Raw genomic sequence first — 72,089 nt, forward strand, 5'->3', positions numbered from 1 at the left:
ATACCTACACCGCTATCTGTATGAACATGGAAATACATACACCGCTAACTGTATGAACATGGAAATAACTACACCGCTATCTGTATGAACATGGAAATATCTTCACCGCTATCTGTATGAAGATGGAAATATCTTCACCGCCATCTGTATGAACATGGATATATCTACAGAGCCATCTGGATGAACATGGAAATATCTGCACCGCTATCTGTATGAACATGGAAATATCTACACCGCTATCTGTTTGAACATGGATATATCTACAGAGCCATCTGGATGAACATGGAAATATCTACACCGCTATCTGTGTAAACATGCATACATCCTCACCGCTTTCTGCATAAACATGGAAATATCTACACTGCTATCTTTATGAACATGGAAATATCTACACCGCTAACTGTTTGAACAGGGAAATATATACACCGCTATCTGCATGAAAATGGAAATGTCTACACAGCTATCTGCATATACATGAAAATATCTACAAAGCTATCTATTTGCACATGGAAATAACTACACCGCTATCTCTATAAACATGGAAATATGTACCCCACCATCTGTATGAACATGTAAATATCTGCCCCGCCATCTGTATGAACATATAAATATCTACACCGCCATCTGTATTAAGAAGGAGATATCTACACCGCTATCTGTATAAACATGGAAAAATCTACACCGCTATCTGTATGAACATGGAAATATCTACACCGCTACCTGCATAAACACGGAAATATGTACACCGCTACCTGTATAAACATGGAAGTACCAGCACCGCTATCGGTATGAACATGGCAATATCTACACGACTATCTGTATGAACATGGAAATACCTACACCGCTATCTGTATGAACGTGGAAATATCTACACCACTATCTGTATGAACATGGAAATAGCTACACAGCCATCTGGATGAACATGGAAATATCTACACCGCTATCTGTATGAACATGGATATATCTACACAGCCATCTGGATGAACATGGAAATATCTACATCGCTATCTGTATGAACATGGAAATATCTACACCGCTATCTGTATGAACATGGAAATATCTACACCGCTATCTGTATGAACTTGGAAATATCTTCACCGCCATCTGTATGAACATGTATATATCTACACAGCAATCTGGATGAACATGGAAATATCTGCACCGCTATCTGTATGAACTTGGAAATATCTACACCGCTATCTGTATGAACATGGATGTATCTACACAGCCATCTGGATGAACATGGAAATATCTACAACGCTATCTGTGTAAACATGCATAGATCTTCACCGCTATCTGTATAAACATGGAAATATCTACACCGCTGTGTTTAGGAACATGGAAATATCTACACCGCTAACTGTTTGAACAGGGAAATATATTCACTGCTATCTGCATGAAAATGGAAATATCTACACAGCTATCTGCATATACATGGAAATATCTACACAGCTACCTCTTTACACATGGAAATAACTACACCGCTATCTGTATGAACATGGAAATATCATCACCGCCATCTGTATGAACATACATATATCTACACAGCCCTCTGGATGAACATGGAAATATCTACACCGCTATCTGTATGAACATGGAAATAGCTACACCGCTATCTGTATGAACATGGAAATAGATACACCGCCATCTGTATGAACATGGAAATATCTGCACCGCCATCTGTATGAACATATAAATATCTACACTGCCATCTGTATTAAGATGGAGTTACCTACACTGGTATCTGCATAAACTTGGAAATATCTACACCGCTATCTGTATAAAAATGGAAATATCTACACCGCTATCTGTATAAACATGGAAATATCCACATCGCTACCTGTATAAACATGGAAATATCAGCCCCGCTATCTGTATGAACATGGAAATATCTACACCGCTATCTGTTTGAACATAGTAATATCTAAACAGCTATCTGTGTAAACATGCATACATCTTCACCGCTATCCCTTTACACATGGAAATATCTACACCGCTATCTGTATGAACATGGAAATATCTACACTGCCATCTGTATGAACATGGAAATATCTGCACGGCCATCTGTGTGAACATATAAATATCTACACCGCAATCTGTATTAAGATGGAGATATCTACACAGCTATCTGTATAAACATGGAAATATCTACACCGCTATCTGTATGAACATGGAAATATCTACACCGCTACCTTTATAAAGATGGAAATATCAGCACCGCTATCTGTATGAACATGGAAATATCAGCCCCTCTATCGGTATGAACATGGGAATATCTACACCACTATCTGCATGAACATGGAAATATGTACCCCACTATCTGTATGAACATGGAATTATCTTCACCACAATCTGTATGAAGATGGATATGTCTATACAGCCATCTGGATGAAGATGGAAATATCTACACCGCTATCTGTATGAACATGGAAATAGCTACACCGCTATCTGTATGAACATGGAAATATCTACACCACTATCTGTATAAACATGGAAATATCTACACCGCTATCTGTATAAACATGGAAATATCTTCACCGCCATCTGTATGAACATGGGTATATCTACACAGCCATCTGGATGAACATGGAAATATCTACACCGCTATCTGCATGAACATGGAAATAGCTTCACCGCTATCTGTATGAACATGGAAATATCTACACCAATATCTGTATGAACATGGAAATATCTACACCGCTATCTGTACGAACATGGAAATATCTTCACCGCAATCTGTATGAACATGGATATACCTACACAGCCATCTGGATGAACATGGAAATATCTACAAGGCCATCTGTATGAACATGGAAATATCTGCACCGCCATCTGTATGAACATATAAATATCTACACCGCCATCTGTATTAAGATGGAGATATCTACACCGCTATCTGTATAAACTTGGAAATATCTACACCGCTATCTGTATAAAAATGGAAATATCTACACCGCTATCTGTATAAACATGGAAATATCTACACCGCTACCTTTATAAACATGGAAATATAAGCACCGCTATCTGTATGAACATGGAAATATCTACACCGCTATCTGTACGAACATGGAAATATCTACACCACTATCTGTATGAACATGGAAATAGCTGCACCTCTATCTGTATGAACATGGAAATATCTACAGCACTATCTGTATGAACATGGATATATCAGCCCCTCTATCGGTATGAACATGGGAATATCTACACCAATATCTGCATGAACATGGAAATATCTACCCCGCTATCTGTATGAACATGGAATTATCTTCACCGAAATCTGTATGAACATGGATATCTCTACACAGCCATCTGGATGAACATGGAAATATCTACACCGCTATCTCCATGAACATGGAAATAGCTACACCGCCATCTGTATGAACTTGCAAATATCCACACCGCCATCTGTATGAACATGGAAATATCTGCACCGCCATCTGTATGAACATATAAATAACTACACCGCCATCTGTATTAAGATGGAGATATCTACACCGCTATCTGTATCAACCTGGAAATATCTACCCTGCTTTCTGTATAAACATGGAAATATCTACACCGCTATCTGTATAAACATGGAAATATCTGCACCGCTACCTGTATAAACATGGAAGTATCAGCACCGCTATCTGTATGAACATGGAAATATCTACACCGCTATCTCTACGAACATGGAAATATCTATACTGCTATCTGTATGAACATGGAAATATCTCCACCGTCATCTGTATGAACATGGATAAATATAGACAGCCATATAGATGAACATGGAAATATCTACACCGCTATCTGCATGAACATGGAAATAGCTACACCGCTATCTATATGAACATGGAAATAGCTACACCGCCATCTGTATGAACATGGAAATATCTGCACCGCCATCTGTATGAACATATAAATATCTACACCGCCAAATGTATTAAGATGCAGATATCTACACCGCTATCTGTATAAACTCGGAAATATCTACACCGCTATCTGTATAAAAATGGAAATATCTACACCGCTATCTGTATAAACATGGAAATATCCGCACCGCTACCTGTATAAACATGGAAATATCAGCACTGCTATCTGTATGAACATGGAAATATCTACACCGCTATCTGTACGAACATGGAAATATCTACACCGCTATCTGTATGAACATGGAAATAGCTACACCGCTATCTGTATGAACATGGAAATATCTACACCACTATCTGTATGAACATGGAAAGAGCTACACCGCTATATGTGTAAACATGCATACTTCTTCACCGCTATCTGTATAAACATGGAAATATCTACACCACTCTCTGTATGAACATGGAAATATCTACACCGCTATCTGTTTGAACATGGAAATATTTACACCGCTATCTGCATGAAAATGGAAATATCTACACAGCTATCTGCATATACATGGAAATATCTACAAAGCTATCTCTTTACACATGGAAATAACTACACCACTATCTCTATAAACATGGAAATATCTACACCGCCATCTGTATGAACATGGAAATATCTGCACCACCATCTGTATGAACATATAAATATCTACACCGCCATCTGTATTAAGTTGGAGATATCTACACCGCTATCTGTATAAACTTGGAAATATCTACACCGCTATCTGTATAAACATGGAAATATCTACACCGCTATCTGTATAAACATGGAAATATCCACACCGCTACCTGTATAAACATGGAAATATAAGCACCGCTATCTGTATGAACATGGAAATATCTACACCGCTATCTGTACGAACATGGAAATATCTACTCCGCTATCTGTATGAACATGGAAATAGCTGCACCCCTATCTGTATGAACATGGAAATATCTACAGCACTATCTGTATGAACATGGAAATATCTACACCGCTATCTGTGTAAACATGCATACATGTTCACCGCTATCTGTATAAACATGGATATATCTACACCGCTATCTGTATGAACATGGAAATATCTACACCGCTATCTGTTTGAACATGGAAATATCTAAACCGCTATCTGTATGAACATTTAAATATCTTCACCGCCATCTCTATGAACATGGATATATCTACAAGGCCACCTGGATGAACAAGGAAATATCTACACCGCTATCTGTATGAACATGGAAAGAGCTACACCGCTATCTGTATGAACATGGAAATATCTACACCACTATCTGTATGAACATGGAAATATCTACACCGCTATCTGTATGAACATGGAAATATCTACACCGCTATCTGCATGAAAATGGAAATATCTACACAGCTATCTGCATATACATGGAAATATCTACAAAGATATCTCTTTACACATGGAAATAACTACACCACTATCTCTATAAACATGGAAATATCTACACCGCCATCTGTATGAACATGGAAATATCTGCACCGCTATCTGTATAAACATGGAAATATCAGCACCGCTATCTGTTTGAACATGGAAATATCTACTCCGCTATCTGTATGAACATGGAAATATCTACACCGCTATCTGTATGAACATGGAAATAGCTGCACCGCTATCTGTATGAACATGGAAATATCTACAGCACTATCTGAATGGACATGGAAATATCTACACCGCTATCTGTATGAACATGGATATATCTACACAGCCATCTGTATGAACATGGAAATATCTACACCGCTATCTGCTTGAAAATGGAAATATCTACACAGCTATTTGCATATACATGGAAATATCTACACAGCTATCTCTTACACATGGAAATAACTACACTGCTATCTGTATGAACATGGATATATCTACACCGCCATCTGTATGAACATTGAAATATCTGCACGGCCATCTGTATGAACATATAAATATCTACACCGCCATCTGTATTAAGATGGAGATATCTACACTGCTATCTGTATAAACATGGAAATATCTACACCGCTATCTGTATAAACATGGAAATATCTACACCGCTATCTTTATAAACATGGAAACATCTACACCGCTACCTGTATAAACATGGAAATATCAGCACCGCTATCTGTATGAACATGGAAATATCAGCCCCTCTATCTGTATGAACATGGAAATATCTACACCACTATCTGTATGAACATGGAAATATCTACACTGCTATCTGTATGTGTATGGAAATATCTTCACCGCCATCTGTATGGACATGGATATATCTACAGAGCCATCTGGATGAACATGGAAATATCTATACTGGTATCTGTATGAACATGGAAATATCTTCACCGCCATCTGTATGAACATGGATAAATCTACACAGCCATCTGGATGAACATGGAAATAGCTATACTGCTATCTGTATGAACATGGAAATATCTTCACCGCCATCTGTATGAACATGGATAAATCTACACAGCCATATGGATGACCATGGAAATATCAGCACCGCTATCTGTATGAACATGGAAATATCTACACCGCTATCTGTATGAACATGGAAATAATGGAAATAGCTACACCGCTATCTGTAGGAACATGGAAATATCTACACCACTATCTGTATGAACATGGAAAGAGCTACACCGCTATCTGTGTAAACATGCATACTTCTTCACCGCTATCTGTATAAACATGGAAATATCTACACCGCTATCTGTATGAACATGGAAATATCTACACCGCTATCTGTTTGAACATGGAAATATCTAAACCGCTATCTGCATGAAAATGGAAATATCTACACAGCTATCTGCATATACATGGAAATATCTACACCGCTATCTCTTTACACATGGAAATATCTACACCGCTCTCTGTATGAACATGGAAATATCTACACCGCCATCTGTATGAACATGGAAATATCTGCACGGCCATCTGTATGAACATATAAATACCTACACCGCCATCTGTATTAAGATGGAGATATCTACACCGCTATCTGTATAAGCATGGGAATATCTACACCGCTATCTGTATGAACATGGAAATATCTACACCGCTACCTGTATAAACATGGAAATATCAGCACCGATATCTGTATGAACATGGAAATATCTACAGCACTATCTGTATGAACATGGAAATATCTACACCGCTATCTGTATGAACATGGATATATCTACACAGCCATCTGGATGAACATGGAAATATCTACACCGTTATCTGTATGAACGTGGAAATATCTACACCGCTATCTGTGTAAACATGGAAATATCTGCACCGCTACCTGTATAAACATGGAAATATCAGTACCGCTATCTGTACGAACATGGAAATATCTACACCGCTATCTGTACGAACATGGAAATATCTACACCGCTATCTGTATGAACATGGAAATAGCTACACCGCTATCTGTATGAACATGGAAATATCTACACCACTATCTTTATGAACATGGAAATATCTACACCGCTATCTCTATGAATATGGATATATCTACACAGCCATCTGGATGAACATGGAAATATCTACACCGCTATCTGTATGAAAATGGAAATATCTACACCGCTATCTGTTTGAACATGGAAATATCTAAACCGCTATCTGCATGAAAATGGAAATATCTACACTGCTATCTGCATATACATGGAAATATCTACACAGCTATCTCTTTGCACATGGAAATAACTACATCGATCTCTGTATGAACATGGAAATATCTACACCGCTATCTGTATGAACAAGGAAATATCACCCCCTCTATCTGTATGAACATGGAAATATTTACACCACTATCTGTATGAACATGGAAATATATACACCGCTATTTGTACGAATATGGAAATATCTTCACCGCCATCTGTATTAAGATGGAGATATCTACACAGCCATCTGGATGAACATGGAAATATCTACACCGCTATCTGTATGAACATGGAAATAGCTACACCGCTATCTGTATAAACATGGAAATATCTACACCAATATCTGTATGAACATGGAAATATCTACACCGCTATCTGTTTGAACATGGAAATATCTACACCACTATCTGTACGAACATGGAAATATCTACACCGATATCTCTATGAACGTGGATATATCTACACAGCCATCTGTATGAACATGGAAATATCTACACCGCAATCTGTATGAACATGGATATATCTACACCGCTATCTGTGTAAAAATGCATACATCTTCACCGCTATCTGTATAAACATGGAAATATCTACACCGCTATCTGTATGAACATGGAAATATCTACACCGCTATATGTTTGAACATGGAAATATCTAAACCGCTATCTGCATGAAAATGGAAATATCTACACTGCTATCTGCATATACATGGAAATATCTACACAGCTATCTCTTTGCACATGGAAATAACTACATCGCTCTCTGTATGAACATGGAAATATCTACACCGCCATCTGTATGAACATAGAAATATCTACACCACTATCCGTATGAACATGGAAATATCTACACCGCTATCTGTTTGAACATGGAAATATTTACACCGCTATCTGCATGAAAATGGAAATATCTACACAGCTATCTGCATATACATGGAAATATCTACAAAGCTATCTCTTTACACATGGAAATAACTACACCACTATCTCTATAAACATGGAAATATCTACACCGCCATCTGTATGAACATGGAAATATCTGCACCGCCATCTGTATGAACATATAAATATCTACACCGCCATCTGTATTAAGTTGGTGATATCTACACCGCTATCTGTATAAACTTGGAAATATCTACACCGCTATCTGTATAAACATGGAAATATCTACACCGCTATCTGTATAAACATGGAAATATCCACACCGCTACCTGTATAAACATGGAAATATAAGCACCGCTATCTGTTTGAACATGGAAATATCTACACCGCTATCTGTACGAACATGGAAATATCTACACCGCTATCTGTATGAACATGGAAATAGCTGCACCGCTATCTGTATGAACATGGAAGTATCTACAGCACTATCTGTATGAACATGGAAATATCTACACAGCTATCTGTATGAACATGGATATATCTACACAGCCATCAGGATGAACATGGAAATATCTACACCGCTATCTGTATGAACATGGAAATATCTACACCGCTATCTGTGTAAACATGCATACATCTTCACCGCTACCTGTATAAACATGGATATATCTACACCGCTATCTGTATGAACATGGAAATATCTACACCGCTATCTGTTTGAACATGGAAATATCTATACCGCTATCTGCCTGAAAATGGAAATATCTACACAGCTATCTGCATATACATAGAAATATCACCACCGCTATCTGTGTAAACATGCATACATCTTCACCGCTATCTGTATAAACATGGATATATCTACACCGCTACCTGTATAAACATGGAAATATCAGCACCGCTATCTGTATGAACATGGAAATATCAGCCCCTCTATCTGTATGAACATGGAAATATCTACACTGCTTTCTGTATGAACATGGAAATATCTTCACCGCCATCTCTATGAACATGGATATATCTACACAGCCATCTGGATGAACATGGAAATATCTACACCGCTATCTGTATGAACATGGAAATAGCTACACCGCTATCTGTATGAACATGGAAATATCTAGACCAATATCTGTATGAACACGGAAATATCTACACCGCTATCTGTTTGAACATGGAAATATCTACACCGCTATCTGCATGAAAATGGAAATATCTACACAGCTATCTGCATATACATGGAAATATCTACAAAGCTATCTCTTTACACATGGAAATAACTACACCACTATCTCTACAAACATGGAAATATCTACACCGCCATCTGTATGAACATGGAAATATCTGCACCGCCATCTGTATGAACATATAAATATCTACACCGCTATCTGTATAAACATGGAAATATCTACACCGCTATCTGTATAAACATGGAAATATAAGCACCGCTATCTGTATGAACATGGAAATATCTACACCGCTATCTGTACGAACATGGAAATATCTACACCGCTATCTGTATGAACATGGAAATAGCTGCACCGCTATCTGTATGAACATGGAAATATCTTCAGCACTATCTGTATGGACATGGAAATATCTACACCGCTATCTGTATGAACATGGATATATCTACACAGCCATCTGGATGAACATGGAAATATCTACACCGCTATCTGCTTAAAAATGGAAATATCTACACAGCTATCTGCATATACATGGAAATATCTACACAGCTATCTCTTTACACATAGAAGTAACTACACTGCTATCTGTAGGAACATGGATATATCTACACCGCCATCTGTATGAACATGGAAATATCTGCATGGCCATCTGTATGAACATATAAATATCTACACCGCCATCTGTATTAAGATAGAGATATCTACACCGCTATCTGTATAAACATGGAAATATCTACACCGCTATCTGTATAAACATGGAAATGTCTACACCGCTATCTGTATAAACCTGGAAATATCTACACCGCTACCTGTATAAACATGGAAATATCAGCACCGCTATCTGTATGAACATGGAAATATCAGCCGCCCTATCTGTATGAACATGGAAATATCTACACCACTATCTGTATGAACATGGAAATATCTACACCACTATCTGTATTAACATGGAAGTATCTTCACCGCCATCTGTATGAACATGGATATCTCTACACAGCCATCTGGATGAACATGGAAATATCTACACCGCTATCTCCATGAACATGGAAATAGCTACACCGCCATCTGTATGAACATGCAAATACCTACACCGCCATCTGTATGAACATGGAAATATCTGCACCGCCATCTGTATGAACATATAAATAACTACACCGCCATCTGTATTAAGATGGAGATATCTACACCGCTATCTGTATAAACCTGGAAATATCTACACCGCTATCTGTATAAACATGGAAATATCTATACCGCTATCTGTATAAACATGGAAATATCTGCACCGCTACTTGTATAAACATGGAAATATCAGCACCGCTATCTGTATGAACATGGAAATATCTACACCGCTATCTGTACGAACATGGAAATATCTACACCGCTATCTGTATGAACATGGAAATAGCTACACCGCTATCTGTATGAAAATGGAAATATCTACACAGCTATCTGCATATACATGGAAATATCTACACAGCTATCTCTTTACACATGGAAATAACTACACCGCTATCGGTATGAACATGGAAATATCTACACCGCCATCTGTATGAACATGGAAATATCTACACCGCTAATCTGTATGAACATGGAATTATCTTCACCGCCATCTGTATGAACATGGATATATCTACACAGGCATCTGGATGGACATGGAAATATCTACACCGCTATCTGTATAAACATGGAAATATCTACACCGCTATCTGTATAAACATGGAAATATCTACACTGCTACCTGTGTAAACATGGAAATATAAGCACCGCTATCTGTATGAACTTGGAAATATCTACACCGCTATCTGTTTGAACATGGAAATATCTACACCGCTATCTGTATAAACATGGAAATAGCTACACAGCTATCTGTATGAACATGGAAATATCTACAGCACTATCTGTATGAACATGGAAATATCTACACCGCTATCTGTATGAACATGGATATATCTGCACAGCCATCTGGATGAACATGGAAATATCTACACCGTTATCTGTATGAACGTGGAAATATCTACACCGCTATCTGTGTAAACATGGAAATATCTGCACCGCTACCTGTATAAACATGGAAATATCAGTACCGCTATCTGTATGAACATGGAAATATCTACACCGCTATCTGTACGAACATGGAAATATATACACCGCTATCTGTATGAACATGGAAATAGCTACACCGCTATCTGTATGAACATGGAAATATCTACACCACTATCTGTATGAACATGGAAATATCTACACCGCTATCTCTATGAATATGGATATATCTACACAGCCATCTGGATGAACATGGAAATATCTACACCGGTATCTGTATGAACATGGAAATATCTACACCGCTATCTGTTTGAACATGGAAATATCTAAACCGCTATCTGCATGAAATTGGAAATATCTACACTGCTATCTGCATATACATGGAAATATCTACACAGCTATCTCTTTGCACATGGAAATAACTACATCGATCTCTGTATGAACATGGAAATATCTACACCGCTATCTGTATGAACAAGGAAATATCACCCCCTCTATCTGTATGAACATGGAAAGATTTACACCACTATCTGTATGAACATGGAAATATATACACCGCTATCTGTACTAATATGGAAATATCTTCACCGCCATCTGTATTAAGATGGAGATATCTACACAGCCATCTGTATGAACAAGGAAATATCACCCCCTCTATCTGTATGAACATGGAAATATTTACACCACTATCTGGATGAACATGGAAATATCTACACCGCTATCTGTATGAACATGGAAATAGCTACACCGCTATCTGTATAAACATGGAAATATCTACACCAATATCTGTATGAACATGGAAATATCTGCACCGCTATCTGTTTGAACATGGAAATATCTACACCGCTATCTGCATATACATGGAAATATCTACAAAGCTATCTCTTTACACATGGAAATAACTACACCACTATCTCTAAATACATGGAAATATCTACACTGACATCTGTATGAACATGGAAATATCTGCACCGCCGTCTGTATGAACATATAAATATCTACTCCGCCATCTGTATGAACATGGAAATATCTACACCACTATCTGTATGAACATGGAAATATCTACACCGCTATCTGTATGAACATGGAAATATCTACAGCGCTATCTGTATGTACATGTGAATAACTTCATCGCCATCTGTATGAACATGGATATATCCACACAGCCATCTGTATGAACATGCAAATATCTACACCGCTATCTGCATGAACATGGAAATATCTACACCGCTATCTGTATGAACATGGAAATATCTTCACCGCCATCAGTATGAACATGGATATATCTACACAGCCATATGGATGAACATTGAAATGTCTACACCGCTATCTTCATGAACATGGATATAGCTACACCGCTATCTGTATGAACATGGATATATCTACACCGCCATCTGTATGAACATGGAAATATCTGCATGGCCATCTGTATGAACATATAAATATCTACACCGCCATCTGTATTAAGATAGAGATATCTACACCGCTATCTGTATAAACATAGAAATATCTACACCGCTATCTGTATAAACATGGAAATGTCTACACCGCTATCTGTATAAACCAGGAAATATCTACACCGCTACCTGTATAAACATGGAAATATCAGCACCGCTATCTCTATGAACATGGAAATATCAGCCCTCCTATCTGTATGAACATGGAAATATCTACACCGCTATCTGTATGAACATGGAAATATCTACACCGCTATATGTTTGAACATGGAAATATCTAAACCGCTATCTGCATGAAAATGGAAATATCTACACTGCTATCTGCATATACATGGAAATATCTACACAGCTATCTCTTTGCACATGGAAATAACTACATCGCTCTCTGTATGAACATGGAAATATCTACACCGCCATCTGTATGAACATGGAAATATCTACACCACTATCCGTATGAACATGGAAATATCTACACCGCTATCTGTTTGAACATGGAAATATTTACACCGCTATCTGCATGAAAATGGAAATATCTACACAGCTATCTGCATATACATGGAAATATCTACACAGCTATCTCTTTACACATGGAAATAACTACACCACTATCTCTATAAACATGGAAATATCTACACCGCCATCTGTATGAACATGGAAATATCTGCACCGCCATCTGTATGAACATATAAATATCAACACCGCCATCTGTATTAAGTTGGTGATATCTACACCGCTATCTGTATAAACTTGGAAATATCTACACCGCTATCTGTATAAACATGGAAATATCTACACCGCTATCTGTATAAACATGGAAATATCCACACCGCTACCTGTATAAACATGGAAATATAAGCACCGCTATCTGTATGAACATGGAAATATCTACACCGCTATCTGTACGAACATGGAAATATCTACACCGCTATCTGTACGAACATGGAAATAGCTGCACCGCTATCTGTATGAACATGGAAGTATCTACAGCACTATCTGTATGAACATGGAAATATCTACACAGCTATCTGTATGAACATGGATATATCTACACAGCCATCAGGATGAACATGGAAATATCTACACCGCTATCTGTATGAACATGGAAATATCTACACCGCTATCTGTGTAAACATGCATACATCTTCACCGCTACCTGTATAAACATGGATATACCTACACCGCTATCTGTATGAACATGGAAATATCTACACCGCTATCTGTTTGAACATGGAAATATCTATACCGCTATCTGCCTGAAAATGGAAATATCTACACAGCTATCTGCATATACATGGAAATATCAACACCGCTATCTGTGTAAACATGCATACATCTTCACCGCTATCTGTATAAACATGGATATATCTACACCGCTACCTGTATAAACATGGAAATATCAGCACCGCTATCTGTATGAACATGGAAATATCAGCCCCTCTATCTGTATGAACATGGAAATATCTACACTGCTTTCTGTATGAACATGGAAATATCTTCACCGCCATCTCTATGAACATGGATATATCTACACAGCCATCTGGATGAACATGGAAATATCTACACCGCTATCTGTATGAACATGGAAATAGCTACACCGCTATCTGTATGAACATGGAAATAGCTACACCACTATCTGTATGAACATGGAAATATCTACACCGCTATCTGTTTGAATATGGAAATATCTACACCGCTATCTGCATGAAAATGGAAATATCTACACAGCTATCTGCATATGCATGGAAATATCTACAAAGCTATCTCTTTACACATGGAAATAACTACACCACTATCTCTATAAACATGGAAATAACTACACCGCCATCTGTATGAACATGGAAATATCTGCACCACCATCTGTATGAACATATAAATATCTACACCGCTGTCTGTATAAACATGGAAATATCAGCACCGCTATCTGTATGAACATGGAAATATCAGCCCCTCTATCTGTACGAACATGGAAATATCTTCAGCACTATTTGTATGGACATGGAAATATCTACACCGCTATCTGTATGAACATGGATATATCTACACAGACATCTGGATGAACATGGAAATATCTACACCGCTATCTGCTTAAAAATGGAAATATCTACACAGCTATCTGCATATACTTCGAAATATCTACACAGCTATCTCTTTACACATGGAAATAACTACACTGCTATCTGTATGAACATGGATATATCTACACCGCCATCTGTATGAACATGGAAATATCTGCATGGCCATCTGTATGAACATATAAATATCTACACCGCCATCTGTATTAAGATAGAGATATCTACACCGCTATCTGTATAAACATGGAAATATCTACACCGCTATCTGTATAAACATGGAAATGTCTACACCGCTATCTGTATAAACCTGGAAATATCTACACCACTACCTGTATAAACATGGAAATATCAGCACCGCTATCTGTATGAACATGGAAATATCAGCCGCCCTATCTGTATGAACTTGGAAATATCTACACCACTATCTGTATGAACATGGAAATATCTACACCGCTATCTGTATGAGCATGGAGATATCTTCACCGCCATCTGTATGAACAAGGATATCTCTACACAGCCATCTGGATGAACATGGAAATATCTACACCGCTATCTCCATGAACATGGAAATAGCTACACCGCCATCTGTATGAACATGCAAATATCTACACCGCCATGTGTATGAACATGGAAATATCTGCACCGCCATCTGTATGAACATATAAATAACTACACCGCCATCTGTATTAAGATGGAGATATCTACACCGCTATCTGTATAAACCTGGAAATATCTACACCGCTATCTGTATAAACATGGAAATATCTACACAGCTATCTGTATGAACATGGAATTATCTTCACCGCCATCTGTTTGAACATGGATATATCTACACAGCCATCTGGATGGACATGGAAATATCTACACCGCTATCTGTATAAACATGGAAATATCTACACCGCTATCTGTATAAACATGGAAATATCTACACCGCTACCTGTATAAACATGGAAATATAAGCACCGCTATCTGTATGAACATGGAAATATCTACACCGCTATCTGTTTGAACATGGAAATATCTACACCGCTATCTGTATGAACATGGAAATAGCTACACCGCTATCTGTATGAACATGGAAATATCTACAGCACTATCTGTATGAACATGGAAATATCTACACCGCTATCTGTATGAACATGGATATATCTACACAGCCACCTGTATGAACATGGAAATACCTGCACCGCTATCTGTATGAACATGGAAATATCTACACCGCTATCTGTGTAAACATGGAAATATCTCCACCGCTACCTGTATAAACATGGAAATATCAGTACCGCTATCTGTATGAACATGGAAATATCTACACCGCTATCTGTACGAACATGGAAATATCTACACCGCTATCTGTATGAACATGGAAATAGCTACACCGCTATCTGTATGAACATGGAAATATATACACCGCTATCTGTATGAACATGGAAATATCTACACCGCTATCTCTATGAACATGGATATATCTACACAGCCATCTGGATGAACATGGAAATATCTACACCGCTATCTGTATGAACATGGAAATATCTACACCGCTATCTGTGTAAACATGCATACATCTTCACCGCTATCTGTATAAACATGGATATATCTACACCGCTATCTGTATGAACATGGAAATATCTACACCGCTATCTGTTTGAACATGGAAATATCTAAACCGCTATCTGTATGAACATTTAAATATCTTCACCGCCATCTCTATGAACATGGATATATCTAAATGGCCATCTGGATGAACATGGAAATATCTACACCGCTATCTGTATGAACATGGAAAGAGCTACACCGCTATCTGTATGAACATGGAAATATCTACACCACTATCTGTATGAACATGGAAATATCTACACCGCTATCTGTTTGAACATGGAAATATCTACACCGCTATCTGCATGAAAATGGAAATATCTACACAGCTATCTGCATATACATGGAAATATCTACAAAGCTATCTCTTTACACATGGAAATAACTACACCACTATCTCTATAAACATGGAAATATCTACACCGCCATCTGTATGAACATGGAAATATCTGCACCGATATCTGTATAAACATGGATATATCAGCACCGCTATCTGAATGAACATGGAAATATCTACTCCGCTATCTGTATGAACATGGAAATAACTACAGCACTATCTGAATGGACATGGAAATATCTACACCGCTATCTGTATGATCATGGATATATCTACACAGCCATCTGTATGAACATGGAAATATCTACACCGCTATCTGCTTGAAAATGGAAATATCTACACAGCTATTTGCATATACATGGAAATATCTACACAGCTATCTCTTTACACATGGAAATAACTACACTGCTATCTGTATGAACATGGATATATCTACACCGCCATCTGTATGAACATTGAAATATCTGCACGGCCATCTGTATGAACATATAAATATCTACACCGCCATCTGTATTAAGATGGAGATATCTACACTGCTATCTGTATAAACATGGAAATATCTACACCGCTATCTGTATAAACATGGAAATATCAACACCGCTATCTTTAAAAACATGGAAACATCTACACCGCTACCTGTATAAACATGGAAATATCAGCACCGCTATCTGTATGAACATGGAAATATCAGCCCCTCTATCTGTATGAACATGGAAATATCTACACCACTATCTGTATGAACATGGAAATATCTACACTGCTATCTGTATGAGTTTGGAAATATCTTCACCGCCATCTGTATGAACATGGATATATCTACACAGCCATCTGGATGAACATGGAAATATCTATACTGCTATCTGTATGTACATGGAAATATCTTCACCGCCATCTGTATGAACATGGATAAATCTACACAGCCATCTGGATGAACATGGAAATAGCTATACTGCTATCTGTATGAACATGGAAATATCTTCACCGCCATCTGTATGAACATGGATAAATCTACACAGCCATATGGATGACCATGGAAATATCAGCACCGCTATCTGTATGAACATGGAAATATCTACACCGCTATCTGTATGAACATGGAAATAATGGAAATAGCTACACCGCTATCTGTATGAACATGGAAATATCTACACCACTATCTGTATGAACATGGAAAGAGCTACACCGCTATCTGTGTAAACATGCATACTTCTTCACCGCTATCTGTATAAACATGGAAATATCTACACCGCTATCTGTATGAACATGGAAATATCTACACCGCTATCTGTTTGAACATGGAAATATCTAAACAGCTATCTGCATGAAAATGGAAATATCTACACAGCTATCTGCATATACATGGAAATATCTACACCGCTATCTCTTTACACATGGAAATATCTACACCGCTCTCTGTATGAACATGGAAATATCTACACCGCCATCTGTATGAACATGGAAATATCTGCACGGCCATCTGTATGAACATATAAATACCTACACCGCCATCTGTATTAAGATGGAGATATCTACACCGCTATCTGTATAAGCATGGGAATATCTACACCGCTATCTGTATGAACATGGAAATATCTACACCGCTACCTGTATGAACATGGAATTATCTTCACCGCCATCTGTATGAACATGGATATGTCTACACAGACATCTGGATGAACATGGAAATATCTACACCGCTATCTGTATGAACATGGAAATAGCTACACCGCTATCTGTATGAACATGGAAATATCTACAACACTATCTGTATAAACATGGAAATATCTACACCGCTATCTGTATGAACATGGAAGTATCTTCACCGCCATCTGTATGAACATGGATATATCTACACAGCCATCTGGATGAACATGGAAATATCTACACCGCTATCTCCATGAACATGGAAATATCTTCACCGCCATCTGTATGAACATGCATATATCTACACAGCCATCTGGATGAACATGGAAATATCTACACCGCTATCTGTGTAAACATGCATACATCTTCACCGCTATCTGTATAAACATGGAAATATCTACACCGCTATCTTTATGAACATGGAAATATCTACACCGCTAACTGTTTGAACATGGAAATATCTACACCGCTATCTGCATGAAAATGGAAATATCTACACAGCTATCTGCATATACATGGAAATATCTACACAGCTATCTCTTTACACATGGAAATAACTACACCGCTATCTCTATAAACATGGAAATAACAACACCGCCATCTGTATGAACATGGAAATATCTACACCGCTATCTGTATAAAAACGGAAATATGTACACCGCTACCTGTATAAACATGGAAGTATCAGCACCGCTATCGGTATGAACATGGCAATATCAACACGGCTATCTGTATGAACATGGAAATATCTACACCGCTATCTGTATGAACATGGAAATATCTGCACCGCTATCTGTATGAACATGGAAATATCTACACAGCCATCTGGATGAATATGGAAATGTCTACACCGCTATCTGTATGAACATGGAAATACATACACCGCTATCTCTATGAACATGGAAATATCTACACCGCTATCTGTATAAACATGGAAATATCTACACCGCTACCTGTATAAAGATGGAAATATCTACACCGCTAACTGTATAAACATGGAAATACCTACACCGCTACCTGTATAAACATGGAAATATCAGCACCGCTATCTGTATGAACATGGAAATATCTACACCGCTATCTGTATGAACATGGAAATATCTACACCGATATCTGTATGAACATGGAAATATCTTCACCGCCATCTCTATGAACATGGAAATATCTACACAGCCATCTGGATGAACAAGGAAATATCAGCACCGCTATCTGTATGAACATGGAAATATCTACACCGCTATCAGTATGAACATGGAAATATCTTCAACGCCATCTGTATGAACATTGATATAACTACACAGCCATCTGGATGAACATGGAAATATCTGCACCGCTATCTGTTTGAACATGGAAATATCTACACCGCTATCTGAATGAAAATGGAAATATCTACACAGCTATCTGCATATACATGGAAATATCTACACAGCTATCTCTTTACACATGGAAATAACTACACCGCTATCTCTATAAACATGGAAATATCTACACCGCCATCTGTATGAACATGGACATATTTGCACCGCTATCTGTATGAACATATAAATATCTACACCGCCATCTGTATGAAGAAGGAGATATCTACACCGCTATCTGTATAAACATGGAAATATCTACACCGCTATCTGTATATACATGGAAATATCTACACTGCTATCTGTATAAACACGGAAATAAGTACACAGCTACCTGTATAAACATGGAAGTATCAGCACCGCTACCGGTATGAACATGGCAATATCTACACGGTTATCTGTATGAACATGGAAATATCTACACCGCTATCTGTATAAACATGGAAATATCTTCACCACCATCTGTATGAACATCGATATACCTACACAGCCATCTGGATGAACATGGAAATATCTACACCGCTATCAGTATGAACATGGAAATATCTACACCGCTATCTGTATGAACACGGAAATACATACACCGCTATCTGTAGGAACATGGAAATACCCTCACCGCCATCTGTATGAACAAGGATATATCTACACAGCCATCTGGATGAACAAGGAAATATCCGCACTGCTATCTGTATGAACATGGAAATATCTACACCGCTATCTGTATGAACATGGATATATCTACACAGCCATGTGGATGAACATGGAATTATCTACACCGCTATCTGTGTAAACATGCATACATCTTCACCGCTATCTGTATAAACATGGAAATACCTACACCGTTTTCTGCATGAACATGGAAATATCTACAACGCTATCTGTATGAACATGGAAATATCTTCACCGCCATCTGTATGAACATGGATATATCTACACAGCCATCTGGATGAACATGGAAATATCTGCACCGCTATCTGTATGAACATGGAAATATCTACACTGCTATCTGTGTGAATATGGAAATATCTACACCGCTATCTCTATGAACATGGATATATCTACACAGCCATCTGGATGAACATGGAAATATCTACACAGCTATCTGTGTAAACATGCATACATCTTCACCGCTATCTGTATAAACATGGAAATATCTACACTGCTATCTTTATGAACATAGAAATATCTACACCGCTAACTGTTTGAACACGGAAATATATACACCGCTATCTGCATGAAAATGGAAATGTCTACACAGCTATCTGCATATACATGGAAATATCTACACAGCTATCTCTTTACACATGGAAATAACTACACCGCTATCTGTATGAACATGGAAATATGTACACCGCCATCTGTATAAACATGGAAATATCTACACCGCTACCTGTATAAACATGGAAATATCAGCACCGCTATCAGTATGAACATGGAAGTATCTACACCGCAATCTGTATGAACATGGAAATATCTTCACCGCCATCTGTATGAACATGGAAATAGCTGCACCGCCATCTGTATGAACATATAAATATCTACACCGCCATCTGTATTAAGATGGAGATATATACACCGCTATCTGTATAAACATGGAAATATCTACACCGCTATGTGTATATATATGGAAATATCTACACCGCTATCTGTATAAACATGGAAATATCTACACTGCTACCTGTATAAACATGGAAATATCAGCACCGCTATCTGTATGAACATGGAAATATCTACACCGCCATCTGTATGAACATGGAAACACCTTCACCGCCATCTGTATGAACATGGATATATCTAGACAGCCATCTGTATGAACATGGAAATATCTTCACCGCCATCTGTATGAACATGGATATGTCTACACAGCCGTCTGGAAGAACATATAAATATCTACACCGCCATCTGTATTAAGAATGAGATATCTACACCGCTATCTGTATCAACATGGAAATATCTTCACCGCTATCTGTATGAACATGGAAATATCTGCACCGCCATCTCTATGAACATATAAATATCTACACCGCCATCTGTATTAAGAATGAGATATCTACACCGCTATCTGTATAAACATGGAAATATCTACACCGCTATCTGTATGAACATGGAAATAACTACACCGCTACCTGTATAAACACGGAAATATGTACACCGCTACCTGTATAAACATGGAAGTATCAGCACCGCTATCGGTATGAACATGGCAATATCTACACGGCTATCTGTATGAACATGGAAATATCTACACCGCTATCTGTGAACATGGAAATATCTACACCGCTATCTGGATGAACATGGAAATAGCTACACAGCCATCTGGACGAACATGGAAATATCCACACCGCTATCTGTATGAACATGGATATATCTACACAGCCATCTGGATGAACATGGAAATACCTACACCGCTATCTGTATGAACATGGAAATACATACACCGCTAACTGTATGAACATGGAAATAACTACACCGCTATCTCTATAAACATGGAAATATGTACCCCACCATCTGTATGAACATGTAAATATCTGCACCGCCATCTGTATGAACATATAAATATCTACACCGCCATCTGTATTAAGAAGGAGATATCTACACCGCTATCTGTATAAACATGGAAAAATCTACACCGCTATCTGTATGAACATGGAAATATCTACACCGCTACCTGCATAAACACGGAAATATGTACACCGCTACCTGTATAAACATGGAAGTACCAGCACCGCTATCGGTATGAACATGGCAATATCTACACGGCTATCTGTATGAACATGGAAATACCTACACCGCTATCTGTATGAACGTGGAAATATCTACACCACTATCTGTATGAACATGGAAATAGCTACACAGCCATCTGGATGAACATGGAAATATCTACACCACTATCTGTATGAACATGGATATATCTACACAGCCATCTGGATGAACATGGAAATATCTACATCGCTATCTGTATGAACATGGAAATATCTACACCGCTATCTGTATGAACATGGAAATATCTACACCGCTATCTGTATGAACATGGAAATATCTTCACCGCCATCTGTATGAACATGTATATATCTACACAGCAATCTGGATGAACATGGAAATATCTGCACCGCTATCTGTATGAACTTGGAAATATCTACACCGCTATCTGTATGAACATGGATGTATCTACACAGCCATCTGGATGAACATGGAAATATCTACAACGCTATCTGTGTAAACATGCATAGATCTTCACCGCTATCTGTATAAACATGGAAATATCTACACCGCTGTGTTTAGGAACATGGAAATATCTACACCGCTAACTGTTTGAACAGGGAAATATATTCACTGCTATCTGCATGAAAATGGAAATATCTACTCAGCTATCTGCATATACATGGAAATATATACACAGCTACCTCTTTACACATGGAAATAACTACACCGCTATCTGTATGAACATGGAAATATCATCACCGCCATCTGTATGAACATACATATATCTACACAGCCCTCTGGATGAACATGGAAATATCTACACCGCTATCTGTATGAACATGGAAATAGCTACACCGCTATCTGTATGAACATGGAAATAGATACACCGCTATCTGTATGAACATGGAAATATCTACACCGCTATCTGTATGAACATGGAAATATCTTCTCCGCCATCTGTATGAACATGGATATATCTACACAGCCCTCTGTATGAACATGGAAATATCTGCACCGCCATCTGTATGAACATATAAATATCTACACTGCCATCTGTATTAAGATGGAGTTACCTACACTGGTATCTGCATAAACTTGGAAATATCTACACCGCTATCTGTATAAAAATGGAAATATCTACACCGCTATCTGTATAAACATGGAAATATCCACATCGCTACCTGTATAAACATGGAAATATCAGCACCGCTATCTGTATGAACATGGAAATATCTACACCGCTATCTGTTTGAACATAGTAATATCTAAACCGCTATCTGTGTAAACATGCATACATCTTCACCGCTATCTCTTTACACATGGAAATATCTACACCGCTATCTGTATGAACATGGAAATATCTACACTGCCATCTGTATGAACATGGAAATATCTGCACGGCCATCTGTGTGAACATATAAATATCTACACCGCCATCTGTATTAAGATGGAGATATCTACAAGGCTATCTGTATAAACATGGAAATATCTACACCGCTATCTGTATGAACATGGAAATATCTACACCGCTACCTTTATAAAGATGGAAATATCAGCACCGCTATCTGTATGAACATGGAAATATCAGCCCCTCTATCGGTATGAACATGGGAATATCTACACCACTATCTGCATGAACATGGAAATATGTACCCCACTATCTGTATGAACATGGAATTATCTTCACCACAATCTGTATGAACATGGATATGTCTATACAGCCATCTGGATGAAATTGGAAATATCTACACCGCTATCTGTATGAACATGGAAATAGCTACACCGCTATCTGTATGAACATGGAAATATCTACACCACTATCTGTAAAAACATGGAAATATCTACACCGCTATCTGTATAAACATGGAAATATCTTCACCGCCATCTGTATGAACATGGGTATATCTACACAGCCATCTGGATGAACATGGAAATATCTACACCGCTATCTGCATGAACATGGAAATAGCTTCACCGCTATCTGTATGAACATGGAAATATCTACACCAATATCTGTATGAACATGGAAATATCTACACCGCTATCTGTACGAACATGGAAATATCTTCACCGCAATCTGTATGAACATGGATATATCTACACATCCATCTGGATGAACATGGAAATATCTACAAGGCCATCTGTATGAACATGGAAATATCTGCACCGCCATCTGTATGAACATATAAATATCTACACCGCCATCTGTATTAAGATGGAGATATCTACACCGCTATCTGTATAAACTTGGAAATATCTACACCGCTATCTGTATAAACATGGAAATATCTACACCGCTATCTGTATAAACATGGAAATATCTACACCGCTACCTTTATAAACATGGAAATATAAGCACCGCTATCTGTATGAACATGGAAATATCTACACCGCTATCTGTACGAACATGGAAATATCTACACCACTATCTGTATGAACATGGAAATAGCTGCACCTCTATCTGTATGAACATGGAAATATCTACAGCACTATCTGTATGAACATGGATATATCAGCCCCTCTATCGGTATGAACATGGGAATATCTACACCAATATCTGCATGAACATGGAAATATCTACCCCGCTATCTGTATGAACATGGAATTATCTTCACCGAAATCTGTATGAACATGGATATCTCTACACAGCCATCTGGATGAACATGGAAATATCTACACCGCTATCTCCATGAACATGGAAATAGCTACACCGCCATCTGTATGAACTTGCAAATATCCACACCGCCATCTGTATGAACATGGAAATATCTGCACCGCCATCTGTATGAACATATAAATAACTACACCGCCATCTGTATTAAGATGGAGATATCTACACCGCTATCTGTATCAACCTGGAAATATCTACACCGCTATCTGTATAAACATGGAAATATCTACACCGCTATCTGTATAAACATGGAAATATCTGCACCGCTACCTGTATAAACATGGAAGTATCAGCACCGCTATCTGTAGGAACATGGAAATATCTACACCGCTATCTCTACGAACATGGAAATATCTATACTGCTATCTGTATGAACATGGAAATATCTCCACCGTCATCTGTATGAACATGGATAAATATAGACAGCCATATAGATGAACATGGAAATATCTACACCGCTATCTGCATGAACATGGAAATAGCTACACCGCTATCTATATGAACATGGAAATAGCTACACCGCCATCTGTATGAACATGGAAATATCTGCACCGCCATCTGTATGAACATATAAATATCTACACCGCCAACTGTATTAAGATGCAGATATCTACACCGCTATCTGTATAAACTCGGAAATATCTACACCGCTATCTGTATAAAAATGGAAATATCTACACCGCTATCTGTATAAACATGGAAATATCCGCACCGCTACCTGTATAAACATGGAAATATCAGCACTGCTATCTGTATGAACATGGAAATATCTACACCGCTATCTGTACGAACATGGAAATATCTACACCGCTATCTGTATGAACATGGAAATAGCTACACCGCTATCTGTATGAACATGGAAATATCTACACCACTATCTGTATGAACATGGAAAGAGCTACACCGCTATATGTGTAAACATGCATACTTCTTCACCGCTATCTGTATAAACATGGAAATATCTACACCGCTCTCTGTATGAACATGGAAATATCTACACCGCTATCTGTTTGAACATGGAAATATTTACACCGCTATCTGCATGAAAATGGAAATATCTACACAGCTATCTGCATATACATGGAAATATCTACAAAGCTATCTCTTTACACATGGAAATAACTACACCACTATCTCTATAAACATGGAAATATCTACACCGCCATCTGTATGAACATGGAAATATCTGCACCATCATCTGTATGAACATATAAATATCTACACCGCCATCTGTATTAAGTTGGAGATATCTACACCGCTATCTGTATAAACTTGGAAATATCTACACCGCTATCTGTATAAACATGGAAATATCTACACCGCTATCTGTATAAACATGGAAATATCCACACCGCTACCTGTATAAACATGGAAATATAAGCACCGCTATCTGTATGAACATGGAAATATCTACACCGCTATCTGTACGAACATGGAAATATCTACTCCGCTATCTGTATGAACATGGAAATAGCTGCACCCCTATCTGTATGAACATGGAAATATCTACAGCACTATCTGTATGAACATGGAAATATCTACACCGCTATCTGTATGAACATGGATATATCTACACAGCCATCAGGATGAACATGGAAATATCTACACCGCTATCTGTATGAACATGGAAATATCTACACCGCTATCTGTGTAAACATGCATACATCTTCACCGCTATCTGTATAAACATGGATATATCTACACCGCTATCTGTATGAACATGGAATTATCTACACCGCTATCTGTTTGAACATGGAAATATCTAAACCGCTATCTGTATGAACATTTAAATATCTTCACCGCCATCTCTATGAACATGGATATATCTACAAGGCCATCTGGATGAACATGGAAATATCTACACCGCTATCTGTATGAACATGGAAAGAGCTACACCGCTATCTGTATGAACATGGAAATATCTACACCACTATCTGTATGAACATGGAAATATCTACACCGCTATCTGTTTGAACATGGAAATATCTACACCGCTATCTGCATGAAAATGGAAATATCTACACAGCTATCTGCATATACATGGAAATATCTACAAAGATATCTCTTTACACATGGAAATAACTACACCACTATCTCTATAAATATGGAAATATCTACACCGCCATCTGTATGAACATGGAAATATCTGCACCGCTATCTGTATAAACATGGAAATATCAGCACCGCTATCTGTTTGAACATGGAAATATCTACTCCGCTATCTGTATGAACATGGAAATATCTACACCGCTATCTGTATGAACATGGAAATAGCTGCACCGCTATCTGTATGAACATGGAAATACCTACAGCACTATCTGAATGGACATGGAAATATCTACACCGCTATCTGTATGAACATGGATATATCTACACAGCCATCTGTATGAACATGGAAATATCTACACCGCTATCTGCTTGAAAATGGAAATATCTACACAGCTATTTGCATATACATGGAAATATCTACACAGCTATCTCTTTACACATGGAAATAACTACACTGCTATCTGTATGAACATGGATATATCTACACCGCCATCTGTATGAACATTGAAATATCTGCACGGCCATCTGTATGAACATATAAATATCTACACCGCCATCTGTATTAAGATGGAGATATCTACACTGCTATCTGTATAAACATGGAAATATCTACACCGCTATCTGTATAAACATGGAAATATCTACACCGCTATCTTTATAAACATGGAAACATCTACACCGCTACCTGTATAAACATGGAAATATCAGCACCGCTATCTGTATGAACATGGAAATATCAGCCCCTCTATCTGTATGAACATGGAAATATCTACACCACTATCTGTATGAACATGGAAATATCTACACTGCTATCTGTATGTGTATGGAAATATCTTCACCGCCATCTGTATGAACATGGATATATCTACAGAGCCATCTGGATGAACATGGAAATATCTATACTGCTATCTGTATGAACATGGAAATATCTTCACCGCCATCTGTATGAACATGGATAAATCTACACAGCCATCTGGATGAACATGGAAATAGCTATACTGCTATCTGTATGAACATGGAAATATCTTCACCGCCATCTGTATGAACATGGATAAATCTACACAGCCATATGGATGACCATGGAAATATCAGCACCGCTATCTGTATGAACATGGAAATATCTACACCGCTATCTGTATGAACATGGAAATAATGGAAATAGCTACACCGCTATCTGTAGGAACATGGAAATATCTACACCACTATGTGTATGAACATGGAGAGAGCTACACCGCTATCTGTGTAAACATGCATACTTCTTCACCGCTATCTGTATAAACATGGAAATATCTACACCGCTATCTGTATGAACATGGAAATATCTACACCGCTATCTGTTTGAACATGGAAATATCTAAACCGCTATCTGCATGAAAATGGAAATATCTACACAGCTATCTGCATATACATGGAAATATCTACACCGCTATCTCTTTACACATGGAAATATCTACACCGCTCTCTGTATGAACATGGAAATATCTACACCGCCATCTGTATGAACATGGAAATATCTGCACGGCCATCTGTATGAACATATAAATACCTACACCGCCATCTGTATTAAGATGGAGATATCTACACCGCTATCTGTATAAGCATGGGAATATCTACACCGCTATCTGTATGAACATGGAAATATCTACACCGCTACCTGTATAAACATGGAAATATCAGCACCGATATCTGTATGAACATGGAAATATCTACAGCACTATCTGTATGAACATGGAAATATCTAAACCGCTATCTGTATGAACATGGATATATCTACACAGCCATCTGGATGAACATGGAAATATCTACACCGTTATCTGTATGAACGTGGAAATATCTACACCGCTATCTGTGTAAACATGGAAATATCTGCACCGCTACCTGTATAAACATGGAAATATCAGTACCGCTATCTGTACGAACATGGAAATATTTACACCGCTATCTGTACGAACATGGAAATATCTACACCGCTATCTGTATGAACATGGAAATAGCTACACCGCTATCTGTATGAACATGGAAATATCTACACCACTATCTGTATGAACATGGAAATATCTACACCGCTATCTCTATGAATATGGATATATCTACACAGCCATCTGGATGAACATGGAAATATCTACACCGCTATCTGTATGAAAATGGAAATATCTACACCGCTATCTGTTTCAACATGGAAATATCTAAACCGCTATCTGCATGAAAATGGAAATATCTACACTGCTATCTGCATATAGATGGAAATATCTACACAGCTATCTCTTTGCACATGGAAATAACTACATCGATCTCTGTATGAACATGGAAATATCTACACCGCTATCTGTATGAACAAGGAAATATCACCCCCTCTATCTGTATGAACATGGAAATATTTACACCACTATCTGTATGAACATGGAAATATATACACCGCTATCTGTACGAATATGGAAATATCTTCACCGCCATCTGTATTAAGATGGAGATATCTACACAGCCATCTGGATGAACATGGAAATATCTACACCGCTATCTGTATGAACATGGAAATAGCTACACCGCTATCTGTATAAACATGGAAATATCTACACCAATATCTGTATGAACATGGAAATATCTACACCGCTATCTGTTTGAACATGGAAATATCTACACCACTATCTGTACGAACATGGAAATATCTACACCGATATCTCTATGAACATGGATATATCTACACAGCCATCTGGATGAACATGGAAATATCTACACCGCTATCTGTATGAACATGGATATATCTACACCGCTATCTGTGTAAAAATGCATACATCTTCACCGCTATCTGTATAAACATGGAAATATCTACACCGCTATCTGTATGAACATGGAAATATCTACACCGCTATATGTTTGAACATGGAAATATTTACACCGCTATCTGCATGAATATGGAAATATCTACACAGCTATCTGCATATACATGGAAATATCTACACAGCTATCTCTTTGCACATGGAAATAACTACATCGCTCTCTGTATGAACATGGAAATATCTACACCGCCATCTGTATGAACATAGAAATATCTACACCACTATCCGTATGAACATGGAAATACCTACACCGCTATCTGTTTGAACATGGAAATATTTACACCGCTATCTGCATGAATATGGAAATATCTACACAGCTATCTGCATATACATGGAAATATCTACAAAGCTATCTCTTTACACATGGAAATAACTACACCACTATCTCTATAAACATGGAAATATCTACACCGCCATCTGTATGAACATGGAAATATCTGCACCGCCATCTGTATGAACATATAAATATCTACACCGCCATCTCTATTAAGATGGAGATATCTTCACTGCTATCTGTATAAACATGGAAATATCTACACCGCTATCTGTATGAACATGGAAATATCTACACCGCTATCTGTGTAAACATGCATACATCTTCACCGCTACCTGTATAAACATGGATATACCTACACCGCTATCTGTATGAACATGGAAATATCTACACCGCTATCTGTTTGAACATGGAAATATCTATACCGCTATCTGCCTGAAAATGGAAATATCTACACAGCTATCTGCATATACATGGAAATATCAACACCGCTATCTGTGTAAACATGCATACATCTTCACCGCTATCTGTATAAACATGGATATATCTACACCGCTACCTGTATAAACATGGAAATATCAGCACCGCTATCTGTATGAACATGGAAATATCAGCCCCTCTATCTGTATGAACATGGAAATATCTACACTGCTTTCTGTATGAACATGGAAATATCTTCACCGCCATCTCTATGAACATGGATATATCTACACAGCCATCTGGATGAACATGGAAATATCTACACCGCTATCTGTATGAACATGGAAATAGCTACACCGCTATCTGTATGAACATGGAAATATCTAGACCAATATCTGTATGAACACGGAAATATCTACACCGCTATCTGTTTGAACATGGAAATATCTACACCGCTATCTGCATGAAAATGGAAATATCTACACAGCTATCTGCATATACATGGAAATATCTACAAAGCTATCTCTTTACACATGGAAATAACTACACCACTATCTCTACAAACATGGAAATATCTACACCGCCATCTGTATGAACATGGAAATATCTGCACCGCCATCTGTATGAACATATAAATATCTACACCGCTATCTGTATAAACATGGAAATATCTACACCGCTATCTGTATAAACATGGAAATATAAGCACCGCTATCTGTATGAACATGGAAATATCTACACCGCTATCTCTACGAACATGGAAATATCTACACCGCTATCTGTATGAACATGGAAATAGCTGCACCGCTATCTGTATGAACATGGAAATATCTTCAGCACTATCTGTATGGACATGGAAATATCTACACCGCTATCTGTATGAACATGGATATATCTACACAGCCATCTGGATGAACATGGAAATATCTACACCGCTATCTGCTTAAAAATGGAAATATCTACACAGCTATCTGCATATACATGGAAATATCTACACAGCTATCTCTTTACACCTAGAAATAACTACACTGCTATCTGTAGGAACATGGATATATCTACACCGCCATCTGTATGAACATGGAAATATCTGCATGGCCATCTGTATGAACATATAAATATCTACACCGCCATCTGTATTAAGATAGAGATATCTACACCGCTATCTGTATAAACATGGAAATATCTACACCGCTATCTGTATAAACATGGAAATGTCTACACCGCTATCTGTATAAACCTGGAAATATCTACACCGCTACCTGTATAAACATGGAAATATCAGCACCGCTATCTGTATGAACATGGAAATATCAGCCGCCCTATCTGTATGAACATGGAAATATCTACACCACTATCTGTATGAACATGGAAATATCTACACCGCTATCTGTATTAACATGGAAATATCTTCACCGCCATCTGTGTGAACATGGATATCTCTACACAGCCATCTGGATGAACATGGAAATATCTACACCGCTATCTCCATGAACATGGAAATAGCTACACCGCCATCTGTATGAACATGCAAATACCTACACCGCCATCTGTATGAACATGGAAATATCTGCACCGCCATCTGTATGAACATATAAATAACTACACCGCCATCTGTATTAAGATGGAGATATCTACACCGCTATCTGTATAAACCTGGAAATATCTACACCGCTATCTGTATAAACATGGAAATATCTATACCGCTATCTGTATAAACATGGAAATATCTGCACCGCTACTTGTATAAACATGGAAATATCAGCACCGCTATCTGTATGAACATGGAAATATCTACACCGCTATCTGTACGAACATGGAAATATCTACACCGCTATCTGTATGAACATGGAAATAGCTACACCGCTATCTGTATGAAAATGGAAATATCTACACAGCTATCTGCATATACATGGAAATATCTACACAGCTATCTCTTTACACATGGAAATAACTACACCGCTATCGGTATGAACATGGAAATATCTACACCGCCATCTGTATGAACATGGAAATATCTACACCGCTAATCTGTATGAACATGGAATTATCTTCACCGCCATCTGTATGAACATGGATATATCTACACAGGCATCTGGATGGACATGGAAATATCTACACCGTTATCTGTATAAACATGGAAATATCTACACCGCTATCTGTATAAACATGGAAATATCTACACTGCTACCTGTGTAAACATGGAAATATAAGCACCGCTATCTGTATGAACATGGAAATATCTACACCGCTATCTGTTTGGACATGGAAATATCTACACCGCTATCTGTATAAACATGGAAATAGCTACACAGCTATCTGTATGAACATGGAAATATCTACAGCACTATCTGTATGAACATGGAAATATCTACACCGCTATCTGTATGAACATGGATATATCTGCACAGCCATCTGGATAAACATGGAAATATCTACACCGTTATCTGTATGAACGTGGAAATATCTACACCGCTATCTGTGTAAACATGGAAATATCTGCACCGCTACCTGTATAAACATGGAAATATCAGTACCGCTATCTGTATGAACATGGAACTATCTACACCGCTATCTGTACGAACATGGAAATATCTACACCGCTATCTGTATGAACATGGAAATAGCTACACCGCTATCTATATGAACATGGAAATATCTACACCACTATCTGTATGAACATGGAAATATCCACACCGCTATCTCTATGAATATGGATATATCTACACAGCCATCTGGATGAACATGGAAATATCTACACCGCTATCTGTATGAACATGGAAATATCTACACCGCTATCTGTTTGAACATGGAAATATCTAAACCGCTATCTGCATGAAAATGGAAATATCTACACTGCTATCTGCATATACATGGAAATATCTACACAGCTATCTCTTTGCACATGGAAATAACTACATCGATCTCTGTATGAACATGGAAATATCTACACCGCTATCTGTATGAACAAGGAAATATCACCCCCTCTATCTGTATGAACATGGAAAGATTTACACCACTATCTGTATGAACATGGAAATATATACACCGCTATCTGTACTAATATGGAAATATCTTCACCGCCATCTGTATTAAGATGGAGATATCTACACAGCCATCTGTATGAACAAGGAAATATCACCCCCTCTATCTGTATGAACATGGAAATATTTACACCACTATCTGGATGAACATGGAAATATCTACACCGCTATCTGTATGAACATGAAAATAGCTACACCGCTATCTGTATAAACATGGAAATATCTACACCAATATCTGTATGAACATGGAAATATCTGCACCGCTATCTGTTTGAACATGGAAATATCTACACCGCTATCTGCATATACATGGAAATATCTACAAAGCTATCTCTTTACACATGGAAATAACTACACCACTATCTCTAAATACATGGAAATATCTACACTGACATCTGTATGAACATGGAAATATCTGCACCGCCGTCTGTATGAACATATAAATATCTACTCCGCCATCTGTATGAACAAGGAAATATCTACACCACTATCTGAATGAACATGGAAATATCTACACCGCTATCTGTATGAACATGGAAATATCTACAGCGCTATCTGTATGTACATGTGAATAACTTCATCGCCATCTGTATGAACATGGATATATCTACACAGCCTTCTGTATGAACATGCAAATATCTACACCGCTATCTGCATGAACATGGAAATATCTACACCGCTATCTGTATGAACATGGAAATATCTTCACCGCCATCAGTATGAACATGGATATATCTACACAGCCATATGGATGAACATTGAAATGTCTACACCGCTATCTTCATGAACATGGATATAGCTACACCGCTATCTGTATGAACATGGAAATATCTGCACCGCCATCTGTATGAACATGGAAATATCTGCATGGCCATCTGTATGAACATATAAATATCTACACCGCCATCTGTATTAAGATAGAGATATCTACACCGCTATCTGTATAAACATAGAAATATCTACACCGCTATCTGTATAAACATGGAAATGTCTACACCGCTATCTGTATAAACCAGGAAATATCTACACCGCTACCTGTATAAACATGGAAATATCAGCACCGCTATCTGTATGAACATGGAAATATCAGCCCCCCTATCTGTATGAACATGGAAATATCTACACCGCTATCTGTACGGACATGGAAATATCTACACCGCTATCTGTATGAACATGGAAATAGCTGCACCGCTATCTGTATGAACATGGAAATATCTACAGCACTATCTGTATGAACATGGAAATATCTACACCGCTATCTGTATGAACATGTATATATCTACACAGACATCTGGATGAACATGGAAGTATCTACACGGCTATCTGCATGAAAATGGAAATATCTACACAGCTATCTGCATATACTTCGAAATATCTACACAGCTATCTCTTTACACATGGAAATAACTACACTGCTATCTGTATGAACATGGATATATCTACACCGCCATCTGTGTGAACATGGAAATATCTGCATGGCCATCTGTATGAACATATAAATATCTACACCGCTGTCTGTATAAACATGGAAATATCAGCACCGCTATCTGTATGAACATGGAAATATCAGCCCCTCTATCTGTACGAACATGGAAATATCTTCAGCACTATTTGTATGGACATGGAAATATCTACACCGCTATCTGTATGAACATGGATATATCTACACAGACATCTGGATGAACATGGAAATATCTAAACCGCTATCTGCTTAAAAATGGAAATATCTACACAGCTATCTGCATATACTTCGAAATATCTACACAGCTATCTCTTTACACATGGAAATAACTACACTGCTATCTGTATGAACATGGATATATCTACACCGCCATCTGTATGAACATGGAAATATCTGCATGGCCATCTGTATGAACATATAAATATCTACACCGCCATCTGTATTAAGATAGTGATATCTACACCGCTATCTGTATAAACATGGAAATATCTACACCGCTATCTGTATAAACATGGAAATGTCTACACCGCTATCTGTATAAACCTGGAAATATCTACACCGCTACCTGTATAAACATGGAAATATCAGCACCGCTATCTGTATGAACATGGAAATATCAGCCGCCCTATCTGTATGAACTTGGAAATATCTACACCACTATCTGTATGAACATGGAAATATCTACACCGCTATCTGTATGAGCATGGAAATATCTTCACCGCCATCTGTATGAACAAGGATATCTCTACACAGCCATCTGGATGAACATGGAAATATCTACACCGCTATCTCCATGAACATGGAAATAGCTACACCGCCATCTGTATGAACATGCAAATATCTACACCGCCATCTGTATGAACATGGAAATATCTGCACCGCCATCTGTATGAACATATAAATAACTACACCGCCATCTGTATTAAGATGGAGATATCTACACCGCTATCTGTATAAACCTGGAAATATCTACACCGCTATCTGTATAAACATGGAAATATCTACACCGCTATCTGTATGAACATGGAATTATCTTCACCGCCATCTGTATGAACATGGATATATCTACACAGCCATCTGGATGGACATGGAAATATCTACACCGCTATCTGTATAAACATGGAAATATCTACACCGCTATCTGTATAAACATGGAAATATCTACACCGCTACCTGTATAAACATGGAAATATAAGCACCGCTATCTGTATGAACATGGAAATATCTACACCGCTATCTGTTTGAACATGGAAATATCTACACCGCTATCTGTATGAACATGGAAATAGCTACACCGCTATCTGTATGAACATGGAAATATCTACAGCACTATCTGTATGAACATGGAAATACCTACACCGCTATCTGTATGAACATGGATATATCTACACAGCCACCTGTATGAACATGGAAATACCTGCACCGCTATCTGTATGAACATGGAAATATCTACACCGCTATCTGTGTAAACACGGAAATATCTCCACCGCTACCTGTATAAACATGGAAATATCAGTACCGCTATCTGTATGAACATGGAAATATCTACACCGCTATCTGTACAAACATGGAAATATCTACACCGCTATCTGTATGAACATGGAAATAGCTACACCGCCATCTGTATGAACATGGAAATATCTACACCGCTATCTGTATGAACATGGAAATAGCTACACCGCTATCTGTATGAGCATGGAAATATCTACACCACTATCTGTATGAACATGGAAATATCTACACCGCTATCTCTATGAACATGGATATATCTACACAGCCATCTGGATGAACATGGAAATATCTACACCGCTATCTGTATGAACATGGAAATATCTACACCGCTATCTCTATGAACATGGATATATCTACACAGCCATCTGGATGAACATGGAAATATCTACACCGCTATCTATATGAACATGGATATATCTACACAGCCATCTGGATGAACATGGAAATATCTACACCGCTATCTGCTTAAAAATGGAAATATCTACACAGCTATCTGCATATACATGGAAATATCTACACAGCTATCTCTTTACACCTAGAAATAACTACACTGCTATCTGTAGGAACATGGATATATCTACACCGCCATCTGTATGAACATGGAAATATCTGCATGGCCATCTGTATGAACATATAAATATCTACACCGCCATCTGTATTAAGATAGAGATATCTACACCGCTATCTGTATAAACATGGAAATATCTACACCGCTATCTGTATAAACATGGAAATGTCTTCACCGCTATCTGTATAAACCTGGAAATATCTACACCGCTACCTGTATAAACATGGAAATATCAGCACCGCTATCTGTATGAACATGGAAATATCAGCCGCCCTATCTGTATGAACATGGAAATATCTACACCACTATCTGTATGAACATGGAAATATCTACACCGCTATCTGTATTAACATGGAAATATCTTCACCGCCATCTGTATGAACATGGATATCTCTACACAGCCATCTGGATGAACATGGAAATATCTACACCGCTATCTCCATGAACATGGAAATAGCTACACCGCCATCTGTATGAACATGCAAATACCTACACCGCCATCTGTATGAACATGGAAATATCTGCACCGCCATCTGTATGAACATATAAATAACTACACCGCCATCTGTATTAAGATGGAGATATCTACACCGCTATCTGTATAAACCTGGAAATATCTACACCGCTATCTGTATAAACATGGAAATATCTATACCGCTATCTGTATAAACATGGAAATATCTGCACCGCTACTTGTATAAACATGGAAATATCAGCACCGCTATCTGTATGAACATGGAAATATCTACACCGCTATCTGTACGAACATGGAAATATCTACACCGCTATCTGTATGAACATGGAAATAGCTACACCGCTATCTGTATGAAAATGGAAATATCTACACAGCTATCTGCATATACATGGAAATATCTACACAGCTATCTCTTTACACATGGAAATAACTACACCGCTATCGGTATGAACATGGAAATATCTACACCGCCATCTGTATGAACATGGAAATATCTACACCGCTAATCTGTATGAACATGGAATTATCTTCACCGCCATCTGTATGAACATGGATATATCTACACAGGCATCTGGATGGACATGGAAATATCTACACCGCTATCTGTATAAACATGGAAATATCTACACCGCTATCTGTATAAACATGGAAATATCTACACTGCTACCTGTGTAAACATGGAAATATAAGCACCGCTATCTGTATGAACATGGAAATATCTACACCGCTATCTGTTTGGACATGGAAATATCTACACCGCTATCTGTATAAACATGGAAATAGCTACACAGCTATCTGTATGAACATGGAAATATCTACAGCACTATCTGTATGAACATGGAAATATCTACACCGCTATCTGTATGAACAGGGATATATCTGCACAGCCATCTGGATGAACATGGAAATATCTACACCGTTATCTGTATGAACGTGGAAATATCTACACCGCTATCTGTGTAAACATGGAAATATCTGCACCGCTACCTGTATAAACATGGAAATATCAGTACCGCTATCTGTATGAACATGGAAATATCTACACCGCTATCTGTACGAACATGGAAATATCTACACCGCTATCTGTATGAACATGGAAATAGCTACACCGCTATCTATATGAACATGGAAATATCTACACCACTATCTGTATGAACATGGAAATATCTACACCGCTATCTCTATGAATATGTATATATCTACACAGCCATCTGGATGAACATGGAAATATCTACACCGCTATCTGTATGAACATGGAAATATCTACACCGCTATCTGTTTGAACATGGAAATATCTAAACCGCTATCTGCATGAAAATGGAAATATCTACACTGCTATCTGCATATACATGGAAATATCTACACAGCTATCTCTTTGCACATGGAAATAACTACATCGATCTCTGTATGAACATGGAAATATCTACACCGCTATCTGTATGAACAAGGAAATATCACCCCCTCTATCTGTATGAACATGGAAAGATTTACACCACTATCTGTATGAACATGGAAATATATACACCGCTATCTGTACTAATATGGAAATATCTTCACCGCCATCTGTATTAAGATGGAGATATCTACACAGCCATCTGTATGAACAAGGAAATATCACCCCCTCTATCTGTATGAACATGGAAATATTTACACCACTATCTGGATGAACATGGAAATATCTACACCGCTATCTGTATGAACATGAAAATAGCTACACCGCTATCTGTATAAACATGGAAATATCTACACCAATATCTGTATGAACATGGAAATATCTGCACCGCTATCTGTTTGAACATGGAAATATCTACACCGCTATCTGCATATACATGGAAATATCTACAAAGCTATCTCTTTACACATGGAAATAACTACACCACTATCTCTAAATACATGGAAATATCTACACTGACATCTGTATGAACATGGAAATATCTGCACCGCCGTCTGTATGAACATATAAATATCTACTCCGCCATCTGTATGAACAAGGAAATATCTACACCACTATCTGAATGAACATGGAAATATCTACACCGCTATCTGTATGAACATGGAAATATCTACAGCGCTATCTGTATGTACATGTGAATAACTTCATCGCCATCTGTATGAACATGGATATATCTACACAGCCTTCTGTATGAACATGCAAATATCTACACCGCTATCTGCATGAACATGGAAATATCTACACCGCTATCTGTATGAACATGGAAATATCTTCACCGCCATCAGTATGAACATGGATATATCTACACAGCCATATGGATGAACATTGAAATGTCTACACCGCTATCTTCATGAACATGGATATAGCTACACCGCTATCTGTATGAACATGGATATATCTACACCGCCATCTGTATGAACATGGAAATATCTGCATGGCCATCTGTATGAACATATAAATATCTACACCGCCATCTGTATTAAGATAGAGATATCTACACCGCTATCTGTATAAACATAGAAATATCTACACCGCTATCTGTATAAACATGGAAATGTCTACACCGCTATCTGTATAAACCAGGAAATATCTACACCGCTACCTGTATAAACATGGAAATATCAGCACCGCTATCTGTATGAACATGGAAATATCAGCCCCCCTATCTGTATGAACATGGAAATATCTACACCGCTATCTGTACGGACATGGAAATATCTACACCGCTATCTGTATGAACATGGAAATAGCTGCACCGCTATCTGTATGAACATGGAAATATCTACAGCACTATCTGTATGAACATGGAAATACCTACACCGCTATCTGTATGAACATGTATATATCTACACAGACATCTGGATGAACATGGAAGTATCTACACGGCTATCTGCATGAAAATGGAAATATCTACACAGCTATCTGCATATACTTCGAAATATCTACACAGCTATCTCTTTACACATGGAAATAACTACACTGCTATCTGTATGAACATGGATATATCTACACCGCCATCTGTGTGAACATGGAAATATCTGCATGGCCATCTGTATGAACATATAAATATCTACACCGCTGTCTGTATAAACATGGAAATATCAGCACCGCTATCTGTATGAACATGGAAATATCAGCCCCTCTATCTGTACGAACATGGAAATATCTTCAGCACTATTTTTATGGACATGGAAATATCTACACCGCTATCTGTATGAACATGGATATATCTACACAGACATCTGGATGAACATGGAAATATCTACACCGCTATCTGCTTAAAAATGGAAATATCTACACAGCTATCTGCATATACATCGAAATATCTACACAGCTATCTCTTTACACATGGAAATAACTACACTGCTATCTGTATGAACATGGATATATCTACACCGCCATCTGTATGAACATGGAAATATCTGCATGGCCATCTGTATGAACATATAAATATCTACACCGCCATCTGTATTAAGATAGTGATATCTACACCGCTATCTGTATAAACATGGAAATATCTACACCGCTATCTGTATAAACATGGAAATGTCTACACCGCTATCTGTATAAACCTGGAAATATCTACACCGCTACCTGTATAAACATGGAAATATCAGCACCGCTATCTGTATGAACATGGAAATATCAGCCGCCCTATCTGTATGAACTTGGAAATATCTACACCACTATCTGTATGAACATGGAAATATCTACACCGCTATCTGTATGAGCATGGAAATATCTTCACCGCCATCTGTATGAACAAGGATATCTCTACACAGCCATCTGGATGAACATGGAAATATCTACACCGCTATCTCCATGAACATGGAAATAGCTACACCGCCATCTGTATGAACATGCAAATATCTACACCGCCATCTGTATGAACATGGAAATATCTGCACCGCCATCTGTATGAACATATAAATAACTACACCGCCATCTGTATTAAGATGGAGATATCTACACTGCTATCTGTATAAACATGGAAATATCTACACCGCTATCTGTATAAAGATGGAAATATCTACACCGCTACCTGTATAAACATGGAAATATAAGCACCGCTATCTGTATGAACATGGAAATATCTACACCGCTATCTGTTTGAACATGGAAATATCTACACCGCTATCTGTATGAACATGGAAATAGCTACACCGCTATCTGTATGAACATGGAAATATCTACAGCACTATCTGTATGAACATGGAAATATCTACACCGCTATCTGTATGAACATGGATATATCTACACAGCCACCTGTATGAACATGGAAATACCTGCACAGCTATCTGTATGGACATGGAAATATCTACACCGCTATCTGTGTAAACACGGAAATATCTCCACCGCTACCTGTATAAACATGGAAATATCAGTACCGCTATCTGTATGAACATGGAAATATCTACACCGCTATCTGTACGAACATGGAAATATCTACACCGCTATCTGTATGAACATGGAAATAGCTACACCGCTATCTGTATGAACATGGAAATATCTACACCGCTATCTGTATGAACATGGAAATAGCTACACCGCTATCTGTATGAACATGGAAATATCTACACCACTATCTGTATGAACATGGAAATATCTACACCGCTATCTCTATGAACATGGATATATCTACACAGCCATCTGGATGAACATGGAAATATCTACACCGCTATCTGTATGAACATGGAAATATCTACACCGCTATCTGTGTAAACATGCATACATCTTCACCGCTATCTGTATAAACATGGAAATATCTACACCGCTATCTGTATGAACATGGAAATATCTACACCGCTATCTGTTTGAACATGGAAAAATCTAAACCGCTATCTGCATGAAAATGGAAATATCTACACTGCTATCTGCATATGCATGGAAATATCTACACAGCTATCTCTTTGCACATGGAAATAACTACATCGCTCTCTGTATGAACATGGAAATATCTACACCGCCATCTGTATGAACATGGAAATATCTACACCACTATCTGTATGAACATGAAAATATCTACACCGCTATCTGTATGAACTTGGAAATATCTACACCGCTATCAGTATGAACATGGAAATATCTTCACCGCCATCTGTATGAACATGGATATATCTACACAGCCATATGGATGAACATGGAAATATCTACACCACAATCTGCATGAACATGGAAATAGCTACACCGCTATCTGTATGAAAATGAAATATCTACACCGCTATCTGTATGAACATGGAAATAGCTACACCGCCATCTGTATGAACATGGAAATATCTGCACCCCCATCTGTATGAACATATAAATATACCGCCATCCGTATTAAGATGGAGCTATCTAAACCTCTATCTGTAGAAACCTGGAAACATCTACACCGCTATCTGTATAAACATGGAAATATCTGCACCGCTACCTGTATAAAGATGGAAATATCAGCACCGCTATCTGTATGAACATGGAAATATCTACACCACTATCTGTACGAACATGGAAATATCTACACCGATATCTCTATGAACATGGATATATCTACACAGCCATCTGTATGAACATGGAAATATCTACACCGCTATCTGTATCAACATGGATATATCTACACCGCTACCTGTGTAAAAATGCATACATCTTCACCGCTATCTATATAAACATGGAAATATCTACACCGCTATCTGTATGAACATGGAAATATCTACACCGCTATATGTTTGAACATGGAAATATCTAAACCGCTATCTGCATGAAAATGGAAATATCTACACTGCTATCTGCATATACATGGAAATATCTACACAGCTATCTCTTTGCACATGGAAATAACTACATCGCTCTCTGTATGAACATGGAAATATCTACACCGCCATCTGTATGAACATGGAAATATCTACACCACTATCCGTATGAACATGGAAATATCTACACCGCTATCTGTTTGAACATGGAAATATTTACACCGCTATCTGCATGAAAATGGAAATATCTACACAGCTATCTGCATATACATGGAAATATCTACAAAGCTATCTCTTTACACATGGAAATAACTACACCACTATCTCTATAAACATGGAAATATCTACACCGCCATCTGTATGAACATGGAAATATCTGCACCGCCATCTGTATGAACATGTAAATATCTACACCGCCATCTGTATTAAGTTGGTGATATCTACACCGCTATCTGTATAAACTTGGAAATATCTACACCGCTATCTGTATAAACATGGAAATATCTACACCGCTATCTGTATAAACATGGAAATATCCACACCGCTACCTGTATAAACATGGAAATAGAAGCACCGCTATCTGTATGAACATGGAAATATCTACACCGCTATCTGTACGAACATGGAAATATCTACACCGCTATCTGTACGAACATGGAAATAGCTGCACCGCTATCTGTATGAACATGGAAGTATCTACAGCACTATCTGTATGAACATGGAAATATCTACACAGCTATCTGTATGAACATGGATATATCTACACAGCCATCAGGATGAACATGGAAATATCTACACCGCTATCTGTATGAACATGGAAATATCTACACCGCTATCTGTGTAAACATGCATACATCTTCACCGCTACCTGTATAAACATGGATATACCTACACCGCTATCTGTATGAACATGGAAATATCTACACCGCTATCTGTTTGAACATGGAAATATCTATACCGCTATCTGCCTGAAAATGGAAATATCTACACAGCTATCTGCATATACATGGAAATATCAACACCGCTATCTGTGTAAACATGCATACATCTTCACCGCTATCTGTATAAACATGGATATATCTACACCGCTACCTGTATAAACATGGAAATATCAGCACCGCTATCTGTATGAACATGGAAATATCAGCCCCTCTATCTGTATGAACATGGAAATATCTACACTGCTTTCTGTATGAACATGGAAATATCTTCACCGCCATCTCTATGAACATGGATATATCTACACAGCCATCTGGATGAACATGGAAATATCTACACCGCTATCTGTATGAACATGGAAATAGCTACACCGCTATCTGTATGAACATGGAAATAGCTACACCACTATCTGTATGAACATGGAAATATCTACACCGCTATCTGTTTGAATATGGAAATATCTACACCGCTATCTACATGAAAATGGAAATATCTACACAGCTATCTGCATATGCATGGAAATATCTACAAAGCTATCTCTTTACACATGGAAATAACTACACCACTATCTCTATAAACATGGAAATATCTACACCGCCATCTGTATGAACATGGAAATATCTGCACCACCATCTGTATGAACATATAAATATCTACACCGCTGTCTGTATAAACATGGAAATATCAGCACCGCTATCTGTATGAACATGGAAATATCAGCCCCTCTATCTGTACGAACATGGAAATATCTTCAGCACTATTTGTATGGACATGGAAATATCTACACCGCTATCTGTATGAACATGGATATATCTACACAGACATCTGGATGAACATGGAAATATCTACACCGCTATCTGCTTAAAAATGGAAATATCTACACAGCTATCTGCATATACTTCGAAATATCTACACAGCTATCTCTTTACACATGGAAATAACTACACTGCTATCTGTATGAACATGGATATATCTACACCGCCATCTGTATGAACATGGAAATATCTGCATGGCCATCTGTATGAACATATAAATATCTACACCGCCATCTGTATTAAGATAGAGATATCTACACCGCTATCTGTATAAACATGGAAATATCTACACCGCTATCTGTATAAACATGGAAATGTCTACACCGCTATCTGTATAAACCTGGAAATATCTACACCACTACCTGTATAAACATGGAAATATCAGCACCGCTATCTGTATGAACATGGAAATATCAGCCGCCCTATCTGTATGAACTTGGAAATATCTACACCACTATCTGTATGAACATGGAAATATCTACACCGCTATCTGTATGAGCATGGAGATATCTTCACCGCCATCTGTATGAACAAGGATATCTCTACACAGCCATCTGGATGAACATGGAAATATCTACACCGCTATCTCCATGAACATGGAAATAGCTACACCGCCATCTGTATGAACATGCAAATATCTACACCGCCATGTGTATGAACATGGAAATATCTGCACCGCCATCTGTATGAACATATAAATAACTACACCGCCATCTGTATTAAGATGGAGATATCTACACCGCTATCTGTATAAACCTGGAAATATCTACACCGCTATCTGTATAAACATGGAAATATCTATACCGCTATCTGTATAAACATGGAAATATCTGCACCGCTACTTGTATAAACATGGAAATATCAGCACCGCTATCTGTATGAACATGGAAATATCTACACCGCTATCTGTACGAACATGGAAATATCTACACCGCTATCTGTATGAACATGGAAATAGCTACACCGCTATCTGTATGAAAATGGAAATATCTACACAGCTATCTGCATATACATGGAAATATCTACACAGCTATCTCTTTACACATGGAAATAACTACACCGCTATCGGTATGAACATGGAAATATCTACACCGCCATCTGTATGAACATGGAAATATCTACACCGCTAATCTGTATGAACATGGAATTATCTTCACCGCCATCTGTATGAACATGGATATATCTACACAGGCATCTGGATGGACATGGAAATATCTACACCGCTATCTGTATAAACATGGAAATATCTACACCGCTATCTGTATAAACATGGAAATATCTACACTGCTACCTGTGTAAACATGGAAATATAAGCACCGCTATCTGTATGAACATGGAAATATCTACACCGCTATCTGTTTGGACATGGAAATATCTACACCGCTATCTGTATAAACATGGAAATAGCTACACAGCTATCTGTATGAACATGGAAATATCTACAGCACTATCTGTATGAACATGGAAATATCTACACCGCTATCTGTATGAACATGGATATATCTGCACAGCCATCTGGATAAACATGGAAATATCTACACCGTTATCTGTATGAACGTGGAAATATCTACACCGCTATCTGTGTAAACATGGAAATATCTGCACCGCTACCTGTATAAACATGGAAATATCAGTACCGCTATCTGTATGAACATGGAACTATCTACACCGCTATCTGTACGAACATGGAAATATCTACACCGCTATCTGTATGAACATGGAAATAGCTACACCGCTATCTATATGAACATGGAAATATCTACACCACTATCTGTATGAACATGGAAATATCTACACCGCTATCTCTATGAATATGGATATATCTACACAGCCATCTGGATGAACATGGAAATATCTACACCGCTATCTGTATGAACATGGAAATATCTACACCGCTATCTGTTTGAACATGGAAATATCTAAACCGCTATCTGCATGAAAATGGAAATATCTACACTGCTATCTGCATATACATGGAAATATCTACACAGCTATCTCTTTGCACATGGAAATAACTACATCGATCTCTGTATGAACATGGAAATATCTACACCGCTATCTGTATGAACAAGGAAATATCACCCCCTCTATCTGTATGAACATGGAAAGATTTACACCACTATCTGTATGAACATGGAAATATATACACCGCTATCTGTACTAATATGGAAATATCTTCACCGCCATCTGTATTAAGATGGAGATATCTACACAGCCATCTGTATGAACAAGGAAATATCACCCCCTCTATCTGTATGAACATGGAAATATTTACACCACTATCTGGATGAACATGGAAATATCTACACCGCTATCTGTATGAACATGAAAATAGCTACACCGCTATCTGTATAAACATGGAAATATCTACACCAATATCTGTATGAACATGGAAATATCTGCACCGCTATCTGTTTGAACATGGAAATATCTACACCGCTATCTGCATATACATGGAAATATCTACAAAGCTATCTCTTTACACATGGAAATAACTACACCACTATCTCTAAATACATGGAAATATCTACACTGACATCTGTATGAACATGGAAATATCTGCACCGCCGTCTGTATGAACATATAAATATCTACTCCGCCATCTGTATGAACAAGGAAATATCTACACCACTATCTGAATGAACATGGAAATATCTACACCGCTATCTGTATGAACATGGAAATATCTACAGCGCTATCTGTATGTACATGTGAATAACTTCATCGCCATCTGTATGAACATGGATATATCTACACAGCCTTCTGTATGAACATGCAAATATCTACACCGCTATCTGCATGAACATGGAAATATCTACACCGCTATCTGTATGAACATGGAAATATCTTCACCGCCATCAGTATGAACATGGATATATCTACACAGCCATATGGATGAACATTGAAATGTCTACACCGCTATCTTCATCAACATGGATATAGCTACACCGCTATCTGTATGAACATGGAAATATCTACACCGCCATCTGTATGAACATGGAAATATCTGCATGGCCATCTGTATGAACATATAAATATCTACACCGCCATCTGTATTAAGATAGAGATATCTACACCGCTATCTGTATAAACATAGAAATATCTACACCGCTATCTGTATAAACATGGAAATGTCTACACCGCTATCTGTATAAACCAGGAAATATCTACACCGCTACCTGTATAAACATGGAAATATCAGCACCGCTATCTGTATGAACATGGAAATATCAGCCCCCCTATCTGTATGAACATGGAAATATCTACACCGCTATCTGTACGGACATGGAAATATCTACACCGCTATCTGTATGAACATGGAAATAGCTGCACCGCTATCTGTATGAACATGGAAATATCTACAGCACTATCTGTATGAACATGGAAATATCTACACCGCTATCTGTATGAACATGTATATATCTACACAGACATCTGGATGAACATGGAAGTATCTACACGGCTATCTGCATGAAAATGGAAATATCTACACAGCTATCTGCATATACTTCGAAATATCTACACAGCTATCTCTTTACACATGGAAATAACTACACTGCTATCTGTATGAACATGGATATATCTACACCGCCATCTGTGTGAACATGGAAATATCTGCATGGCCATCTGTATGAACATATAAATATCTACACCGCTGTCTGTATAAACATGGAAATATCAGCACCGCTATCTGTATGAACATGGAAATATCAGCCCCTCTATCTGTACGAACATGGAAATATCTTCAGCACTATTTGTATGGACATGGAAATATCTACACCGCTATCTGTATGAACATGGATATATCTACACAGACATCTGGATGAACATGGAAATATCTACACCGCTATCTGCTTAAAAATGGAAATATCTACACAGCTATCTGCATATACTTCGAAATATCTACACAGCTATCTCTTTACACATGGAAATAACTACACTGCTATCTGTATGAACATGGATATATCTACACCGCCATCTGTATGAACATGGAAATATCTGCATGGCCATCTGTATGAACATATAAATATCTACACCGCCATCTGTATTAAGATAGTGATATCTACACCGCTATCTGTATAAACATGGAAATATCTACACCGCTATCTGTATAAACATGGAAATGTCTACACCGCTATCTGTATAAACCTGGAAATATCTACACCGCTACCTGTATAAACATGGAAATATCAGCACCGCTATCTGTATGAACATGGAAATATCAGCCGCCCTATCTGTATGAACTTGGAAATATCTACACCACTATCTGTATGAACATGGAAATATCTACACCGCTATCTGTATGAGCATGGAAATATCTTCACCGCCATCTGTATGAACAAGGATATCTCTACACAGCCATCTGGATGAACATGGAAATATCTACACCGCTATCTCCATGAACATGGAAATAGCTACACCGCCATCTGTATGAACATGCAAATATCTACACCGCCATCTGTATGAACATGGAAATATCTGCACCGCCATCTGTATGAACATATAAATAACTACACCGCCATCTGTATTAAGATGGAGATATCTACACCGCTATCTGTATAAACCTGGAAATATCTACACCGCTATCTGTATAAACATGGAAATATCTACACCGCTATCTGTATGAACATGGAATTATCTTCACCGCCATCTGTATGAACATGGATATATCTACACAGCCATCTGGATGGACATGGAAATATCTACACCGCTATCTGTATAAACATGGAAATATCTACACCGCTATCTGTATAAACATGGAAATATCTACACCGCTACCTGTATAAACATGGAAATATAAGCACCGCTATCTGTATGAACATGGAAATATCTACACCGCTATCTGTTTGAACATGGAAATATCTACACCGCTATCTGTATGAACATGGAAATAGCTACACCGCTATCTGTATGAACATGGAAATATCTACAGCACTATCTGTATGAACATGGAAATATCTACACCGCTATCTGTATGAACATGGATATATCTACACAGCCACCTGTATGAACATGGAAATACCTGCACCGCTATCTGTATGAACATGGAAATATCTACACCGCTATCTGTGTAAACACGGAAATATCTCCACCGCTACCTGTATAAACATGGAAATATCAGTACCGCTATCTGTATGAACATGGAAATATCTACACCGCTATCTGTACAAACATGGAAATATCTACACTGCTATCTGTATGAACATGGAAATAGCTACACCGCCATCTGTATGAACATGGAAATATCTACACCGCTATCTGTATGAACATGGAAATAGCTACACCGCTATCTGTATGAGCATGGAAATATCTACACCACTATCTGTATGAACATGGAAATATCTACACCGCTATCTCTATGAACATGGATATATCTACACAGCCATCTGGATGAACATGGAAATATCTACACCGCTATCTGTATGAACATGGAAATATCTACACCGCTATCTCTATGAACATGGATATATCTACACAGCCATCTGGATGAACATGGAAATATCTACACCGCTATCTATATGAACATGGATATATCTACACAGCCATCTGGATGAACATGGAAATATCTACACCGCTATCTGCTTAAAAATGGAAATATCTACACAGCTATCTGCATATACATGGAAATATCTACACAGCTATCTCTTTACACCTAGAAATAACTACACTGCTATCTGTAGGAACATGGATATATCTACACCGCCATCTGTATGAACATGGAAATATCTGCATGGCCATCTGTATGAACATATAAATATCTACACCGCCATCTGTATTAAGATAGAGATATCTACACCGCTATCTGTATAAACATGGAAATATCTACACCGCTATCTGTATAAACATGGAAATGTCTACACCGCTATCTGTATAAACCTGGAAATATCTACACCGCTACCTGTATAAACATGGAAATATCAGCACCGCTATCTGTATGAACATGGAAATATCAGCCGCCCTATCTGTATGAACATGGAAATATCTACACCACTATCTGTATGAACATGGAAATATCTACACCGCTATCTGTATTAACATGGAAATATCTTCACCGCCATCTGTATGAACATGGATATCTCTACACAGCCATCTGGATGAACATGGAAATATCTACACCGCTATCTCCATGAACATGGAAATAGCTACACCGCCATCTGTATGAACATGCAAATACCTACACCGCCATCTGTATGAACATGGAAATATCTGCACCGCCATCTGTATGAACATATAAATAACTACACCGCCATCTGTATTAAGATGGAGATATCTACACCGCTATCTGTATAAACCTGGAAATATCTACACCGCTATCTGTATAAACATGGAAATATCTATACCGCTATCTGTATAAACATGGAAATATCTGCACCGCTACGTGTATAAACATGGAAATATCAGCACCGCTATCTGTATGAACATGGAAATATCTACACCGCTATCTGTACGAACATGGAAATATCTACACCGCTATCTGTATGAACATGGAAATAGCTACACCGCTATCTGTATGAAAATGGAAATATCTACACAGCTATCTGCATATACATGGAAATATCTACACAGCTATCTCTTTACACATGGAAATAACTACACCGCTATCGGTATGAACATGGAAATATCTACACCGCCATCTGTATGAACATGGAAATATCTACACCGCTAATCTGTATGAACATGGAATTATCTTCACCGCCATCTGTATGAACATGGATATATCTACACAGGCATCTGGATGGACATGGAAATATCTACACCGCTATCTGTATAAACATGGAAATATCTACACCGCTATCTGTATAAACATGGAAATATCTACACTGCTACCTGTGTAAACATGGAAATATAAGCACCGCTATCTGTATGAACATGGAAATATCTACACCGCTATCTGTTTGGACATGGAAATATCTACACCGCTATCTGTATAAACATGGAAATAGCTACACAGCTATCTGTATGAACATGGAAATATCTACAGCACTATCTGTATGAACATGGAAATATCTACACCGCTATCTGTATGAACAGGGATATATCTGCACAGCCATCTGGATGAACATGGAAATATCTACACCGTTATCTGTATGAACGTGGAAATATCTACACCGCTATCTGTGTAAACATGGAAATATCTGCACCGCTACCTGTATAAACATGGAAATATCAGTACCGCTATCTGTATGAACATGGAAATATCTACACCGCTATCTGTACGAACATGGAAATATCTACACCGCTATCTGTATGAACATGGAAATAGCTACACCGCTATCTATATGAACATGGAAATATCTACACCGCTATCTGTATGAACATGGAAATATCTACACCGCTATCTCTATGAATATGTATATATCTACACAGCCATCTGGATGAACATGGAAATATCTACACCGCTATCTGTATGAACATGGAAATATCTACACCGCTATCTGTTTGAACATGGAAATATCTAAACCGCTATCTGCATGAAAATGGAAATATCTACACTGCTATCTGCATATACATGGAAATATCTACACAGCTATCTCTTTGCACATGGAAATAACTACATCGATCTCTGTATGAACATGGAAATATCTACACCGCTATCTGTATGAACAAGGAAATATCACCCCCTCTATCTGTATGAACATGGAAAGATTTACACCACTATCTGTATGAACATGGAAATATATACACCGCTATCTGTACTAATATGGAAATATCTTCACCGCCATCTGTATTAAGATGGAGATATCTACACAGCCATCTGTATGAACAAGGAAATATCACCCCCTCTATCTGTATGAACATGGAAATATTTACACCACTATCTGGATGAACATGGAAATATCTACACCGCTATCTGTATGAACATGAAAATAGCTACACCGCTATCTGTATAAACATGGAAATATCTACACCAATATCTGTATGAACATGGAAATATCTGCACCGCTATCTGTTTGAACATGGAAATATCTACACCGCTATCTGCATATACATGGAAATATCTACAAAGCTATCTCTTTACACATGGAAATAACTACACCACTATCTCTAAATACATGGAAATATCTACACTGACATCTGTATGAACATGGAAATATCTGCACCGCCGTCTGTATGAACATATAAATATCTACTCCGCCATCTGTATGAACAAGGAAATATCTACACCACTATCTGAATGAACATGGAAATATCTACACCGCTATCTGTATGAACATGGAAATATCTACAGCGCTATCTGTATGTACATGTGAATAACTTCATCGCCATCTGTATGAACATGGATATATCTACACAGCCTTCTGTATGAACATGCAAATATCTACACCGCTATCTGCATGAACATGGAAATATCTACACCGCTATCTGTATGAACATGGAAATATCTTCACCGCCATCAGTATGAACATGGATATATCTACACAGCCATATGGATGAACATTGAAATGTCTACACCGCTATCTTCATGAACATGGATATAGCTACACCGCTATCTGTATGAACATGGATATATCTACACCGCCATCTGTATGAACATGGAAATATCTGCATGGCCATCTGTATGAACATATAAATATCTACACCGCCATCTGTATTAAGATAGAGATATCTACACCGCTATCTGTATAAACATAGAAATATCTACACCGCTATCTGTATAAACATGGAAATGTCTACACCGCTATCTGTATAAACCAGGAAATATCTACACCGCTACCTGTATAAACATGGAAATATCAGCACCGCTATCTGTATGAACATGGAAATATCAGCCCCCCTATCTGTATGAACATGGAAATATCTACACCGCTATCTGTACGGACATGGAAATATCTACACCGCTATCTGTATGAACATGGAAATAGCTGCACCGCTATCTGTATGAACATGGAAATATCTACAGCACTATCTGTATGAACATGGAAATACCTACACCGCTATCTGTATGAACATGTATATATCTACACAGACATCTGGATGAACATGGAAGTATCTACACGGCTATCTGCATGAAAATGGAAATATCTACACAGCTATCTGCATATACTTCGAAATATCTACACAGCTATCTCTTTACACATGGAAATAACTACACTGCTATCTGTATGAACATGGATATATCTACACCGCCATCTGTGTGAACATGGAAATATCTGCATGGCCATCTGTATGAACATATAAATATCTACACCGCTGTCTGTATAAACATGGAAATATCAGCACCGCTATCTGTATGAACATGGAAATATCAGCCCCTCTATCTGTACGAACATGGAAATATCTTCAGCACTATTTTTATGGACATGGAAATATCTACACCGCTATCTGTATGAACATGGATATATCTACACAGACATCTGGATGAACATGGAAATATCTACACCGCTATCTGCTTAAAAATGGAAATATCTACACAGCTATCTGCATATACATCGAAATATCTACACAGCTATCTCTTTACACATGGAAATAACTACACTGCTATCTGTATGAACATGGATATATCTACACCGCCATCTGTATGAACATGGAAATATCTGCATGGCCATCTGTATGAACATATAAATATCTACACCGCCATCTGTATTAAGATAGTGATATCTACACCGCTATCTGTATAAACATGGAAATATCTACACCGCTATCTGTATAAACATGGAAATGTCTACACCGCTATCTGTATAAACCTGGAAATATCTACACCGCTACCTGTATAAACATGGAAATATCAGCACCGCTATCTGTATGAACATGGAAATATCAGCCGCCCTATCTGTATGAACTTGGAAATATCTACACCACTATCTGTATGAACATGGAAATATCTACACCGCTATCTGTATGAGCATGGAAATATCTTCACCGCCATCTGTATGAACAAGGATATCTCTACACAGCCATCTGGATGAACATGGAAATATCTACACCGCTATCTCCATGAACATGGAAATAGCTACACCGCCATCTGTATGAACATGCAAATATCTACACCGCCATCTGTATGAACATGGAAATATCTGCACCGCCATCTGTATGAACATATAAATAACTACACCGCCATCTGTATTAAGATGGAGATATCTACACCGCTATCTGTATAAACCTGGAAATATCTACACCGCTATCTGTATAAACATGGAAATATCTACACCGCTATCTGTATGAACATGGAATTATCTTCACCGCCATCTGTATGAACATGGATATATCTACACAGCCATCTGGATGGACATGGAAATATCTACACCGCTATCTGTATAAACATGGAAATATCTACACCGCTATCTGTATAAAGATGGAAATATCTACACCGCTACCTGTATAAACATGGAAATATAAGCACCGCTATCTGTATGAACATGGAAATATCTACACCGCTATCTGTTTGAACATGGAAATATCTACACCGCTATCTGTATGAACATGGAAATAGCTACACCGCTATCTGTATGAACATGGAAATATCTACAGCACTATCTGTATGAACATGGAAATATCTACACCGCTATCTGTATGAACATGGATATATCTACACAGCCACCTGTATGAACATGGAAATACCTGCACCGCTATCTGTATGAACATGGAAATATCTACACCGCTATCTGTGTAAACACGGAAATATCTCCACCGCTACCTGTATAAACATGGAAATATCAGTACCGCTATCTGTATGAACATGGAAATATCTACACCGCTATCTGTACGAACATGGAAATATCTACACCGCTATCTGTATGAACATGGAAATAGCTACACCGCTATCTGTATGAACATGGAAATATCTACACCGCTATCTGTATGAACATGGAAATAGCTACACCGCTATCTGTATGAACATGGAAATATCTACACCTCTATCTGTATGAACATGGAAATATCTACACCGCTATCTCTATGAACATGGATATATCTACACAGCCATCTGGATGAACATGGAAATATCTACACCGCTATCTGTATGAACATGGAAATATCTACACCGCTATCTGTGTAAACATGCATACATCTTCACCGCTATCTGTATAAACATGGAAATATCTACACCGCTATCTGTATGAACATGGAAATATCTACACCGCTATCTGTTTGAACATGGAAAAATCTAAACCGCTATCTGCATGAAAATGGAAATATCTACACTGCTATCTGCATATACATGGAAATATCTACACAGCTATCTCTTTGCACATGGAAATAACTACATCGCTCTCTGTATGAACATGGAAATATCTACACCGCCATCTGTATGAACATGGAAATATCTACACCACTATCTGTATGAACATGAAAATATCTACAGCGCTATCTGTATGAACTTGGAAATATCTACACCGCTATCAGTATGAACATGGAAATATCTTCACCGCCATCTGTATGAACATGGATATATCTACACAGCCATATGGATGAACATGGAAATATCTACACCACAATCTGCATGAACATGGAAATAGCTACACCGCTATCTGTATGAAAATGAAATATCTACACCGCTATCTGTATGAACATGGAAATAGCTACACCGCCATCTGTATGAACATGGAAATATCTGCACCCCCATCTGTATGAACATATAAATATACCGCCATCCGTATTAAGATGGAGCTATCTAAACCTCTATCTGTAGAAACCTGGAAACATCTACACCGCTATCTGTATAAACATGGAAATATCTGCACCGCTACCTGTATAAAGATGGAAATATCAGCACCGCTATCTGTATGAACATGGAAATATCTACACCACTATCTGTACGAACATGGAAATATCTACACCGATATCTCTATGAACATGGATATATCTACACAGCCATCTGTATGAACATGGAAATATCTACACCGCTATCTGTATCAACATGGATATACCTACACCGCTACCTGTGTAAAAATGCATACATCTTCACCGCTATCTATATAAACATGGAAATATCTACACCGCTATCTGTATGAACATGGAAATATCTACACCGCTATATGTTTGAACATGGAAATATCTAAACCGCTATCTGCATGAAAATGGAAATATCTACACTGCTATCTGCATATACATGGAAATATCTACACAGCTATCTCTTTGCACATGGAAATAACTACATCGCTCTCTGTATGAACATGGAAATATCTACACCGCCATCTGTATGAACATGGAAATATCTACACCACTATCCGTATGAACATGGAAATATCTACACCGCTATCTGTTTGAACATGGAAATATTTACACCGCTATCTGCATGAAAATGGAAATATCTACACAGCTATCTGCATATACATGGAAATATCTACAAAGCTATCTCTTTACACATGGAAATAACTACACCACTATCTCTATAAACATGGAAATATCTACACCGCCATCTGTATGAACATGGAAATATCTGCACCGCCATCTGTATGAACATGTAAATATCTACACCGCCATCTGTATTAAGTTGGTGATATCTACACCGCTATCTGTATAAACTTGGAAATATCTACACCGCTATCTGTATAAACATGGAAATATCTACACCGCTATCTGTATAAACATGGAAATATCCACACCGCTACCTGTATAAACATGGAAATATAAGCACCGCTATCTGTATGAACATGGAAATATCTACACCGCTATCTGTACGAACATGGAAATATCTACACCGCTATCTGTACGAACATGGAAATAGCTGCACCGCTATCTGTATGAACATGGAAGTATCTACAGCACTATCTGTATGAACATGGAAATATCTACACAGCTATCTGTATGAACATGGATATATCTACACAGCCATCAGGATGAACATGGAAATATCTACACCGCTATCTGTATGAACATGGAAATATCTACACCGCTATCTGTGTAAACATGCATACATCTTCACCGCTACCTGTATAAACATGGATATACCTACACCGCTATCTGTATGAACATGGAAATATCTACACCGCTATCTGTTTGAACATGGAAATATCTATACCGCTATCTGCCTGAAAATGGAAATATCTACACAGCTATCTGCATATACATGGAAATATCAACACCGCTATCTGTGTAAACATGCATACATCTTCACCGCTATCTGTATAAACATGGATATATCTACACCGCTACCTGTATAAACATGGAAATATCAGCACCGCTATCTGTATGAACATGGAAATATCAGCCCCTCTATCTGTATGAACATGGAAATATCTACACTGCTTTCTGTATGAACATGGAAATATCTTCACCGCCATCTCTATGAACATGGATATATCTACACAGCCATCTGGATGAACATGGAAATATCTACACCGCTATCTGTATGAACATGGAAATAGCTACACCGCTATCTGTATGAACATGGAAATAGCTACACCACTATCTGTATGAACATGGAAATATCTACACCGCTATCTGTTTGAATATGGAAATATCTACACCGCTATCTACATGAAAATGGAAATATCTACACAGCTATCTGCATATGCATGGAAATATCTACAAAGCTATCTCTTTACACATGGAAATAACTACACCACTATCTCTATAAACATGGAAATATCTACACCGCCATCTGTATGAACATGGAAATATCTGCACCACCATCTGTATGAACATATAAATATCTACACCGCTGTCTGTATAAACATGGAAATATCAGCACCGCTATCTGTATGAACATGGAAATATCAGCCCCTCTATCTGTACGAACATGGAAATATCTTCAGCACTATTTGTATGGACATGGAAATATCTACACCGCTATCTGTATGAACATGGATATATCTACACAGACATCTGGATGAACATGGAAATATCTACACCGCTATCTGCTTAAAAATGGAAATATCTACACAGCTATCTGCATATACTTCGAAATATCTACACAGCTATCTCTTTACACATGGAAATAACTACACTGCTATCTGTATGAACATGGATATATCTACACCGCCATCTGTATGAACATGGAAATATCTGCATGGCCATCTGTATGAACATATAAATATCTACACCGCCATCTGTATTAAGATAGAGATATCTACACCGCTATCTGTATAAACATGGAAATATCTACACCGCTATCTGTATAAACATGGAAATGTCTACACCGCTATCTGTATAAACCTGGAAATATCTACACCACTACCTGTATAAACATGGAAATATCAGCACCGCTATCTGTATGAACATGGAAATATCAGCCGCCCTATCTGTATGAACTTGGAAATATCTACACCACTATCTGTATGAACATGGAAATATCTACACCGCTATCTGTATGAGCATGGAGATATCTTCACCGCAATCTGTATGAACAAGGATATCTCTACACAGCCATCTGGATGAACATGGAAATATCTACACCGCTATCTCCATGAACATGGAAATAGCTACACCGCCATCTGTATGAACATGCAAATATCTACACCGCCATGTGTATGAACATGGAAATATCTGCACCGCCATCTGTATGAACATATAAATAACTACACCGCCATCTGTATTAAGATGGAGATATCTACACCGCTATCTGTATAAACCTGGAAATATCTACACCGCTATCTGTATAAACATGGAAATATCTACACAGCTATCTGTATGAACATGGAATTATCTTCACCGCCATCTGTATGAACATGGATATATCTACACAGCCATCTGGATGGACATGGAAATATCTACACCGCTATCTGTATAAACATGGAAATATCTACACCGCTATCTGTATAAACATGGAAATATCTACACCGCTACCTGTATAAACATGGAAATATAAGCACCGCTATCTGTATGAACATGGAAATATCTACACCGCTATCTGTTTGAACATGGAAATATCTACACCGCTATCTGTATGAACATGGAAATAGCTACACCGCTATCTGTATGAACATGGAAATATCTACAGCACTATCTGTATGAACATGGAAATATCTACACCGCTATCTGTATGAACATGGATATATCTACACAGCCACCTGTATGAACATGGAAATACCTGCACCGCTATCTGTATGAACATGGAAATATCTACACCGCTATCTGTGTAAACATGGAAATATCTCCACCGCTACCTGTATAAACATGGAAATATCAGTACCGCTATCTGTATGAACATGGAAATATCTACACCGCTATCTGTACGAACATGGAAATATCTACACCGCTATCTGTATGAACATGGAAATAGCTACACCGCTATCTGTATGAACATGGAAATATCTACACCGCTATCTGTATGACCATGGAAATAGCTACACCGCTATCTGTATGAACATGGAAATATCTACACCGCTATCTGTATGAACATGGAAATAGCTACACCGCTATCTGTATGAACATGGAAATATCTACACCACTATCTGTATGAACATGGAAATATCTACACCGCTATCTCTATGAACATGGATATATCTACACAGCCATCTGGATGAACATGGAAATATCTACACCGCTATCTGTATGAACATGGAAATATCTACACCGCTATCTGTGTAAACATGCATACATCTTCACCGCTATCTGTATAAACATGGATATATCTACACTGCTATCTGTATGGACATGGAAATATCTACACCGCTATCTGTTTGAACATGGAAATATCTTAACCGCTATCTGTATGAACATTTAAATATCTTCACCGCCATCTCTATGAACATGGATATATCTACATGGCCATCTGGATGAACATGGAAATATCTACACCGCTATCTGTATGAACATGGAAAGAGCTACACCGCTATCTGTATGAACATGGAAATATCTACACCACTATCTGTATGAACATGGAAATATCTACACCGCTATCTGTTTGAACATGGAAATATCTACACCGCTATCTGCATGAAAATGGAAATATCTACACAACTATCTGCATATACATGGAAATATCTACAAAGCTATCTCTTTACACATGGAAATAACTACACCACTATCTCTATAAACATGGAAATATCTACACCGCCATCTGTATGAACATGGAAATATCTGCACCGATATCTGTATAAACATGGATATATCAGCACCGCTATCTGATTGAACATGGAAATATCTACTCCGCTATCTGTATGAACATGGAAATAACTACAGCACTATCTGAATGGACATGGAAATATCTACACCGCTATCTGTATGATCATGGATATATCTACACAGCCATCTGTATGAACATGGAAATATCTACACCGCTATCTGCTTGAAAATGGAAATATCTACACAGCTATTTGCATATACATGGAAATATCTACACAGCTATCTCTGTACACATGGAAATAACTACACTGCTATCTGTATGAACATGGATATATCTACAACGCCATCTGTATGAACAATGAAATATCTGCACGGCCATCTGTATGAACATATAAATATCTACACCGACATCTGTATTAAGATGGAGATATCTACACTGCTATCTGTATAAACATGGAAATATCTACACCGCTATCTGTATAAACATGGAAATATCAACACCGCTATCTTTATAAACATGGAAACATCTACACCGCTACCTGTATAAACATGGAAATATCAGCACCGCTATCTGTATGAACATGGAAATATCAGCCCCTCAATCTGTATGAACATGGAAATATCTACACCACTATCTGTATGAACATGGAAATATCTACACTGCTATCTGTATGAGTTTGGAAATATATTCACCGCCATCTGTATGAACATGGATATATCTACACAGCCATCTGGATGAACATGGAAATATCTATACTGCTATCTGTATGAACATGGAAATATCTTCACCGACATCTGTATGAACATGGATAAATCTACACAGCCATCTGGATGAACATGGAAATAGCTATACTGCTATCTGTATGAACATGGAAATATCTTCACCGCCATCTGTATGAACATGGATAAATCTACACAGCCATATGGATGACCATGGAAATATCAGCACCGCTATCTGTATGAACATGGAAATATCTACACCGCTATCTGTATGAACATGGAAATAATGGAAATAGCTACACCGCTATCTGTATGAACATGGAAATATCTACACCACTATCTGTATGAACATGGAAAGAGCTACACCGCTATCTGTGTAAACATGCATACTTCTTCACCGCTATCTGTATAAACATGGAAATATCTACACCGCTATCTGTATGAACATGGAAATATCTACACCGCTATCTGTTTGAACATGGAAATATCTAAACAGCTATCTGCATGAAAATGGAAATATCTACACAGCTATCTGCATATACATGGAAATATCTACACCGCTATCTCTTTACACATGGAAATATCTACACCGCTCTCTGTATGAACATGGAAATATCTACACCGCCATCTGTATGAACATGGAAATATCTGCACGGCCATCTGTATGAACATATAAATACCTACACCGCCATCTGAATTAAGATGGAGATATCTACACCGCTATCTGTATAAGCATGGGAATATCTACACCGCTATCTGTATGAACATGGAAATATCTACACCGCTACCTGTATGAACATGGAATTATCTTCACCGCCATCTCTATGAACATGGATATGTCTACACAGACATCTGGATGAACATGGAAATATCTACACCGCTATCTGTATGAACATGGAAATAGCTACACCGCTATCTGTATGAACATGGAAATATCTACAACACTATCTGTATAAACATGGAAATATCTACACCGCTATCTGTATGAACATGGAAGTATCTTCACCGCCATCTGTAAGAACATGGATATATCTACACAGCCATCTGGATGAACATGGAAATATCTGCACCGCCATCTGTATGAACATATAAATATCTACACCGCTGTCTCTATAAACATGGAAATATCAGCACCGCTATCTGTATGAACATGGAAATATCTACACCGCTATCTGTATGAACATGGAAATAATGGAAATAGCTACACCGCTATCTGTATGAACATGGAAATATCTACACCACTATCTGTATGAACATGGAAAGAGCTACACCGCTATCTGTGTAAACATGCATACTTCTTCACCGCTATCTGTATAAACATGGAAATATCTACACCGCTATCTGTATGAACATGGAAATATCTACACCGCTATCTGTTTGAACATGGAAATATCTAAACAGCTATCTGCATGAAAATGGAAATATCTACACAGCTATCTGCATATACATGGAAATATCTACACCGCTATCTCTTTACACATGGAAATATCTACACCGCTCTCTGTATGAACATGGAAATATCTACACCGCCATCTGTATGAACATGGAAATATCTGCACGGCCATCTGTATGAACATATAAATAACTACACCGCCATCTGAATTAAGATGGAGATATCTACACCGCTATCTGTATAAGCATGGGAATATCTACACCGCTATCTGTATGAACATGGAAATATCTACACCGCTACCTGTATGAACATGGAATTATCTTCACCGCCATCTGTATGAACATGGATATGTCTACACAGACATCTGGATGAACATGGAAATATCTACACCGCTATCTGTATGAACATGGAAATAGCTACACCGCTATCTGTATGAACATGGAAATATCTACAACACTATCTGTATAAACATGGAAATATCTACACCGCTATCTGTATGAACATGGAAGTATCTTCACCGCCATCTGTATGAACATGGATATATCTACACAGCCATCTGGATGAACATGGAAATATCTGCACCGCCATCTGTATGAACATATAAATATCTACACCGCTGTCTGTATAAACATGGAAATATCAGCACCGCTATCTGTATGAACATGGAAATATCAGCCCCTCTATCTGTACGAACATGGAAATATCTTCAGCACTATTTGTATGGACATGGAAATATCTACACCGCTATCTGTATGAACATGGATATATCTACACAGACATCTGGATGAACATGGAAATATCTACACCGCTATCTGCTTAAAAATGGAAATATCTACACAGCTATCTGCATATACTTCGAAATATCTACACAGCTATCTCTTTACACATGGAAATAACTACACTGCTATCTGTATGAACATGGATATATCTACACCGCCATCTGTATGAACATGGAAATATCTGCATGGCCATCTGTATGAACATATAAATATCTACACCGCCATCTGTATTAAGATAGAGATATCAACACCGCTATCTGTATAAACATGGAAATATCTACACTGCTATCTGTATAAACATGGAAATGTCTACACCGCTATCTGTATAAACCTGGAAATATCTACACCGCTACCTGTATAAACATGGAAATATCAGCACCGCTATCTGTATGAACATGGAAATATCAGCCCCCCTATCTGTATGAACTTGGAAATATCTACACCACTATCTGTATGAACATGGAAATATCTACACCGCTATCTGTATGAGCATGGAAATATCATCACCGCCATCTGTATGAACAAGGATATCTCTACACAGCCATCTGGATGAACATGGAAATATCTACACCGCTATCTCCATGAACATGGAAATAGCTACACCGCCATCTGTATGAACATGCAAATATCTACACCGCCATCTGTATGAACATGGAAATATCTGCACCGCCATCTGTATGAACATATAAATAACTACACCGCCATCTGTATTAAGATGGAGATATCTACACTGCTATCTGTATAAACCTGGAAATATCTACACCGCTATCTGTATAAACATGGAAATATCTACACCGCTATCTGTATGAACATGGAATTATCTTCACCGCCATCTGTATGAACATGGATATATCTACACAGCCATCTGGATGGACATGGAAATATCTACACCGCTATCTGTATAAACATGGAAATATCTGCACCGCTATCTGTATAAACATGGAAATATCTACACCGCTACCTGTATAAACATGGAAATATAAGCACCGCTATCTGTATGAACATGGAAATATCTACACCGCTATCTGTTTGAACATGGAAATATCTACACCGCTATCTGTATGAACATGGAAATAGCTACACCGCTATCTGTATGAACATGGAAATATCTACAGCACTATCTGTATGAACATGGAAATATCTACACCGCTATCTGTATGAACATGGATATATCTACACAGCCACCTGTATGAACATGGAAATACCTGCACCGCTATCTGTATGAACATGGAAATATCTACACCGCTATCTGTGTAAACACGGAAATATCTCCACCGCTACCTGTATAAACATGGAAATATCAGTACCGCTATCTGTATGAACATGGAAATATCTACACCGCTATCTGTTTGAACATGGAAATATCTACACCGCTATCTGTGTAAACATGCATACATCTTCACCGCTATCTGTATAAACATGGAAATATCTACACCGCTATCTGTATGAACATGGAAATATCTACACCGCTATCTGTTTGAACATGGAAAAATCTAAACCGCTATCTGCATGAAAATGGAAATATCTACACTGCTATCTGCATATACATGGAAATATCTACACAGCTATCTCTTTGCACATGGAAATAACTACATCGCTCTCTGTATGAACATGGAAATATCTACACCGCCATCTGTATGAACATGGAAATATCTACACCACTATCTGTATGAACATGAAAATATCTACACCGCTATCTGTATAAACTTGGAAATATCTACACCGCTATCTGTATAAACATGGAAATATCTAAACCGCTATCTGTATAAACATGGAAATATCCACACCGCTACCTGTATAAACATGGAAATATAAGCACCGCTATCTGTATGAACATGGAAATATCTACACCGCTATCTGTACGAACATGGAAATATCTACACCGCTATCTGTATGAACATGGAAATAGCTGCACTGCTATCTGTATGAACATGGAAATATGTACAGCACTATCTGTATGAACATGGAAATATCTACACCGCTATCTGTATGAACATGGAAATATCTACACCGCTATCTGTGTAAACATGCATACATCTTCACCGCTATCTGTATAAACATGGATATATCTACACCGCTATCTGTATGAACATGGAAATATCTACACCGCTATCTGTTTGAACATGGAAATACCTAAACCGCTATCTGCCTGAAAATGGAAATATCTACACAGCTATCTGCATGTACATGGAAATATCTACACAGCTATCTCTTTACACATGGAAATAACTACCCCGCTATCGGTATGAACATGGAAATATCTACACCGCCATCTGTATGAACATGGAAATATCTGCACGGCCATCTGTATGAACATATAAATATCTAAACCACCATCTGTATTAAGATGGAGATATCTACACCGCTAACTGTATAAACATGGAAATATCTACACCGCTATCTGTATAAACATGGAAATGTCTACACCGCTATCTGTATAAACTTGGAAATATCTACACCGCTACCTGTATAAACATGGAAATATCAGCACCCCTATCTGTATGAACATGGAAATATCAGCCCCTCTATCTGTATGAACATGGAAATATCTACACCGCTATCTGTATGAACATGGAAATATCTTCACCGCCATCTCTATGAACATGGATATATCTACACAGCCATCTGGATGAACATGGAAATATCTACACCGCTATCTGTATGAACATGGAAATAGCTACACCGCTATCTGTATGAACATGGAAATAGCTACACCACTATCTGTATGAACATGGAAATATCTACACCGCTATCTGTTTGAATATGGAAATATCTACACCGCTATCTGCATGAAAATGGAAATATCTACACAGCTATCTGCATATACATGGAAATATCTACAAAGCTATCTCTTTACACATGGAAATAACTACACCACTATCTCTATAAACATGGAAATATCTACACCGCCATCTGTATGAACATGGAAATATCTGCACCGCCATCTGTATGAACATATAAATATCTACACCGCTGTCTGTATAAACATGGAAATATCAGCACCGCTATCTGTATGAACATGGAAATATCTACACCGCTATCTGTTTGAACATGGAAATATCTACACCGCTATCTGTATGAACATGGAAATAGCTACACCGCTATCTGTATGAACATGGAAATATCTACAGCACTATCTGTATGAACATGGAAATATCTACACCGCTATCTGTATGAACATGGATATATCTACACAGCCACCTGTATGAACATGGAAATACCTGCACCGCTATCTGTATGAACATGGAAATATCTACACCGCTATCTGTGTAAACACGGAAATATCTCCACCGCTACCTGTATAAACATGGAAATATCAGTACCGCTATCTGTATGAACATGGAAATATCTACACCGCTATCTGTACGAACATGGAAATATCTACACTGCTATCTGTATGAACATGGAAATAGCTACACCGCTATCTGTATGAACATGGAAATATCTACACCGCTATCTGTATGAACATGGAAATAGCTACACCGCTATCTGTATGAACATGGAAATATCTACACCGCTATCTCTATGAACATGGATATATCTACACAGCCATCTGGATGAACATGGAGATATCTACACCGCTATCTGTATGAACATGGAAATATCTACACCGCTATCTGTGTAAACATGCATACATCTTCACCGCTATCTGTATAAACATGGAAATATCTACACCGCTATCTGTATGAACATGGAAATATCTACACCGCTATCTGTTTGAACATGGAAAAATCTAAACCGCTATCTGCATGAAAATGGAAATATCTACACTGCTATCTGCATATACATGGAAATATCTACACAGCTATCTCTTTGCACATGGAAATAACTACATCGCTCTCTGTATGAACATGGAAATATCTACACCGCCATCTGTATGAACATGGAAATATCTACACCACTATCTGTATGAACATGAAAATATCTACACCGCTATCTGTATAAACATGGAAATATCCACACCGCTACCTGTATAAACATGGAAATATAAGCACCGCTATCTGTATGAACATGGAAATATCTACACCGCTATCTGTACGAACATGGAAATATCTACACCGCTATCTGTATGAACATGGAAATAGCTGCACCGCTATCTGTATGAACATGGAAGTATCTACAGCACTATCTGTATGAACATGGAAATATCTACACAGCTATCTGTATGAACATGGATATATCTACACAGCCATCAGGATGAACATGGAAATATCTACACCGCTATCTGTATGAACATGGAAATATCTACACCGCTATCTGTGTAAACATGCATACATCTTCACCGCTACCTGTATAAACATGGATATATCTACACCGCTATCTGTATGAACATGGAAATATCTACACCGCTATCTGTTTGAACATGGAAATATCTATACCGCTATCTGCCTGAAAATGGAAATATCTACACAGCTATCTGCATATACATGGAAATATCAACACCGCTATCTGTGTAAACATGCATACATCTTCACCGCTATCTGTATAAACATGGATATATCTACACCGCTACCTGTATAAACATGGAAATATCAGCACCGCTATCTGTATGAACATGGAAATATCAGCCCCTCTATCTGTATGAACATGGAAATATCTACACTGCTTTCTGTATAAACATGGAAATATCTTCACCGCCATCTCTATGAACATGGATATATGTACACAGCCATCTGGATGAACATGGAAATATCTACACCGCTATCTGTATGAACATGGAAATAGCTACACCGCTATCTGTATGAACATGGAAATATCTAGACCACTATCTGTATGAACACGGAAATATCTACACCGCTATCTGTTTGAAAATGGAAATATCTACACCGCTATCTGCATGAAAATGGAAATATCTACACAGCTATCTGCATATACATGGAGATATCTACAAAGCTATCTCTTTACTCATGGAAATAACTACACCACTATCTCTACAAACATGGAAATATCTACACCGCCATCTGTATGAACATGGAAATATCTGCACCGCCATCTGTATGAACATATAAACATCTACACCGCTATCTGTATAAACATGGAAATATCTACACCGCTATCTGTATAAACATGGAAATATAAGCACCGCTATCTGTATGAACATGGAAATATCTACACCGCTATCTGTACGAACATGGAAATATCTACACCGCTATCTGTATGAACATGGAAATAGCTGCACCGCTATCTGTATGAACATGGAAATATCTTCAGCACTATCTGTATGGACATGGAAATATCTACACCGCTATCTGTATGAACATGGATATATCTACACAGCCATCTGGATGAACATGGAAATATCTACACCGCTATCTGCTTAAAAATGGAAATATCTACACAGCTATCTGCATATACATGGAAATATCTACACAGCTATCTCTTTACACATAGAAATAACTACACTGCTATCTGTAGGAACATGGATATATCTACACCGCCATCTTTATGAACATGGAAATATCTGCATGGCCATCTGTATGAACATATAAATATCTACACCGCCATCTGTATTAAGATAGAGATATCTACACCGCTATCTGTATAAACATGGAAATATCTACACCGCTATCTGTATAAACATGGAAATGTCTACACCGCTATCTGTATAAACCTGGAAATATCTACACCGCTACCTGTATAAACATGGAAATATCAGCACCGCTATCTGTATGAACATGGAAATATCAGCCGCCCTATCTGTATGAACATGGAAATATCTACACCACTATCTGTATGAACATGGAAATATCTACACCGCTATCTGTATTAACATGGAAATATCTTCACCGCCATCTGTATGAACATGGATATCTCTACACAGCCATCTGGATGAAGATGGAAATATCTACACCGCTATCTGTATGAACATGGAAATAGCTACACCGCCATCTGTATGAACATGCAAATACCTACACCGCCATCTGTATGAACATGGAAATATCTGCACCGCCATCTGTATGAACATATAAATAACTACACCGCCATCTGTATTAAGATGGAGATATCTACACCGCTATCTGTATAAACCTGGAAATATCTACACCGCTATCTGTATAAACATGGAAATATCTATACCGCTATCTGTATAAACATGGAAATATCTGCACCGCTACTTGTATAAACATGGAAATATCAGCACCGCTATCTGTATGAACATGGAAATATCTACACCGCTATCTGTACGAACATGGAAATATCTACACCGCTATCTGTATGAACATGGAAATAGCTACACCGCTATCTGTATGAAAATGGAAATATCTACACAGCTATCTGCATATACATGGAAATATCTACACAGCTATCTCTTTACACATGGAAATAACTACACCGCTATCGGTATGAACATGGAAATATCTACACCGCCATCTGTATGAACATGGAAATATCTACACCGCTAATCTGTATGAACATGGAATTATCTTCACCGCCATCTGTATGAACATGGATATATCTACACAGGCATCTGGATGGACATGGAAATATCTACACCGCTATCTGTATAAACATGGAAATATCTACACCGCTATCTGTATAAACATGGAAATATCTTCACTGCTACCTGTGTAAACATGGAAATATAAGCACCGCTATCTGTATGAACATGGAAATATCTACACCGCTATCTGTTTGAACATGGAAATATCTACACTGCTATCTGTATAAACATGGAAATAGCTACACCACTATCTGTATGAACATGGAAATATCTACACCGCTATCTGTATGAACATGGATATATCTACACAGCCATCTGGATGAACATGGAAATATCTACACCGTTATCTGTATGAACATGGAAATATCTACACCGCTATCTGTGTAAACATGGAAATATCTGCACCGCTACCTGTATAAACATGGAAATATCAGTACCGCTATCTGTATGAACAAGGAAATATCTACACCGCTATCTGTACGAACATGGAAATATCTACACAGCTATCTGTATGAACATGGAAATAGCTACACCGCTATCTGTATGAACATGGAAATATCTACACCACTATCTGTATGAACATGGAAATATCTACACCGCTATCTCTATGAATATGGATATATCTACACAGCCATCTGGATGAACATGGAAATATCTACACCGCTATCTGTATGAACATGGAAATATCTACACCGCCATCTGTATGAACATGGAAATATCTGCACGGCCATCTGTATGAACATATAAATACCTACACCGCCATCTGAATTAAGATGGAGATATCTACACCGCTATCTGTATAAGCATGGGAATATCTACACCGCTATCTGTATGAACATGGAAATATCTACACCGCTACCTGTATGAACATGGAATTATCTTCACCGCCATCTGTATGAACATGGATATGTCTACACAGACATCTGGATGAACTTGGAAATATCTACACCGCTATCTGTATGAACATGGAAATAGCTACACCGCTATCTGTATGAACATGGAAATATCTACAACACTATCTGTATAAACATGGAAATATCTACACCGCTATCTGTATGAACATGGAAGTATCTTCACCGCCATCTGTATGAACATGGATATATCTACACAGCCATCTGGATGAACATGGAAATATCTGCACCGCCATCTGTATGAACATATAAATATCTACACCGCTGTCTGTATAAACATGGAAATATCAGCACCGCTATCTGTATGAACATGGAAATATCAGCCCCTCTATCTGTACGAACATGGAAATATCTTCAGCACTATTTG

Source organism: Gorilla gorilla, chromosome 9, assembly GCF_029281585.2.
Source record: "Gorilla gorilla gorilla isolate KB3781 chromosome 9, NHGRI_mGorGor1-v2.1_pri, whole genome shotgun sequence".
Taxonomy (NCBI): domain Eukaryota; kingdom Metazoa; phylum Chordata; class Mammalia; order Primates; family Hominidae; genus Gorilla; species Gorilla gorilla.